Source organism: Monodelphis domestica, chromosome 1, assembly GCF_027887165.1.
Source record: "Monodelphis domestica isolate mMonDom1 chromosome 1, mMonDom1.pri, whole genome shotgun sequence".
In the NCBI taxonomy this organism is placed as follows: Eukaryota; Metazoa; Chordata; class Mammalia; order Didelphimorphia; family Didelphidae; genus Monodelphis; species Monodelphis domestica.
In genome coordinates this window covers 129,079,600-129,151,688 of record NC_077227.1, presented here as the reverse complement: position 1 = coordinate 129,151,688, position 72,089 = coordinate 129,079,600, and positions in this window count along the sequence as shown.

Below are 72,089 nucleotides of genomic sequence, written 5' to 3'. Positions count from 1 at the left end.
TCCAAGTAAATATACATCATTAAAAGGAGTTGGAATCAGAATTGGACAAAACCATAAACATTAGTTGGTCCAATGCCATTTTAAAGAATCAGAGAAGAGTTGCTGGGATTAGTTACCAACATACATGTTTATCATACTCCAAGTCCCTAACACTTTCTCAGTTCTGCCATTCTCTTCATGAATAGTCAGTCAATAAACATTTAATAAGTGATTAGAGTGTCAAGCCTGTAGTTAGGAAAAATTCATTTCAAATCTGGCCTCACACATTTAATAGCTTGTGTGACCTCAGGCAAGTCATTTAACCTCTTTTTGCTTCAGTTTCCTCATCTGTGAAATGGAGATAATAATAATAATAATAATATATATAACAAGAAAGATTAGTTCCTTATCTAATATCATTATGGTCATTAGATGGGGATGAGGATGTTAAAGCTAATCCTTCCAAATTTCCATTTGAATTCTATTCTCTCTACAATAGAGGTGTCAAATGCATGTCTCCAAAGGGACATGAAGCAAAACGTGTAAGCACATCTAATAACATTAAAAGTTAGTTGATAAAAGATCAACAAATAAAATTAAAATATAATAAATCACAGTTAATGTCAATATGTGATTTTCTAAGCCAACATATACCCACAGGAATATTAAGGTATGGTTTAGTGGGCCTCATTTCTATTTAACTTTGATACTACTGTTGTACAGAATACTTTTTAAGAGTAGCTCTAAAAGTTTATAGTAATAGCATTTAAAATAATATTATAACCTAGGAATTGATATTGGTAAATGTCCTTTAGAAGCAATACCCCTGACACTAATAGTATGTATAAGGTAATGTCTTAAAGAAAGGTTTTCTATTTGCTCATGGTTATAGTGAAGGTGAATGAGGATTATTGTAAATAAATGTCCTCTTTCTTTCATAGGCTCAATTTTATTAGCTTGTCAAGTGGGTAATTCTCAGCTACTGAAGTAAAGAAGGTAGATTAATCAAAGAATTTCTATTTTCTGAACCAAGAATCAACCTAGGCCACTCTAATGATTTAGACTTGAGATTAGAATCCATGATGTTAGAAGATATCAGAGTAGAGGCAGAGAATGCAAAGCACTCTAAAAATTTCCTTCAAATATTGTCAAAAGAATGCCTCAAAACAAATTCTGAAGTGGCAGAATTAACAAAGAGATGAGATGAGCCAATTTCCCTTCCTAAAACAACTTGGAAGTAGACATAAAAGGTCTACTTCAATGGGAAGAGAAACCAAGCCTAATGAATATTGGAGCATTTCCCAGCAAGTCCACAGCCCAAGCACAAGCTAAAAGCAAGCCCCTCCCATATTACATTACATAAACCAGTAGCAAGACACACCTAAATATTCCAGTTAATATCCCAAGTCTAGGCACAAACCAGCAGCGAGATCTGAGGTCCAATACAAGAAAGTTTTCTAGGGGGTCACACTTGGCCAGGGCAACTGAATCAGTGGCAGGACACAGCTTCTAGATCTCTTAACCAACAGACAATAAGACCTAGCCAGAAGGGGGTTATCAGCAACTCTTAACTAGTACTGGATGCAGGTTTCTATTACAGGGCCTATAAATGGTTCTGGATGAGATTTCTAGGAAAAGGAGGAAAATTAAGAAGAGTAAAGATGTAGGCCACAGGTCTAGGATAGAAAGGAGTGCATATGGCCAATTGAAGACAAAAGCATGAGCCAGGAGAACAAAGACCAAACCTCTCCTTAGATCCCACCACCTCAGAAGAATTAAAATTTGCTGACATTCAGAACTAATTCTGAGGGTAGGATCATAAAGAATCTAAAGTTTAAGATAGGGCCCCTTCAACCCCAAGAACAAAGACCAATTTTAACAAAAAAAAATAAAAGTAAAGAAAAACACTGGAAAAAATGAACAAACAAAAAATAAACAAACAACTAATTATAGAAAATTATTAACTTAATAGGGAAGACTAAGACAATGTAAAAACAAACAAACAAACAAACTACTGTGATCAAAGTAGCTACATGCAAAACATCAAAGAAAAATAGCAATTGGTTTCAGGTCCTTAAAGAGATCAAAAACTATTTTAAAATAAAATGGGAGACTTAGGAAAATGGGGAAAGGAAATGAAGCAATATAAGAAAGAGTCAACAACTTAGTGAAGGAGGAACAAAAAAATACTGAAGAAAATAACATTTTCAAACAATAGAATAATCCAAATGATAAAAAAGAGGCATAAAATCCATTGAAGAGAAAAATTCCTTAAATAATAGGCTGACTTGAGATTTTTAGGGAATTAAGGAAAAGTCAAGAAAAATGGAGGGAAATTGAGGGTATTCATCAAAATCTTCATGGATTGCCAGAATGTAAGGGTTAAAATTTAATGGATGGACTAAATGCATAAAAAATGTGGTCCCTGAAAATATATTACTCAAGCCAGGATGACTTTTTATGGTAGTTTATTTACAAAAGGAGAAAGTATGAAAGTAAGGAGATGAGAGAAAGTAGATAATTTGGCCTGGTATGAACCAGGCAGGGCTTTAGAGGCCTCAGTAAAGAGGGGCCCAGAGGTAAATTAAACAAGGGCTCTAGCCATGAGGCTTCTTCCAAGATGAGGGACTTCTCCAGATGATAATTCTTCCAGAAAAGCAAGGAAAAGGAGTCAGCCTTTTTCACTCTCCCAGATTCTAAGGGAAGATCCAAGAGCAACCCCAAGCCAGAGCTCCTCCAAAGCACAGTTCAAAGGAGAAAAAGCCCATAACAGGAAGTTACCACCATTTTTAAAGACAGTTCTTTGCATCACTTTCTGTGCCTTCCTTCCACTTTTATGTGGACAAATTGCTTTAGCTTTGCTTTGGACTTCCCATGGGGCAGTCAGTTGTTTCTGATTTGTCACCCACTTTTAGCATATATAGGGTATAGATCTCCTCCACTCAAATGTTAAATGGAGTACTTCTGGTGATTAAAACTAAAAAAGGGCAGGGGAAGAGTTAATCTCATCTTCACAATCTAATGAAATCCTTCAGTGGGTGATGAATAAAGACTCCACTTCACCTTTTTCCAAGGATTCAACATTATCACCAAATCTTCCTTTTTCCAAATGAATTCCTAGATAAATAATTATAAAGATAGTTTCTCTTCCTTTAGATCATTAAAATTATTAGTTTATTTAATAAGCAGTTAGAAAGCTAAATTGGGTATAGATGTGGATTCAACTTGTGAAACATGAAGCAATTTAAAACTATAGTCACGTAGCATCTGGAGGAAGTCTAGAGTGAGTTCATTCTCTCTTCTCAATAATTCCACTTAGTCCCCCAAAGTTTTCTAGGAAGGGATTATTTTAGGAGAAAGGAAATTTGCCAAGTGAGACATGTAACCAACTCATTTCTTGAGTTGAATAAAGCCTTTCAAGAGAACAGAAACCTCAAGGACCAATTGAGTTCACAAAAAGGTTGAAAAAAGGAAAGGCAGAAGATTTACATCAATGAATATTCTGGAATTTGGGATCCAAAAAATGCTAGACCAGAGAACTTGTTCCCCACTTCTTGTGTTGACATAGATGATCAAATATCCATTTTTGGGGAGGTGGGAAAACCAAACCAAATATTCAGGAGAATAAGGATAAATCTAATGTTTTAAAAGTCCATTCCAGTATTCAGTGATACTAGCTATCTGGGGATGATAGAGAAGATGGAAAACCCTCTGCCCTGAGGTAAGTGAAGAAGGCCAATAAAATAAATTTGTCAACCAAGGGCAGGTCCAGAATCATATGAGATTTTGCTGTGTTAAACATTGAAAGACAGAAGCTCTAATTGGTAAGAATAGCACCACTGGACAAGATTAACTATAAGTTAGTTGAGAGTATCATCTTATGCTTACCTATTACTTTCCCCGTATCCATATTGATGAAGGATTCAAAACCTAGTTTCCACTATTCTCATCTGATTTGAGTTGCATACCAATCCTATGATGTAGTTACTACAGATATAATCACACATACTTTACAGATGAGAAAACTGAAGAGCAGAGAGGATTGGGTCTTCTCCACATTTACACTGCCAGTGACTGTCACTGATGATGTTCAAAGATGAACATTTGAGCCCCTAGAATATGCCTACTATATTGGCTAAGTAGGTACTGGATACTACAATTCAATCTTATGGTGTCCAAAATAATTTATTTTTATTCATCTCCTTTCAACAGACTGAATATTATCAAAATATAGCCTTTCTTGTTTAATTTGAATGAATTCTGCTTATTTTCCTCATTAATTCTCCACCATGAACCTGTGGTCGTGAGAAGAATTGGTCATCATTTTAGTGAATGAAGCACAGGTATCAAGTAATGACCTCATCAACTAACAGCATGGAGACAGAATGGAGAAGGTGACAGATGACAAGCAATGAACTCTAATTAATGATATATGTCTGTAAATTGTTGGGTAATAATTATTGTACTTAAATCCAAAGGGAATGACCATGTGAATTACCATGTAAGGCCCAAATTATAATGTCGTTATGCCATAATTATATGGTAGCACCATATAATGACAGAATGACAGAAATTTGAGATGCAAAACAATAATGATGCTAATGAAACTTTGCTTTCATAGAGGGCCTTCTTTTTTAATGGGTCAAAACAATTTACATCAGTAATTATTTCATTTATTCTCACAATAAGCCTATGAAACAGAAAGAAGACTTTTATCTCCATTTTACAGATCAGAAAACTGAGCTATGAGAGCACCATTTAGACTTTAACATACCAGTTATTAAAGGGCACAAGAAAAATGACCTCTTTAGGCTATTCTTTCTTTCTGTTCTCTTATTGTGCTGACCTTCCTTCTGGGAAAAAAAAAAAAAAAACTACCCCATTCATCAAAGGCTTCTAAAAAAAATATCCAAGCTTTAAGAATCACTTTGTACCCTCCTCTCATTACTTCATTAATAAGTAATTCACACTGGAAGCTCTTTGGATACAAATGTGAGTTCAACTCATCAACTACAGGGCAAGTTAAAACTAGAGTATACCCCACCTTGAAGAATGCTGGAATAAAACTATTGTCTCTCTTGACAGCTAATTTGGTTACATGGCCCAGTGAGAAAATACTGAATTATACACAGGTGAACATGAAAGAGAAAATCCTGATCTAAATCCTCCATACTCCCATATAATAGTCTTCCTTATCCAAATATGGGAGCAATTACAATCAAGGCTCCAAAAGTAAGTAATTTCCACATCCATCATTGTATTTGGGTGAAAGATGGCCTCTGCTTCAAGAAAACTCAATGGTCATAAAATTAGAGAATGGTAAAAGTGGGATAAAAATTAGAAATCAACTAGTCTAGTTTCTTCAAATGAACATTTTATATCCCCTATCTGAAGTTCAGAGAGTTTGAAGTGACTTCCTCATAGGGTAGAGACAATGGCACTACTAATCCAGTTTTGGTTATCCAGGGTCTGTCACTTAATTATTTTTCTAATGGCTCACATGAATTTGTATTGTCATCTTTTCTTCTTTCTACTTCTCTCTCTCTGTTTGTCTCTCTTTCTTGGACTCTCTCTCTCTCTGTCTTTCTCTCTATTTTTCTCTACCAATGACATACATCTTCAAGATTGTTGACTGTCTTTAAAGGTATTATAGGTATCACAAAGATTGAAATTATGGGAAAGGTCCTAAGACTTAGAAGACTTCAACCCACCACAGTCCCATTCTCCACATTTAATCTCTGGTCCATCAAACAGCTCAGAATACTATAGCCCCGTTCTCTGTAATTCCTCTAATACTTCTTGACCATGCGGATAGTACAGGGAGGAATTAAGGGCTAAGGCACATATGACACACACATGGTTAGAGTTAATTCTGGAATAAAAGCAAGAAAATACTTTAAGGAAAACAAAGGCACGTAACCTATTTGAAATGTTGCCTACACACACTCCCATGCTACAAGATCCAGAAAAAGAGACTAAACTTTTTAGCCCTAAATATCTGTTCAGCTGTAGTTTTCAAAGTTGGGAAGGGGTAAAAGAAACATGGAAGTCCATCTGTAAAGTATATCCATGCTTCAACATTCAATTAATTCAACAAATACTTAGAAAGCTCATTTATGTGCAATGTACTATGTTCAGCATCAAGATAATAAAGAGAAAAATGATTTATTTTTTAAAAACCCTTACCTTCTGTCTTTGAACCAATACTGTGTATTGGCTCCAAGGCAGAAGAGCAGTAAGGGCTAGGCAATAGGGGTCAAGTAACTTGCCCAGGGTCACACAGCTAAAAAGTATCTGAGGTCAAATTTGAACCCAGGACCTCAAGGCCTGGCTCTCAATCCACTGAACTACCTAATTGCCCAAGAAAAGTAAAATGTAAAAAATAAGTCCCTGCCCTCAAGTAACTTACATTCTATTGGAAAATTATATTAGTTTTTAAGTATGCATACACATTTTATAAATTTTTTAATTTTTAAAATATTTTTCCATATTTCCATATTTCATTTTCTTTCCTTCCCCTGACCCCTCCTGGATCCAAAAAGGACTCTACTGGGTTATACAAATGTTCTCACTTTTACCTATTTCCATATTATTCACTTTTTGCAATAGAGCTATTTTTTAAAACCAAAACCCCCAATCATATATCCATATGAACAAATGATGTCATTTTTCTTCTGTGTTTCTACTCCCACAGTTCTTTAGTTCCACGTGGATAGCATTCTTTCTTATAAGTCCCTTGGGATTGTCTTATAGTAGCAAAGTCCATTACACTGGATTGTTCCACAATGTTTCACTTTTGGATGTATAACGTTCTTCTGGTTCTGCTCATTTCACTCTGCATTAGTTCCTGGAGGTCTTTCCAGTCCACATAGAAATTCCTCCAGTTCATTATTCCTTTGAGCAATAGTATTCCATCACCAACAGATACCACAATTTTTTCAGCCATTTCCCAATTGAAGAGCATCCCCTCATTTTCCATTTTTTTTGCCACCACAAAGAGCACAGTTATGAATATTTTTGTACAAACACTTTTCATTATTAACTCTTTAGGGTTCAAACCTAATAGTGGTATTGCTGATCAAAGGATATGCATTCTTTTAAAGCTCTTTGGGCATAGTTCCAAATTGCCTTCCAGAATGGTTGGATCAATTCACAGCTCCTCCAGCAGTGCATTAATGTCCCAATTTTGCCACCTTCCCTCCAACATTTAGTATTTTTTTCTTTACTGTCATATTGGCCAATCTGCTAGGTGTGAGGTGGTACCTCAGAGTTATTTTGCTTTTATGCATATGCATTTTAAAAATCAGTTCAATCATTTTTAAGATTAACATGTAAATAACTGGAGGCTTGTCTGAAATTATTTTCAGAATTATTTTTAGAAGCACAAAATAAAATATATAGGATTACAAAAATAAAAGAAACCAATTATATTGAAATACAAGTAAAACAACAGAATTTTTAAATGTAAGTTCACAGCCCTCAATTGAATTTAGGCACATGAGTATTATCATAAACATCCAAACTATGGCATTATCTTTTAGGATAAACTACTTTTATAACTGCTGAGAACTTCTCCAACTAAATTTCTATAGAAGAAATGTAAGGCACACTCATCTTTATTGAATTTCATTCTAAGACAAATAGGATGATAAGAATAGTCATTCATATTTAGTATTAATTTAATAAAGATATTGGCATAAAGACCAGTCTTATAAATCATCTTATTAAAATAAAATAATATATAATAAAGCAGATGAATAAAATGTTTAATTTATTAAAATAAAAATCATAATATTCTTTCTGCATTTTGTCCCTAAATGAGTCATTGTAATGTGGGGGTGGAAATTCACTGAACTTGCAGCCAGGGCTAGAACCTGGACTTTTGCATTCTATTACTTCCTAGCTGTGAGTTCATATTCAAACAACTTCTTTAAGCATTAATTTCCTCAAATAAAATGAGGATGATAATACATACACTACCCACTCTACAAGATTGCTGTGAATTTCAAATGAGGTTCTTCATATAAAACAATTTGTAACTGAATAGTGCTATGCAAGTATGAGCCACTGTTAAGCTTTCACTGCTATAGTCTGATCCAGCTCTTGTCTCCTTTTCCAGGCCATTGTGGGTTACTTTACAAAGAGCTGGAAGTCTATTTTAAACACTTCAGGCTGTCTCCTTTTTCAGTATTATGAAAATTGGCCAAATTTGTAATTTTGAAAATGAGTCTTTGGCCGTCCATCATCTTTCCCTGTCACGGCCAAGGGACACGCCACACATTTTCTGAAACTTAATCGACCAAGATGTAGAGGAATAGATATGTTTTCCATCTGGGCTCAGTGTTGGGTGTGAGCCATGGGAGGCATTGGGATAATCATCAGAAGGTGATGAATTCAGCAGGGAGTGGGGGCCATCACAAGGTCAGCCTGGCTACACAAAGCTTCTTGGGATGGCCCAAGGGACTCCCTGGCTGGGTTCCTCTCTTAATTTGGAAGGGTCCAGAAGGCTAGGGAAAGAGATGATGAAGTCTAGGCAATGGAGAGTTATTTCTTCCTCTGGGTGGCTTCATTTGTCCCTGTGGTCCTGTAAACTTAAAAGAAGCTTTTTTCTGTCTGGAAGATTCTTGTGTAGATTGCTGCTACTCTGGGTGAGCAAAGGACAAAGAGAGGCTGGCACAGCCTAACAGCATCTCTAGTCATAGTGCCATTACATCTCCTCAGAGGCCTATAGGAAATCAATCCAGAATTTGCAAATAACTTCTGGGACCCAGAAACACACAGCAAGGAAGTTGAAATGTGCTTGGGATTTTCCATGTGCTCCCCACCATACCCTCCCTAACCCTCTTCTCTCTCTCTCTCTCTCTCTCTCTCTCTCTCTCTCTTTATGTAGATAGATATAGATATATCCTACATAGATATATATATATACACACATATATTTATAAATATATTCCATGCCTACACAATTACATTGAAATATACAAAATAATATATAAAATCAAATTACATAATAGGAATGAATGTATAAAATGTTATGGACAAACACAATTTTATAATATAATTTATTTAATATATAATATTATAAATATCATTCTACAACTTTATTTCTTTATATAATGTGGTATATAATATTATATAGCACATGTTATATAATGTATAACATTTTATAAATTTTAAATTTTATTTCTATTTACATAATTTAATTTATGTTGCTATATACATTCAAAATAATGTGTATATTTTGTATACATGTATTTATGTATTTTATGTTATAGATATGCATATATATTTTTAAGACATTATAGTCTAATGTTCCTCTGCAAATATAAACAGGTATGCTGTCAAGATGCAAAAAGGTATGAGGTTCCCATCTCTTTCCTTTTATTATGTTCCTCAAATATATATGTCATGATTTTCCCTGTCATATTATTTTCACATGCTCTATATGTGTTTTATTTTTCCACCTCATCAGAAAGTGAATTCCTTGAATACTTTTTTCTAGTGTTTTTTTCCTTTTTTGTAGCTCCATTGTTTAGAACAGTGCCTGCTCCAAAGTATTTTAAAATATTTGTTGCCTGACTGACACATCAAAGACTTAGAGTGTTAATTTCCAGAAGTATTTATTTGAAAGTAACTTAAGAACTCATTTCTATACTTAAAATCATCCTTAGCAAGTGGTCATAGAGCCTCCACTTGAAGACTTCCTCATCTGTGGAAGCTCATTCCAGTTTTAAGTAGCTCTAATTTTTAGGTAGTTCTGTGTTTTTTTCCTTAATAGATCCAAAATCAGTCTTACAGTCTAATCCAGTGATGGTGAAACTTTTAGAGATGGAGTGTCAAAGGTCCTGCTCCCACCCCACCCCCCAGACCAAGTGTCTGCCTGCCTCCCCCTAAGAGACCAGAGCAGTGTTCCTCCCCTCACACTGATTGTCAGGTGCACCCTTCCCCCACCTTACCCTAAGGTGGGAAGGAGAAAGCTCTCCCATTGGGCTGCTGGGCAGAGGGGTGGGAGATATGAGGAATGTACTCAGCAAGTGCAGAGAAGGGGAGAGGAGTGGCCCTAAAGCTCTGCTCCCCTCCAGCTCAGTCGCCTATGAGCCACCCATCTTACCCATTGTGCACTCCCAATGGGCTGCTGGGCAGAAGGAAGGGGGATGTAAAAATATGTCATCAGACACGGTAGGGAGAAAGAGGGGGCAGCTCCACCTGAGTCCTTCTTCCTTTCTAGTAATGAATTCAGCAGAGGGTGGTTTGGAGAGGGCAGCCAAGTGCCCACAGAGAGTGTTCTGCGTGCCATTTTTGGCACCTGTGGCATAGGTTTGTCATCATTTGGTGTAATCCATTCAATTCTAAGTTCCTTGTTAGCAAGTCTGCTTTTTGTTTGTGTGTTTTATTTTTTGTTTTTTGCTTTTATTTTGTTGTTGTTGTTTGTTTGTTTTTGCCAGGGTTGAACTCAGTGCCTGGTACTTAGTAAGTATTTAATAAAGCTTTTTAACTTGACTGTGAAATTCCAACAAATTGCTCCAAGATCTGACCTCTGGCACCAAAAAAGAACAAATTGTTTTTTTTCCTCTCACACAACTGTTCTTCAGAAACTTAAAGGCAGACACTGATATCTTCATTAGGCTTCCTTTCTCCAAGCTAATCATCATCAATTCATTCAACCAGTCTTTTTCTGGCAAAGCCTTCAATCCCATCATCTTTCTTATCCTCTTCTATACCCATAACCATAACATAACAGGTATTGTCTTTCCTAAAATGTGACACATAGGACTGAAAATAATACTCTATATTGATCTGATGAGAGTAGGATATAGCAAAGTTCTCTCCACTAATGGCATTTAGTATTGTTTCTAAACATTTTGTTCACTCATTATTTGAAACTAAATGAATAGGCTCCGTTAATAGTGACATATACCTAACAATTCTTCCTAACAGGGAAACTGAAACTAGTAGAATGTTTGGGCTTAGAAGTTCTGAACTTTAATAGGTTATGACAGTTGTGTATCTGTACTAAATCTATCACCTAGTATTCAGAGACAGGTATTAGGCTTCCTAAGAGGAATGGAGCAGGTCAGAGTTCCCATTCCAATCAATATTTGTATCAGGCTAGTGCTTTAAGTTAAATTTAGGGAAGTGAAGAAAGTCTTAAGGGAGACACAAAGTCACTTTACAACGATACATTTGGCCAAATACTTTGTCCCTTGGACATGGCTAAATATCCAGAGCTAGTCTTCCTTTGTTCTAACTGATTCAGTCTTCCTGGTGACAATGTGGTAAAATAGAACATCAAGGTCCGAGCCTTTAGAAGCTTCATTTACTGGGCGGATTTTTTTTTCATACCCCTGGTCTGAGATTCCCTGAACATTGCTTAGTTTACTTGAGGCATACCTGTTGGCCTATGTGATATGAAGTGCATAGGTTTTGAAATGGGCAGAAAAAATGGATGAAATGAAGAGCTACAGGGAAGAAATATTGTAATCAAAAGATTGCTAAGAATCTCACAGGCAAATAGAGAAAAAGAGAGTCAGAAACAATGAAAGAAAGAAGAGAGGAAGAGATGGGAGAGAAACAAAGATTGTAAATAGGAATTATGAATATCATCTTGAGAAAGAAAAGAAATTGCCTTAAGGATCTAATGAAGGAATCTGAAGGTTTAGGAAACACCAAAATGTAAAACAAGGAGAAACCAGGCTGACTGAAGTACATGTCTTGTTCATGATAAAGTCAATTCTAATGTATCCTTATCACTAGGGCACAAGAGATTTAAAAATGAACAGAATAATATAGCCCATTAAATCTTGGTAAAATCCAAAATGGTGTTTTGAAAGTGAGCAGAATTATCATGGTCACTGACCTGTAGTGCTAAACCATCATTTTTCATTATCAATAACTTGCCTCCTGTGTATCTATCACCATTAATTAGACAGAGGGATTATCCAGTTTCTTCTTTTGAAATTACTAATTTTTTTCTCCAAATGAAAGTTTCTGGTTTAATTTAAGCATGCTGGTTTTACAAGTCTGCATTTGTCTATGAATGGAAACAATACTACAGTCTTTTAGTGAAAAGCAATTCCCTTCAGTCTGAATCTGCAAAGTTATTCAAATCTACTCTATGGACTTTTCCCCTTTCTACCCATAGAAGGAAAGAAAAGGCAAGATAGGCAAGATTCTGAGAGGTTTCCACTTTAGCAAGCAGTAAATGGCATTAAAGAGCAAGGTAAGCAATCAACTGTTCAAACACACATTTCCACTTTCTCCAATCAGCTCCCAACATTAGAGCTTTCTTCCAAACAGATAAGCTCTCTCCATCAAATGCCAAGATTTCCAGTCTCTAGTTAACTGCTCCCAGTTCAAAATTATCTTTTTCTCTCATCTATCTTCTTTCCTTCCCCCCTGACAATTCCCTATACACTTCTCTGCTTCTGTCAACTTCCCAATTCTATTTACTTCTGAATTTTGACTTTTGCATGTAGTGGATTCTAATATAAGCTTATACCTTCTATTCCTCAACTTCTCATCTCAATGTGCAGTAATTCACTTTTGGGTTAGGATGGGAAACTCAAAGTCCACAAGTCTGTCAGATATGACAAAAATAGTCTATCTGCAAATGTTCCATAGTCTCCCAAATTCTTTGATCCAGAGTTTCCCAGCTATGTTTCAAAATGCTAAAAACAGTTTTATGCAAATTAACACCTGTAAAACAAAGTACTACAGTCATCTTTAAAATCAGTAAGTACTTTTGCCTCTGAGAAGCTGTTTTCTTTTTCCTCTCAGATACTTCTCAGAACTGTTTATGTTTCTCTCCAAACTAATTTTTCTGTGTTTCTCAAACAAATGTCCTTTTTCATTCCCTTTCAGGAAATAAAATGTTTCCACTGGAAAGCAGCAGCATTTAGATCGTTTTTTTTAAGTCAGAGGATCTGAATTCACATCTCTATTCTACTGTTTACTTATATAAACTTAACCTTTGTGGGTCTCAGTTTCTTAATCTGAAAAATATGAGTGAATTAAACTAGATGTCTAATTTTTTTTTCTGACTTGAAAACTATGACCATAATCTCCATTGCTAATACCAATCTGCACTAAATTATTATAATTCATATTGCATGTCATCTTCAATATTATTGCCATCACTGATACAGGGTTTTTTCACTAAGGAGCTAAAACCATTCCCAGGATACTACAGCTTCAAATTAAGGTACTCATAGTCCTTCATTCTAAGAGACCCATACCCAGTTTCCCCAGGCAAAAAAAAAGAAAGAAAGAAAGCATATATCTCTTCAAGATCCAACTCAAAAGAGGCCAGGCAGCTGATAACTGAATGATACAACCCTTGCCTTTTATCCTGTGCTCTGAATATCTCCTTGTTGACCTGTTATTCTTCACTGGACCATGATTTAACCTAAGATCTGCTGAGACTTTGCATGATTTCTCAGAAGCTCTGCCAATCTTCCATCCAAAGGTTCCTTTCCCCACAATTCAGTGTACTAGATGATCTCTGTCTATTTTGCCTATGGTTGCATGTACCAGCAAGATATTTGCCACTATTCCATTAGTACCATTCCAATCCTCAAACACCTGGGCACTAGCTATGCCATGGAGGGCAATAGATTTCTTCCTTAGTAAGTGCTGTCTGAATGAGATAAAATGAAGATTGAGCCCCAGGAGGAAATGTCTGGGTTGTCAGGTCACTCATCTTCCCCCCCCCCCCCCAAGGAAAAAACAGGGGGAAAGATTTAGAAGTGAAAATAACCTTAATTGACAACTAGTCCAACTGTTTCATTTTACCAATGAAGCACCCGTGTAGAGTGGTAGTCCTGGAGTCAGGGAGTCTTAGTTCAAATCTAGCCTCAGACATTTACTAGTTTTTGACCCTAGCAAATCACTTAAGTCACTGAACTTCTATTAGTTTCCATGCCTGTAAAATGGGCATAATCATAACTCATAAATCTTCCCGGGTTTCAGAGAAGATCCAATAATTGTAAAACATGTAATATAGATCCTGACCCATGGGAAACCCCATATAAATGTGAGCTATTATTAAGAAATAAGCTGCTGTGGGGGGGAATGATTTACCCAAAGTCACACTGGTTTTCAATGGAAGAAGTAGAATTCAAATCTAGATGCCATCTCTTCTGATTTCAAATCCCAAGCCTTTTCCAGTATATTACAAAGTGAAATTATTTTCTGGAGATCATTAAGGGAATAAAGGACAGTGCTAGAACTTGAGCCCAAATCTTCCAAATTGTTTTTGCTACAGTACTGCTAAACACTGGTTTAAGCAGGTTAACTTAGTCCTATGCCTGGATCTTCTTTTATACTCAAATGACTAAACAGTGGTACCAAATAATGGGACAGTTACAGTGACCAGAGCTAGTTATTAAGGAATCAAGGTATACAGATAAGACAAGAATGTGATCAAGAAATTTGAATTATGATAAACCATGTAATAGAACAAAGTCAAAACTGGGGTGCCCTTTACCCAATAAAATGAAAAACATTCTCAGGGTCTATAGGTAGTATGAGAGGTTGAAGCTAGAGGATTAATGAAAGAGAGTTTTCTTCAATGAGAAGGGCAGTTAAGTACCACAGTGGATAGAGCATCAGGCCTGAAGTCAGGAGGTTCTGGGTTCAAATCTGCCTTCAGTCACTATTTAGTTGTATGGCCCTGGAAAAATCACAACTCTAATTGCTTAGCAATTACTGCTTTTCTGTCTTAGCTTCAATTCTGTTGTTTTTTTTTAAGTGCTTGGAAATATTTTCTCTGATAGCTGCTAAGGGTTTCCTGCTACCTTTTAAACTAAAATAGCCTCTGTTATGGGGCAACAAGTTGGCTCAGTGAATAGAACTCTGGGCTTGGAGTGAGGAAGACTTAATCCAGATCTTAATCCAGATATTAGCTCCAGTGCCTTGGGTAAATCACTAAAGCCTGTTTGCCTCAGTTTCCTCATTTATAAAATGAGCTGGAGAAGGAAATGGCAAAACACTCCAGTATCTTTATCAAAAAAAAATTCCAAATGGTGTCACAAAGAGACAGACACAACTGAAATGAGTGAATAACAATAAAAAAAGCTTCGGTAACTTACCTTCTCAATTCTACTAAGTTGGACTAGCCCCAGTGAATATAAAGGCCCTCAGTGATGTGTAACTAAGCTTTTTTTTTTTTTTAACATTATCACCAAAGTTCAATGTTGGAAAGGGCATCATCTCTAAATGAATAGAGTAGGCCAGGCCCAGCATCACTATTATTACTCCTGGTATTTCAAGGATTGAGGAAGGGACCTAGTAGACCTTTCACATCTTCTAAATAATAATGAAATCATTTTAACCAACCAAGGAAAAGTTGAATGATCAAAGCAGAAAGATTCTTTAATTTGAGAGTCAGAAGACTTACATTCTATTTTCATCTTAAGTGACAAATTTTCTGGGCCTCAGTTCCTTGTATATAAAATGAAGGATGTTTACTAGATGATTTCTAGTTTTAATATTCTGTTTTAGGGTAAAGAAACACACTGTCAGGTCAGAAACATTCTTTGTTTCAAAACCCTATATCTTTCATTCATATTCACCTTCTTTTGAACTGGAGAAATAAGATAATGAGTGGAAGTTATATTAGCTGGTATGTATATACACAATTCAGTTGGGAAGAGAAGTGATATGAGGCTCTTGTAGGTGGCTAAGTGTTAAAGAAAAAAATATCCTTCCCATCTTTGGGATATGCCGCATTAAGTTTAGAAAACATAAGCTTAGAAAAATGGGCCCAGAACTGGATGGCTACTCAACAGAATTTTCAATTGCTTATAATCTAAATCCCTGTGAGCCTTTTCAAATATTACTGAAAAGTTCATTATCCTAGGAGAAGGAGAATGAAGTGAATGATTAGGAATTCATACATTTTAAGAAAAATCTGAGTCCCCTTAAAGATACATATGACAAATGTATTCTCACAAATGATGAACAGCCGGCTTTCCTATACTGAAGATAGTTTTAAATCTAATTTGAATTAATAACATTTTCTCCATCATTTCCTAAGTCTAGGTAATCAACAAATTATAATAAATCAAACCCTGGTTTGTAGTGTTGGCTGATTTCTGATGCTCACAATGAAAAAATCAGTTCTCACTAGACCATAGGAACTTGGCTCCAGCACACTCCTATGTATAGTTCTTCTTCTTTAGATCTGAACACATGTGTGTGCATATATATATATATATATATATATGTATTAATTTAATTAAATATTTCCCAATTTCGCATAATTTTAAACTTTCTTTTTTTTTTAATTTTGGTTTCAAATTCTCCTCTCTTACCCCATCTCTTGAAAAGGTAAGCAATATGATACCCCTTTATGTATAGAGTCATGTAAAACATATTTCTATATTAGTCATGTTGCAAAAGAGAATTCAATTTTTTTTTTCAAAAAAGTAAAAAGAAAATTAAAAAAAAACGCTATGCTTTAATCTGCACTTAAAGTTCATCATTTTTGTCTCTGAGGATAGGCATCATTTTTTTTTATGAGATCTATGGAATTGTCTTGTACCATTGTGTTGATCATTGTACCCAAGTCTTTAACAGTTGATCATCCTTATAATATTGCTTTTTCTGTCTACAATTTTCTCCCAGTTCTTTTCACTTCACTTTGTATAAATTAATATATTCCTTTCCAAGGATTTTTCTGAAATCATTCCCTTCATTCTTTATAGCACAACAATATTCTACCATAATCATATACCACAACTTGTTCAACCATTCTTCAGTTGGTGGGCCTCTCCTCAAATTCCTGTTTAACACCCCCTGTGGAAAGGAAAACTGAAGCAAGTTTTGGACTTTCTGCCAATCAGGTGGAACAAATAGAAGTTGGAATGTTAGAGAGAAGATATTGACAAGAATAATAGTTGGTAGGGGGAAGGGCACCTGGGAGTGGCAGTTGGTCTCCTGACTAACTCTCTTCCTGTCCCTCAGACTGGAAGGAGCTTCTCTCCCTGTCTTGGGATAGAAGTGCCTCTATTCCTGATTTTCCCAACTGTGTGCTCTACCTGGATTCCTGTGATCATATCATGGAAAAAAAGGACTTAAGGGGAGTGGTTTGAACTATAGGGCGGGTCTTTAGGGGTGTCAGCCTGAAGAGACAGGCCCAACCAGCTCTGAAATTCAGAACCTTTTCTTCCTCTTGTTGTCTACTGCTAAAACTTAGAACTTTAGAAAACCAGCACAGATTAGCACAGACAGGAATAAAAGAAACCTTCTACCAGTCTGCAAGGCCTGGTCTCAGCTCAAAAGCTGAGAGAGACTCAAACCCAATATAGGGAAATCCCGATTACCTCTTCCCTGATACCTCCCCAATCCAAACTTGTTATTAAAATTCATCTTTATTTAAACAACCACAGTCAGATTAGAGGACTATCATTTCAGGGGGCATAGAGGGAGCTGAACCTGAGGACAGCCATTCAACCATAGACGGTCCTTATTGGGCCCCTGCTGGGAGACCTTGGTCCAAAGAGAGGCTTGTATCTCAGGAGGGTCTGTGCTTACCTGCTATTGGGTATCTTCCACATCAATCCTTAGAAAAGACATCCCCTCAGGCTATCATAAGTGGCCCATTTTTCAGGAATCCCATTTTTCAAAAATAGCCTCTCGGCAGGGGGCATCTTTCTCATTTTACCTCACCTGCAGCCATATTCCCTCTCTCTCTTCAACTCCTCCATTCCCTGTTACAAAGCCTTCTGTATCCCCTGTTCTTCAATCTTCTACATTTTGCCTATAAATATTACACCCCCAAAAAAGATTCCAAATGTACTTTTGAATGGGTAGGTCCTTTTCACTTTTCTTTAATCTCTTTGGAATATAAAATGAGCATTGATACTACTGGGTATCATCAATGGTTCCTGTCAAAAAACCCAATTTCTTCAAAAACATTCATTTCCATGAACTATTGAAATACTGGATTCTAATCAGTGAGCATTGTTTTCTTCTCTTTTTTCTACCTCTCCCCTGAGTACAAGAAAACCTTGTACTTCAGTAATTAGTTTTATTTAGAAAGAGATTAAGGGCAACCAAAACCCCTCTAACCTGGACCCTTTGTCCCAGTCAACAATTAAATCAAGCAAGCAGTCAGATAGTGAATTCAATCTCGTTTATTTATATCTAGAGAGTAAGCCCATTGACAGACTCCATCTTGTTGCCAGTTTTCAAGAAGACATGAGGGGGAGGCTTGTAAACAACCCAAAGCAGCACATATCCAGATTGAGGTTGCTCATACCTCTCCTTGTAGAAAAGACTTCCCTGCCACCCTTGAGGGCCAGCACCACCATCAAGGGGCATGTTTTCACTGAGGGGAAATCTCCATTTTGTCTCCTTCAAGTAATTCAGTGACTCAGGGAGGGAAGCCATTTTCATCAACCCTTTCCTCACTGCCTTCAACCCTCTTTTCTCCATCTAAGTAGTGGGAGTCCCCCCTCAATTTCACTATGATAATTTAATATTATATATTGTGTATATATAATATATTACATTGATCATTTCACTCTATTTGTTAGCCTATAATAGATTGTTTTATTTATTACTATTTTATAATTTAAAATCCCATACTGTTAATCCACCATCTTTCACTTTTTATTCTTCAATTTCTTGATATTCTTAACCTTTTATTATTCTAGATTAATTTCATTGTTATTTTTTCTAACTATAAAATAATTTTTGATGTTACTGAAAAAGTCAATTAATTCAGGCAGAATTTTCATTTTATTATATTCCTTTGGTTTACTCATGAGAGCATTTTTTTTCTTGTTTTGTATCTTTTTAAAAATTTGGCCAATTCTAGTGTTATTTTCTTCAGTATGTACCTTTTTTATCAAGGTTTTTTTTAATATTTTATAATTTCATATATAATATATAATTTAAAATTTTATAATTTATATATATTTATGTTATCTTCCCTTGCTCTAATTTCTCCACCTAATTTTTTCTCTCATTTGATTATGAAATTCATTTTTTAGTTCTTACAGGAATTCTTGTTGAGCTACTGTCCAACTCACATTTTGTTGTTGTTGTTATTGAGGCTTTGCTTGTAGTTGCTTTGATGCCATTGTCTTCTTCTTAGTTTGTGTCTTGATTTTCCCCTTAGTCACTTTAGTAGATTTTTTTATGGTTGGTTCTTTTTTACTTGTTTACTCATTTGTGACTTTGAATTTATGTTAAATTTGGTTTCTATTACAACTGTAAGAGTGGGTTAGGGAGAGATAGGTTGTTGTAAGTTTCAGACTTTTTTCTGCTAGTATTTTTAGTTGTAATTCTTGGGCTCTGGAAATTTTCAGGGCAGCCAAAGTGTTGTGATCTGGGGAGAGGTATGGTCACTGCTCTCCTGGTATGTGCTCTGGTCCTTACCTAGGAATGGCCCCTAACCTCTTGGGATTGCAACTGACACTGTTTCTTAAGGTACCTGATTCCTTGTAACTAATAATGATACTGCTCATTAAGGCCCCTTGTCCCTTCTTATCCAAAAGTATTCCTCTCTGCCCTTGAACTATGACACAAAAATAGACATAGGCAATGGACCTGCCAAAAAGCTTCCATTCTGGCATCCAGTGCTGCTACTACAAGGTCTCCTTTCATCACTTTTTGACAACTTGTCAGATTCCTATATGAGCTCTGATCTGAAAGCTCCTAAAGCTGCTACTACCTCTGTTGTGTAAGGGTAATTTTTAGGGTTGAGACTGAATATAAATGTATTTGGTCACCTGGGATTAATTCAAATCCCAAATAAAATACTCAATTTGGTTTGGAAATTTTATGGTGGTTTAATTAATATAGAGGGAAGGAATTAAGAAGAGAGAGGGAAAGGGGTATAGAATTTCTCTGACCTAGCCTGTGCCAGAGGGAATTCAAAGACCTCTTCCATGAGGCCTCCTCAGAAGATTAGGGGCTTCCTAAGAGTCTAGTGTTTTGGAAGGTAAAGGAAAAAGGAATCAGCCTAAACTCTGAGAGATCTCAGAGAAGATGCCTCACCTGATGTATGATATTAAGCTTCTCCCAGTTACTGTATCAAGGACACTCACTACCAAACCCAAACAATAGCTGAAGCCACGCCAAGATGCCAAGATGCTCAGCATGCTGCCACCAGCAACTTCTCTGCCTCAAGAGCCAGAGCTACCTCTCCACAAAATGAGGCCGGAGAGAGGAAGTGACATGAAATATATAGATCATTTTTATATCATTTCCTGCATCTCACATGTGCCAATGGTAGCTTAAACTTGACTTAGGACATCCCGGAGAAGGGGGGGTCTATCAGTTGTTTCTGATTTGTCATTTGCTAGCACATGTCTGTCATAGGCCATCCTTCTTAACAATTAATCCTTAAGTAGGGGTGTAGACATTCCTGTTTTGTTATACTAAGCAGGGTGGAGTAAATCTAAAATTCACAGTTGCTATCATCTAGTCACATTTCTAGTGTTTCTGTTTCATCTATATGGGCTCTGGGCCAGCCTCCAACCCCAGATCTCTCAAGTTGTCTTGGATTGAAAGAATACTTTACCTACCTTTTGGTCATCCTTCCACTCCAGAATTCATATCGAAATGTTACTATTTTTTGGAGGGAAATGTTGGAAGAGGTTGTCTGAGTACTTCTGCTTTTCCACCATCTTGGCTCCAATGAAACATCATTTCAGCAAGCCAGACACATAGTACTAGCTTTCTTTAAATTGCTTCTGGCAGAGGTTATTTAGATCAACTAATCATCCACAAATAAAAGCTTCCTCACCTAAATTTGAGGTGTTCTTCCTGCCTTCTTTGATGTAATCTAAGTATGACTTGGTGAGGTCAAATTGTGCAAACCATGCCTAGAATCTAACATGCTGAATTCCATTTGTACCAAATACTAGGATTTGACTTCATAGCAGAAGGAGCAAAACACTGAGAAAGGGGTAAATGAGCCTATAATGAAAAAATTTTCTCCCTACCTTTTAGCAGCTTAAAGAAAAGGGAAAAAACAGCACTCAAATCCTGGAAGAAGATGAGAAATTGCAGGTTTTATAAGCATTTTGATTTTGGGGGACCTATTCACTGAAGAGAATAAATGGCATATAAAATATGCTTTGTGCATGAAATTTTTTGAGCAAATAGAAAAGGGAGGAAAATGCCAGGAGAGTGAGTTAAGTGCTGTGTGAGTGGCAGTATTTTCAACCATAGTGAAAATATACAGCTGAAAGCACCACACAACACAAAAAGATGTAGAATGTTAGGAGGAGTCTAGTGTAAAGAGACTGTGGTAAGCAACATGGGAGATCAAGTTACAGATTTGGTTATACAACTTCCAGCTATGTAAACTTTGGCTGGCTACTTGACTTATCAAATCACTAGTGTCCTCATCTGTAGAATTATTTGGTCTATCTGGAGAGGGAAAGTGGTATAATGCACCAGCAGAATGTGGGTTTAAGTCCCACCTGTGTCATATTCTTGGTTATGTGATGTAGGACAGGCCATTTAACATTTCAACATACTATGTTTCTCTCTAAAACTCTAGATTAAAAAGAAGGTGACTACCTGGTGTGATAGAGGGAGCTTCCTCATTTGGGAGCTCCCCAAAGCGGTGAAACTAGAGGTCTGAACCCTTTCCTTTTCCCTACCTGTGTAACAGAGTAGATGTGAAAATGAAAGAGATGGATGCCAGGCTATTGTTCATGGCTGTTATCCCAGAATCATGAAACTGAGACAAATCCAAAAGTGCCCAGTATGCTCTCCCTTTCCACTTTCCATAGTGACAGGGGTTGATTGGCAGAAAAGAAATAGAAGGCACTACATATCATGCAGTTCTTAGATTATCTACAAATGTTAATTTAATGGTCTCTACTTGGAATGTATAAGGTTTATACAGTGACGGATAAGTAGATCTCTGCTGAAAGAATTAGACCACATCAATATTGACATTTATACTGTAAAAGAAACCAAAAGTTCATGAAAAGTGGTGGACAAGAGATAAAAAAAAAATGTATGAATGAAAAGGGATAAAGGTGAGTCAAGTAATAAGAGCCAGGGATAAGAGCTAACTATTGCCTCAGGATTCTTATATCTTCAATACTCCCTCCCCTGCTATCCAGGAGTCCAAGGAAAGGGTAAGTTTCAGTTAGGTGTAAGATGAAACAAATGAGAGTTGTGGGAAGGTAGAAAGGAGCTGGAGTTAAAAAACTAAACAGGTCATATGAAATGAATTATAAGGTAATAAATGTTTATTGCCTGACTAATATGATGAGCATTAAATTTTTTCACTTCCCTCTGATAGATGCAATTGCATTATTTCAATTGGTTTATCTTGATTCTTATTCCATTGCTGTTACTCTCATTATTACTTGATTCCTAAGTCAGACTTGTATTTAAGGTCTTCTAAACTCTGACTCCAACCCATCCTGGCAGGATTATTATCATTTCCTCTGTGTTTATTTTATATTCTAGCCAAGCTAAACTACTGTTTACTAAATGTTATGTCTTATCTGTTGCCTCAGTCCATTTACACAAATTTCCCCCATGACTGGAAATGATGCTATCCTCATCCTCAGAATCTTCATCTTTCTTCAAGCTTTAGCCCAACTTCTACCTCCCATCCTTTATCTCTGAATTGTGATTTCTCCATCCTCAGATTACTCTTGTCTTGATTTTGCCTAACCCAATGTCCAATAGAATATAAGTTCCTTGAGCACAGAGATAACTTTAATCTTGCTTTTGTATCTTCAATACCTTGTGCACAAAACATTGTACATAGAAATTTCTTAATAAATTTCTGTTCAATGTTTACTTGCCCCCAACTCTTCACATTGCCTTCTTGATCCATAATCAACCTCATCCCTGGTATGATAATGAAAATATTCTGAAAAACTAACTGTTCTATTGAAAATCATAATATTATTCACATAAATTGCAATCATAGAATTATAGATACTGAAAAACTCTATAGATTGAACTAAAAATCAATCCAGACTGATATTTCTATCTAGCCTCTTAAAATATCTAGTGAAGGAAACTTCATGTCCTCCCTACAGAAAAGCATTCTAGGACCATTAACAGTGGCCTTTCCAGAAGTTTAAAATGTTTAGTTTTATGATCTTAACATTTCTTTTTAGAAACCACATAACACATACTATTTGGTGCAGTCACCTCCTTGGAAACAAGGACTCACTTCATAATACAATCTGGGGTCTGTCCAGTGCCTTTCCTCTGAGACTCACGAAGTACTTTCCAGTACTGACTATGGTAACACGTCTGTCCTATGAGGTTCAATTTACAAGTCAAACCACCAAGACTGTGTCTTCACTACCGCCAAACATCTGCATGAAATACAAAAAAAAAAATGCAGTAAAAAATCCAGGAGTTGTGTTCACAAGACACCAAACTTCCAGATGTTCAGAAACCTCCCATCAAGTTGCCTACATCTTTCTTTCTGTCCTCCAAATTCATATAGATTCTGGTTGTTGTGCAGACATGGCCTGAATGACCAAATAGTTTGAGTGACCGAAGCATGACTTCATCAAGATGCTATAACCCAAATTCCAAAATTTTCATAACATCCTAAGATTCGTCCCAACCTATTGCAGGCCAGGTTTGTCCATGTCATTGTTTTTGACATGTCACATGGTGGGGGTACTGTGATTTCAAGTCTTGTTTATGCCATTTCTCAGTTTTGTGAACCTGACCCCTTTATTTCTTCATCCATAAAGAGACAGGTCTGTATTAGATCAGCTTTAAGGCCATTTCTTGTACAAGTCTTTAAAAATTTTTCAGTATTACAAGTGCTCAAAACAGCAAAAAAGTGTAGAAAGCATATAATCTGATCCAAACATGGTAAAAGGGAGTTGATTTTCCTGGAGCTTTCCAAAAGATTTCATGTTTTGCCTTGCACACTCAACTACAGTGCCAAAGTAAAGCACAAACTTGGGAGTGAAATAGAAGGCTGTGTTGGAGGTCAGAGACTCAAGTATAATAGAATATCTGTGGTACATTTGGACTGAAGCCCTCTGGCTAGATATGCCCACCGAATAACAAGCTGATTCAGTGACAAGAGGAAAGGGTTCAAGGACAGCTTACAAGGAAAGATATGGTTGGCAAGAAGAGGAGTATGGGGGTGGGGACTCTCCCATGACTGATTCAAGGTAAATGGCTTAAGGAGAATGAAAAGATCATTCTCCCATTTCATGGGGAAATGAATGAATGAGTAACTTAAAGAAACCAAGTTTCCCCTCATCCACCACCCCCTGCTAATAAAGGAAAAGGGGGAAGAAAATGAATGAAGGATGGAAAATAGCTGAGATAGGGATCTCATTTTCTAAATCTGTCTTTAATGAGAACAAATAAAGAAAAGAAATTGGAGCAATTAGAAAGTAATGAAAACCCTACTAAAATAGCTATTGACAAAAGGCAGATAAGGGAGAGTTTGGAAAATATGAATATATACAAATCAGAAGGGTTTGATGACATGGCTCCCAGAGTATTAAGGAAATTGGCTAACATACTGAACCACTTACAGTGATCAGAGTTACAAATTGTTTTTTTTTTTTTTAATGGAGAATTGGGAGATTAGCCAGAGGGGGTGGGGGATTAAAGAGGTACCAGTCTCTTGAAAAGTTAAAGTGAATGATCCTGAAAATAGCTCCCCAGAAGTTCTTGTTTCCACATTTCTGCTTTATTTCCTCATTTTACTAAGAGAGAAACTCAGGCTAAAGTATATAGGAAAATGAATCCTAGTAAGGAGTATCAGGGGGCTTATGGAGGATTAATCATAAGAGACTATCCTAACTTTGTAGTTTTTTTATGTATGTTTTTGTGAATAGGACAGTGAAACCTTGATGGTAGCATACAGCCAGTCAAATATAAGGTTCTGTTGTAGATATAGCATCAGGAAATAATGTAAGATCTCTTAAGAGGGAAACATTCTCAAGAGAGAATAGAAAACATGGCTTCTTGGGAGTCTAATATTGTTAAGCAACTCTGTGGAGAATGATGGGCTCAAATTCAAGGATCCTCCTGTCTGGGGTCAATAGCAAAAAGCAGGCACAACACATATAAGGGATGCCTAATGCTTGATACATGATGTGGTAACTATGCGCATGCATGTGGGTATGTGAAAGAGAGAAACAGACAGTTAGACAGAGAGAGAGACAGAGACAGAGGCAGAGACAGAGAGGCAGACTGACAAAGAGAGGCAGAGACAGACAAAGGATCTGTAATACTCATTTGCAAAGGAGGGTTAATTCTAGCTAATCTCTGAGGCAAGAAAATAACTAATTTATGGTAATCATGTGATGATATGGTGACTAAGTCTTGCCACATGATCATATTTTGAGGAAACCATGGACCTTATAAACATGACTATTCCCTCCATCTATTTAGATAACAAACCCTATACACCTTTTTCCTTATGTTGATTGTCAATGTCTTATTGTAAATTTCTCATAAGCAATCCATCTAATTTACAGAACTTCCTCTAGCTCTTTCAATAGCTTGGGCCTGCAGTGTAGCATTTGGATTTGGAAAGGAAATTTCTCTTCCTTGCTATATGTGTGATCATTTCACTACCTTCTTCAATGATATATTTTTATGCCATTTCTTATTCATAAATCATCATTGGGAATATGCTATTGCATACTTAAAATCAACATATGTCTTTCTATTGCTCTTTTGGTTTCTTGTAATTTCTATTCTTCTGACATCATGGTGTTCCATGATTCACAGCCAAATAACCTCATTGGGAAAATAGTGTTACGAAAGAGATTGAGTATTATAACAGCAAGCGGTTTGGGATTATTGAAATCACCATGCAATTTCTCAAATATGAACTAATCCAATCTCCTCTTCCTAACCAATTCTGGGCTCAAGTCACAGTCCATCAATAAATATAGTTTGGACAGGAGCTCAAATGGACAAATTCAATGGATGTCTTCCAGCTGCTTGTCACAATCCTGACTAGATGTGTTTTTCATCTACTTTGTTTTTCCAATGTGGATGGTTAGACTGACCTCTTCCATTTTGCTATGGATTTCCTTAAGGAGGAATTCTAATATTTCAGAACTCATTGTAATTGGCACAATGACATCTGTGAAAAGAAGTATATGGAGAATCTTGCTATCAATAAAGAAATACTTTTTTATAGGACATGTTCTTTTATGCGGCAAAATCCTTAGACAAGCCTATTTCTTTATTTTATATCTCTCTCTTTCAATAATCAGTCATTGAATGAGGTTTACAATAGTCATCTCCTTTTTAGAACTTCATAATCATGTATAATCCTGACATATACATTAGAAACATCTTGTCTTAGAAGAGTCTTCAGTAATGCATTTTGTTCTACCAAGTCAAATTTTTGTTTTCTAAAATAAAAAATAGGTACAAAGCAGGAACTTATCTTCACTACACTGTTCTACCAATTGTGTAATAAAAATGTTATAATCTGCAAAATTCCTCCAATCCTTTCTCATTTTCTTTCATCAAAGATTTTTTTCCATACATAAATAGACTTGTTTCATAAAAGATTTCGTAGAGAAGAGGAAACAAATATGTATGTTATTGTTGTTTAAATATTCCCAGTCATCTTTTTTGGCATAAGCTTCACATATTTATAGACAGCATAAAAAATGAAATAGGAAAATTAAATATTGTATTTATATAATTTAGGAAACAAACAATCTGTTTCCAATTGAAAATGGAAACAAATATATTAGGGACAAAATAGATATGTTTCATCATATTAATATAATAAAATATGCTAAAATAGAATTAAAAGAATAAATTAGAAAATATAACTAATGGCAGAGTTTAAAAAAGAACCTCATTGTTCAAATGATTTAAAAAAATGCAAAGATCCCAAGCCAAAAGAGACAAAATTTCAAAAGCTATGGACAAATAATTTTCAAAAATAGCAAAAACAAATTATTAATAAACAATTGGAAAGATGGCCAATCTCACAAATAATCAAAGATATTCAAGTTAAACCACTGAGGTACCACTTTTGATTCATAAATGAACAAAAATATTTTTTAAAAAACTCAACACTGATAGTACCATAAGGAAATAGGTACAATCTATTCATTACCCCCCAAAAAAGCAAACATAACCTAGCAGTACACACAGTATATTATTTTTTAAATTATTAAAATGAGTCAACAATTCCAGTGTTGAGAATATACCCTGAAATTATCAAAAGCAAAAACATACCAAAGAGATATCTACTCAAAGATTTTCCTAACATTATTTACAATTGCAAAATACTGACTAGAAGCAGCTTAAATATAGGTAAATGATTGAATAATTTGTGATACATTCATGTGATATAATATCTAATTCAGTTAAGACTAGCAAGTAGAAGAAATATAAATAAATCTGGAAAGATCTTGATGAAATAATGCAAAGCAGAATAAAAAAAACAGGACTTGAAAAGAGGATATGCAATAAATATAATCAAATAATATTTTATTTAGGACAGCAAATGGACAAAAAATCCAGAAGAATATATAGAGAACTGACTATAAAGATTTTCTTTTTTTAATGACATTTTATGGTTTAGGGTTTATTTAAATGTAGATTGTTGCACTACATGTTTAATTAGTTGTGTTCATGTTTAATGTAGCAGTGTGGAATAGGGGATAAAGTGTTGATTTTTAAAGTCAAGATGACCTGGTTTCAAATCTAGCCTCTGGCATTTATTTACTAGCTGTGTGAAGAGAGTTATTTAATTCTTCTGAATCTATGACAAAGTCTAAGGTGCAAAGCAGCTGAAATATTCATTTTACTGAAGAAATTCCATATTTCAGAAAAATTAATTTTGGAACTAAGATTTTACAAAGAAAAATTTAATGAATCAAGACATAGGTTAATGGAATGTTTATAAATAAGATAAAGATTGTTCTCCTTTAGTTGCTTACTATCTAGGAGTCAAGATTAATCCACAGGCTATAATCAAGGGAAAAACATAAGAGGGAAGAAGCCTGGAATAACTAAAGAACATTGGGCTTGTCATCACAATCTTTTTTTCTGCTTGCCAGCTCTGTGTTTGTGAGCAAGTCAATCAACCTCTGTGATCCTCAGAGTCAGCTCCCAAGTGGAAATGGAAATACTTGCCCATGTACCTCACCAGGTTTTTGTGAAACTCAAAAGAACCAATGCATGCAAAGTCCTTCCTAAGTGCTATATAAATGTGAGTTATGATGATGAATAAGGGCAAAAGCATGTGAGACAGATTCTTCATTCATACAGCTGTCTGTATGTGTTGACCCAAAATAATACACTGATGATCTTTTATGCATTTCTTAATGAAAAGCTCATTTTTGTTACAAAGGCTATGGGGCCCCCCATGCAATTGGAGGGGTCTGAGGGAATTGAAAGGGATAAGTTTCTGCAAAGGACTCATGACTAAGCAAAGAAGAGCTATGAATGATGTATTCATAGCAATTGTTTTCTAACCAAAGCAACAATGGAGTAAAAGTCAACTTATACCTATATCCAACTCCTCCTCACTTCCCAATTCAATGTTCTCTGAATTTCAATTCAGTTAGTCATGAAATAGTTTGGGATTTATAATATATCAACAGAGCTGTAAATTCTTAAGGGAGAAGGTGATAGGGCATGGGAGAGCAGCAGTTTACAGGGTGAGGAGGTACAGATCTGGTATGTCGAATACCTTTGAGACAAAGAAGGATTGAAGAAGGAAAAGCTCAAAGGGAAATGTTCTGCCTGAAGTGTCCTGTCTATAATATTTTTGAACCAATCATACTTTCATAACTAAGATTTCTTTTCAAGGGGAAAACTTCACTTGCAGCAAAATTGCATCATAGTCTATAGTCACATCAAGTGGAATACATTTGGAAAAATGCTAGCCTGAGGGAGAGTGGGTCATCATAAATTCATAAAGGCAAGTACGCTGAAGTTTTATGAGGAGTAAAATAAATGAAAAAGCATTAATTAAAAGTCTATTATAGGCTAGATACTGTGTTAGGATACAAATGCAAACAAGCAAAGTAGTTCTTGACCTCAAATTGATTGCCTTCTAATAAGAGAAGACCACAAAATCAACAAGCATAAATAGAGCTTGAAAGGCTGTTTGAGGTGAGTGGGTAGATGATTTGTGAGTGATAATTTGGGAATGGGGGACATAGAGAAATGTGTGATATATTGGTTTTATCTAAGATGCTGCAAAGGTTTATTTATTGTGTGAATGTAAAGGGTTGTCCTCTACTCCAAGATATGAAGGATTATGTATGAGCTTAGTCAACTGAGGTTCAAAAGTCCTAATAGGGGAGAGATTAGTTAAAACAGGCATGTAGTATGTATAGAGTTTGATAGAGCCAGTGATAGCATCTCCTGCAGTTAAAGCCTAGAATATGCAAGTGGGTATTTTCCTTTTAGCTTTTGGGGCAGCCTAAATTGTAAGGTAGAAGTATGAGTTACTGAACAAATAATCTTATAAGAATTGACCAGTTAGTTCAGTCAAAATATTGCTTGGCTATATTTTCCACTAAATTTATTGCCTTTTTGACAGTATTGATCAGGTGGACCAATTGTATTGTCAGGTAGAGCCTGAGCTAGCCCAGGGTTAAATTGTGAAAGTGGCAGATTGTCTTTGACATAGGATCATAGAATCAAACATTTGGCCTTTGAAAAGACTACAGAAGCCAACTAATCAACTCCCTTACTTTACAGATGAGGAAATGGAGGCTTGGCAATATAAGGTGACTTGTCTAAGGACATACAAGAAATATATACCAAAGCCAAGATCTGAATATATGTTCTCTGACTGAAATCTAGCATTCCTTTCCTTTCACCAAATCCCTTTCACATCCTTTACAATCCTCTTTCTCAGGTTTTTTATTCCATAAATATCATTAATCACATTTTCCCCAAAGGCACTTAAATCTGAAATCCAATTGTGGGTCATAAGAAGTGTGCACAAATAAGTATGATGCAAATTTAAAGAGGAATAAAAAGTTCTGTGATAAATAAAATGAGGGAACAGATTTCAGCTGAAATCATTAAGGAACTTTCACTGCGTATTAAAGGATATCAATAAGAACCAATTGTGATCAGTAGTAAGGAAAATACATTCTTGGTCTAAAGAAGATTGTAGCAAAAATTTAGAGGTAGTAGTGATAATCTAAAAATCCTTTGGTTTTGTTTGTATGTTTGTTTTGATTTCTCTGAGATCTTAAATACTTATTGACAGCATTAAAACATGCTGCCTCTCCACTGGGAGTACTCTTCTCTTCCTGTCTTTTCTGGACATTTTCATGCCTTGTGGTTTTACTTTACTTTTATTTCTGGGTCTCTTAGATCTCTCCTCTGTCAAAAAATTCCTATTTCTCCTCTCTCAAACAATTCATATTCTTCACCAGACTTGGGGAACCAAACAAATATCTAAAGGAGAACTCATCCTCTCTATAAAGAACCATTAATTTCTTCTTGGAGCACTCAGAAAATGGACAGCTACAGCCTCCACAATGTTACTATCAACAGACATATTTTCAAAAGTTCAAAATTGCTAATAATTTGAAAAATGCTAAATAAAATTTCACTGAGAATCTATTTCACAATCCTAAATTGAACAAAGATGCTAAATAATTTTGCAATAGAATGGAAATTGATTATTGAAGGGACCATGTGATTCAGGAGGGAAGACATAGTAATGCCCTATTAATGAAGCTATGAACTGGTCAAGTCAATCTGGAAAGCAATTTGAAATTATGCCCTTAATATGACTAAATTATGCATACCTTTAACCTAGTAATAACACTACTAGGCCTATATTCTTCTGACCCACTTCCACATCAAAATAAATAAAATAAGAGATAGGTAAAAAGGACTCATAATGCAGCCTGGGTCTCTACTGGTCTCTTCTGTTTTGTGTTAAATTGTCTGATGACTACACATCAATCTTGAGATGGATATGTTTAGTCTTGGAAATAGTCTTGTGAATTTAAGGGGTCCAGCAATCTTGGTGGTCTCTTATTCAGAACAGACTGGAGGAAAAAAGAAAATTTTACTTTCAAGAGGATAATGAACTTTAAGGTAGTCAAATGGCCTAGCTAGTCAAGAGATATGACATATAGAGATGAGGTTAAATGAAAAATACTTTAGATTTTGTATGTTTAAGGGGAATTACTCTCTTTAAGGGCAATTTCACTATCTTTGGTATTTATGTTCCCTTGCTAGGGGTTGTCAACTTTGAGTGTAGAAGTAAAAACTGAAGCCAGGAATATTTGAGAGGAATATAAATAAATCCTATTTCCAGAACAGACAAAGATATAGTTTGAGTTCAGTTAATATTTTGGCAACAATTCAATCCAATAAACATGTTTTAAGCTCCTTCTACATGGCAGGCACAGTACCAAGACTAGGAGTAAAATTAATAAAATGAAAGATAACTCCTGCCCACAAGAAACTTACAATCTAATGGGGGGGGGAGACAATATACAGAAAGAGGTGGGAGAACAAAGAGAGCAAGAATGAGAGACCAGGGTAGGAACATCTTATTCCAGAGCTGAAACCATGCAGAGGAGCAGATACCACATGGAGTGAGCAGAAAGAACATAAAGGAAAATATTGACAGGATTTTGGAACTCCATCCTCAAACCTTTTAATCAGAGGGAAGATGAGATTGAAGGACAGAATGTAGATCAAGTCTTGAGTTAGCAGTATGCTAATGAGATTAGAGATGATAATATCATGGAAGGAGCATCTTGTTCTGTGGGGTTGAAACTAGAGCAGCAGATGCAAAGTGGAGTGACAATAGATAATGAGCATTTACAAAGATAATTTTTTGGAAGTCTTTTAGAAGATTCCTGGCCTGCCATGGGTCTTCCAACACTAAATTTTTTTATCTCATTCCCAGATTCTTAATGTGACCTTGATCTCTCACTTCATGTCACCCTTATACCATCACCACCCCTTTCTCTACAACATGGTATCATGGCTCCTTTGATAACTATTCCCTATTGCCACATCTCACCTAGAGCTGATATTTAGAATTATTATTTATACATAAATAATATTTTTGTTTCTGCTACTTGTAGTTTCCTCTTGTTGTGTAACTCTTACATGAGGCTCAGGTTGTGGTTCAATGAATCAGTATTTATAGTATTCATTAAAGTTTAAGAATTAAGCCAGAAGAAGTCAAGATATTCCAGGATATATGAAGTCAGATGACAATGCTAGAATCCATGTTGACAGGTCAAGAAAATAGAAAGTCAGAAGTGAGGAGACATATCAGGGTACTAAAGTTAAACTGACAAGAGATGAATTCTGAATTTTGTGCTGAAAGAATCCTGGGAAGGGTGACATATAAGAGACTGAATTAGACAAAAAGCCTAAGTTCAATTCATCTTAGCTAAGAACTATGTAGGCACAGGCTAATTGTAAGTGCAATTGTATACCAGCTAGCTTTTCTTTCCTGTGTCATCAGCTAGAGAGCTCGCCAGGTTTTGGTTGCCTTTGGTAATTTCTATGGAACTCATAGAGCAGTAGGCTTGCTAATATTAACTGCTACTTGCTAGAACAACTGTATCGCTAAACCCTTTAATTTCATGGAATTTCAAAGGTAATGGTCATCATTTGTGAACCACTAACCATTCCAGTTGATGTGAAGAGAAGTATAAACTGAAAAAAGGTTGATTAAAACTAAACCAATATTCAGGTTACATATCTATCTCTTTGAGTGCCTATCATTTGAGAAATGACTGAAAAATCATAGTATATAAATGGATCATAATATTATTACCGTATAATAAATTATGGGAGGATTTTAGAGAATCTGGTGGGGTAATATATAGAATGAAGAAAGTAGAATCAGGAGAACGTTTTATATAAGGACTACAATCGTATGAAACAACAATGATATAAAAGTTCTTAGATTAAGAACTCTGATCAATACAATGGCCAAACAATTATGTCTCCAAAGGATCTATAACGAAGCTCATTATGTACTTTTTGACAAGGGTGATAGATTCAATGTATAGAAAGAGACTCATTTTTGGATATCACAAATTTGTGGATTCATTTTGCTTTACTATGCTTAAGTGTTAGAAGGAATTTTATATTTCTCTATTTCAAATGGGTGGAGAGGAGAGGGAGGAGGATTTGTTATATTGATGTAAAAAAAGGTCATTGAAATATTTTTCTTAAATACAAAGAAGAGAATAGACATTCAGATGGAAGCATAGATAAGGACAGTTTTGAAAACAACAAGAGGACTTTTTAATTTTTAAAGTTACATATATATTCATGCTTTCAGATACATATCATTCTTTATGTTTTACCAGGTATATAGAAAAGCTCTTTTTTGATATTTCAGTTTAGAATAAAACAAGCATTTTTTAAAAAACACTAAAGAATTATATTGAGAAAAAAAATTTTATAATTCCAGTCCTTTGCCCCAAGCAGACAAAATCTGTGTCTGAGGCTCAGGCTATATCTAAAAATTTCAAAGTAAAGCAACTAAGAAATAGTAAATGTAGCCTGCAAACTACCATGCAGTGAGGATGATTGTCTAGTGGATGAGGAGACGGATGTCATTGTGAGCCACAAGGAAGTCTTAGTATAAAAAGAAATCTGTTTAAAACCTCACTCATGACATTTACTAACCATATGAACATGGATATTACTTCATCTCTCTGAGACACAGTTTCTTCATCTTTAAAATGAAGAAAATAAGTGTAGTGTACCTCCAAGGCAACTGTGAAGATTAAATGAAATAATGTATAGAAAGCACTTGACAAATATTTAGTGTAAATAGTTGTATATTATTTTTTAGAAACTCTAGTGATTGGAACTCAAGACACTAGAAAGGACATTGTAAACATTACTCATCTATCCATATCTACTTTAAGTTAAGGGAAAGAAAAGGGGTACAGGGACATTAAAGAAGAATCAACTTTGATTTGTCAAAATGCTTATCCAACTTTTGAATTATCTCATAAACAAGTCATATTAAACCTACCTGTCACTATGTCATTTGGGGGTGTGGAGTGGTAGAGTAGAAAGAGAAACAGACAAACACAAAGAGACATGAATATAGACAGAGGCCAAGAGACAGAAAGAAATAAGAGACAGAGATGCAGAAAGACAAAGATGAAAAAGAAAAGAAAAGAAAAAAATGCTCTTAAGAATAGAAGGATCTATAATTACAGTGAAGAGGTTAAATGCTAAATTAACCCTTTTCACCATTTGCTGAAGTCCAGAAATTAAAACATTGAGGGATTAGCATATATCCTCTACAGGAAAAAAAAGAAGAATGATGAGGAGACAGCTCCCCTTATTAGATCATCTAGTCTACTCTTGAGACTTGACCAGGATGCTTCCTTATGAGTAAAACTTAGCAGAGAGAGTTTTTGAACCAGGATAGGATCCACATTGCCCCCTGTCCAGACTCTCCCTCTCTACTTCCTAAATACTTTCCCCCTTGAAGAGGGTATGAACTTAATGGAAAAGCACTCAAGCCTGCAGGGAACATAGAAAGGAGAGGGGACACCTTGGTGGAATGCCATTTGAGTGAATATTAATTAGCACAGCATCTAGTTCTGGACAATTGATTCCAAACTCCAGATGTTCCTATTCCAACTAAATGCCTTAGGAAAAAAAAAACCTAATTGGTTAGTAGCTTTGGTGTCATGTAGTGATATAATCCAGGACTGCTGAGCTGATGGGATTTTATTTTATTTTTTTTCTTGACTCTCAATAATATCGTAAAGTAATTGTTCATTGCTTCCTTCCTCTGTTTGTGAGGTTGGGAATATTCTATTTTCCCCACATGTCCTTCAGATGCAAATATATATTCTTTTAACACATTGTCTTTCTTTTAAATAGGAAGGGCAGATAAAATGGTGGCGAGGATGCCATGACTGAAAGTGAGGCATAAATTGCTACTATATTTTATACTTTGACCTTGTTAGGAGTCAGAAGACATGAGTTTTAAGCCCTATCTCTGCTAGTGAATGATGATTGTTAGGCAAGTCATTTTGTCCCGATGTAAAAATAGTGAGACTGGATGACTTCTAAGGCTCCTTCCAGTTTTGATAATCTATGATTTTATTTTTATCTGAGTATATGATTATATATAATCATATACATATATATATGTATATATACCCCTACAAGAACATAAGCTCCATGCTGGTGTGAACTTTATATTAGGATCATAAGACCACAGGCTTACAATTGGAAGAAATCCTTGGTCATCTAGTCCAGCCCCTTCATTTTATAAATTAAGACTGAGGCACAGAAAAGTTAACTGGCTTGCCCTAAGGGGTCACAAACTACTTACTACTACTATCTCATTTTCGTTCTGTGTCTCTTCAAGCTCAGGTATGACTCAAAGTTCAGTGCTCTTTCTACTATATGTTTTGTATGTTTATTTTTTTATATCCTATGTGCCTAATACACTGAAGGTAATCAATAAATGCTTAATGGATGAATAAACAAATGGAATGATTGAATAATAGAATGAATGTGTATATATATATATATATATATAAAGGTATATATAAGTAAATAAATGGATAAATTAATGAAATAAATTAATGAATGTTGAACTCCAAAAGATGAAAAATTACTGGTTTATGCCTTTTTTTGAAACCTATTTGATTTTATTCAAATTACTAGAGAGATTTCTGAAGAAAACAAAGATCAGATAAACTCTTTCCCTTACAGAATAACCAACAATGGTTTGGTCAAGACAGCCATAAATGCTGCAATAATATTCAACTCAAAGAGAAGGAGATGCATAGAAAAGTGTTATATTTCATCAAGAAATCTAAGCAAATTATTTCATCTTTCTGCAGTTTTGTTTCCTTATCTATAAAACAAATATTTTGGAATAGTCTCTCAAGTACCTTTAACTCTTAAAGTTCTGTTTTCAAGTTTTGTAAAGTTTAATTCAATTCAATAAATATTTGGTAAGCACTTAATATATACATGTCATTGCACTGGGTACTTGGGACACAAAAATGAAATAATATCCAATATTTTACACAAGGAAGCTTATAATATAGTAGGGACTTTAACCCCTGAGAATTCTGATGTGAGATAAGCAAAAGTCTTTGGATAAAGTATTTACCTCAATCATTATATTCATAGGGTTTCTCAGCACTGTGAAGTCTCTGATTATCAATAAAGATGGATGACTGAAGGCTTTCTCACATTCATTAAACTCAGAATTTTTCTCCTGTTTGAATTTCTTGATGTTAAATAAACAAAGATCTTTTAAATAACATACTTTTTAAAAGTCCCTAAGCTTGTAAGGTTTTCCTCTAATGAGAATACTTTGCTCATAAACAATGATAATCAGATTGAAGGCTCTCCAACATTCCAAATAGAGAGGAAGAACAAGAATAAGAAAGAATATAAAGAAGTGAAAAGTATAGGTGATCCCATATTTTCCCTTTGCCAAATTTGCTATCTTATTTGATAAGAAACTGTGGAGGAAGATCATAATGAGAAAACTCTCCAAATAATCTAGGTAATAACATTTTCTGCAATTTAGAGCATAAAAGGATTGCTCAGAAAACTGAGAAGTTGAATAACTTGCCCAGGGTCATAGAGCCAACATATGTTAAAGGCAGAAATTGAACTTAGATATTCTTAGCTAGGACGTCAGTTTTCTATCTATTATACCATACCACTTTTCAAAACTTTATTATATGGCAATAGTAATTAAGCCATTAGAATTTCACAAAAACAACAAAATTAAGAGGTTTAAATACCTAGACAAGAGGGGATAAGAACCAGAATCAGCATGGTAGTTATGTTAATAGAAGGTAGGTACAAGACAAATGTGGCAGAGGAAGAATAAACATGATAGGAACTAATTGGATATAGTCTTTGAACATATATTTCAAAATAACTGAGATTAGGGGCTTGGATAATTTCTTGATTTTTCTTGAAAGGATTATCTGTGCCAAATAGGTATTTTCTCTACTATACTTGCAATTCAACTTTCCAAATAATTCAACAATAACCTGACACTTAGCTCACATGAAATGAACAGAAAGATGAACATATGAAACAGAATTTCAGAGGCAGAGGGACTTCAGAAGTTATGTAATACAACCATGACCTGAACCAAAATCCTCCCTACAAGATTTCTAATAAATGATCTAGTTTTTATGTGAAGACCTCCAATGAGAAAGAACCCCATATCCCTAGAAGTCCATTCCACATGTGAAAAATTCTAATTGTTTATATATATACATACATACATACATATATATATATATATATATATATATATATATAATTTCCTCAAGTCTAAATTTGTCTTTGCAATTTTCACTCATTTATCCTGGTTCTATCTTCTGGATCTAAGCTAAACAAGTCTATTCCTTCTAAAAGTTCTTCAAATAATTGAAGATAACTATTATGTGACTCCCCAGTCTTCTCTTTTCCAGGCAAAAAATTCCCATTTCATGCAACCTATGTTCACATTACATGATTCCCAAGTCTTTTTACCATTCTGGATGCTCATTTAGATACACTCCATTGTATGTGTTATTCCTCAAGTATGGTACCTAGAACTGAAGCTGTAATAATGAAAGTAAATTTACTAAATGTAATTTTAATTATAAAAAAAAGGAATTGTGGTCACTCTTTATAAAATTAACTCTCAAGTCACGAGTCTGTTAGTAGCTCTTAACAATTAAGTTTTAATCAAAATGGACATAAAGTAAAAGAAGGAAATATAGGAAGGAGACTAGAAATATCACCTAAGTAAAATACCCTAAACTGAATCAGGAAGCCTGTCAAGCTGACAAAGTCTGCAAAAAACCCTGGAACCCACAGCAAGGCACCAGAGCTCCCCCTCAAGACCATATTCCAAGGCAGCGCTAACCCAGAGAGAGAGCACTCCACTCCTGTACCACATCTTTTTACTTCTGTCTCCCTCAGTCATGCAAAGTACACATGCAAAATGGAATGCTGGGTAGGACAAACTTGGGGAGTGGTTTCTATATACAGAAAGTGAATAGCCCAGTTGTAGTAATGGTACTTTCACCTCCATAGATCAGAGTATGACTGTCTTAATTGAGCCTAAAACTGAATTAGTTCTCTTTACTATTAACTTCCCTTCTCTAGCAGATCAGCTTCCATGAATACCATAACTTTCTGTCTGATCCTCACTATTACCTTATTACTTCCTTCTCTGCAGCTCATAAACACATTCACATCTTCCCTATCCATTAAAAACTTGTCATTAGAATCTACCATATTCTCTAGCGGTTGTCATATATCTCTCCTCTCCTCAAATACTAAAAAGCTATCTAAATTTCATATTTCTTTTTCCTCACCTCTCATCTTTTAAACCCTCTGTAATCTGGTTTCTTTTCTTATCATTCAACTGAAACTGCTCTCCAAAATTAGTAATGATCTCCAAAATGCCAATCTAATGGTATTTTTCTCAATCAGCAGCTTTCTGTCTTCTTTGCAGCATTTGATACTTTTGGCCACCCTCCCCTCTTGAATATTCCTTCCATTCCAGGTTTTTATGATATTCTTTTCTGTTTGTATTCTCTCTACTTTTTGGCAAGTCCTTTCCAGGTTTTTTCCTCCTGGATCACCTTTTGTGTTATGCCTACTTATTCTGGGTAATATAATCAAGATCTTCTTCTTCTTCTTCTTCTTCTTCTTCTTCTTCTTCTTCTTCTTCTTCTTCTTCTTCTTCTTCTTCTTCTTCTTCTTCTTCTTCTTCTTCTTCTTCTTCTTCTTCTTCTTCTTCTTCTTCTTCTTCTTCTTCTTCTTCTTCTTCTTCTTCTTCTTCTTCTTCTTCTTCTTCTTCTTCTTCTTCTTCTTCTTCTTCTTCTTCTTCTTCTTCTTCTTCTTCTTCTTCTTCTTCTTCTTCTTCTCTCTCTCTCTCTCTCTCTCTCTCTCTCTATATATATATATATATATATATATATATATATATGTTCTTTCTTGGTGATCTCATATGTTCCCATTGATTTGATTTTAATTTCAATGATGTTAATTCCAAGATCATTATAATGTTAAATAACAACAAAGTATAGATCCCTGTGGGGTACTACAATGCAGATATCATCCCAAGTTTATATGAAACCATTACTGATTACTTTTTGGATATATCCATTTAGCCAATATCAGATCCACTTGATTTTATCATAATTTCTACTTTATCTGTCCATTTTCCCAAAAGAACAGCAAGAGTGACTTTATTAAATGGTTTGCTAAAATTGAGGTAAACTATGTACATAATATAGCATCCTCCTAGTTTACTGTTACAGCAAATATATCAAAAATGCAATTAAATAAATATGACATCACCTGTTCTTGATCAAGCCTCCCTGAACCTTTGTGATCCCTACCTCCTTTTCTAGGTTCTCATTGTTCACTACTTAACAATTTAGTCTAAAATTTTTCAAGAAATTCAAGTCAAGTTCACTAGTCTATAAACTGTAAAACACATTTCCCCCCACCCATCCTCTTTAAAAAAAAGAGAAAAAAAGAAATATATGCCCTTCTTCAATAAAGTGTTGCTTCTCCCACTGTCTATGACTGAGGAACAATAGATTTCATTCTGTAACCCTAGAAGTCAGATACTCTAATCTCTTTTACTTTTCACAAGAGAAAACGGGCCCAGATAGATTAAGGTACTTATTTAGACCAAAGTCACATAGTAGATAAGTTACATTTTGAGGATTTAGACTTAGATGGATCCAAAGCTAGCACTCTTTCAAAAAACACTCACGATAGCTTAGTTCTTGATAATTATGAGTTTGTGTGATCCTCTGAAATTCATTTAACATAATGCCTCCTCAACACATAATTATTGAGTCCCTAATATATGTAGGGCAATATGCTAGGGAGAGCATTTGTGTAATGCAAGCTCATCAAAGGTTATTTTGTATAAATAGACAATGGATTCATAACAACATATTTTCATACCAAAAATAAATAATTATGTAATACTTATTTTAGTAATCCACAGATTCTCTCCCCTCATTTTTTCCAAAATTTGAGGATGAAAAAGTAATTACTAAGTCCCTACTATGTGCCAAGCAATGTACTAAGTATTTTATAAATATTATACAATCTTCACAACATATCTGAGAGGTAAATGCTTTTATTATCACTGTGTTATTTTGAGGCAGATAGAAGTTAAATGCCTTGCCCTATGTCACAGAATGAATATTTCTGAGACAGGATACAAATCTAGGTCTAAGCCCATTATATGAACTAGCTACCTAAATTTAATGACATTCTGGGTATAATAGAAATAGAAGTGGACATAGTATGAGAAAACTAGGGCTCAGAAAAAATCCATGACTTTGGAAAAGATACTTAATGGGCCTAAGCCTCAGTTTACTCAAATAAAAAACTGAAATAAAATACTTTACTATCCTATTTTACATGGTTATTTAATCAATATTATATATATATATATTTATAATTAATACTCAGTAAAGACCCTTATCTCTTTCAACTTGGGATACTATATCATAATTGTGCCTTGAACTTCTATATATTCTGAATGTTAATATTTCCACCCAAATCTTACTTTGGGCCAAGCAGTTTATTTAAGGACATTACTCATGAGCCATACAAGCCCTTCCTAATCCATGGAAAATTACTGAGTCTCTTGACTCCCCAATTTAGATAATGTTGTATCCTCTATATTGTCTCAGGGCTTCTCTTGGTTGTTTCCTGCTTCTGTCTTCCAATTCTTTAATTTCTTTAATTTGAGTGAGTTTCTACTGCATTACCTGTAGAGTAGAAAAGTCATCCCCTAGGCTTCCAGACACCCACTGACCTCTGATAGAATTCACCAGTTCACCAGTCCCTGTGTGTGTTTCCCCTTGGAGAAATCCTTTATTCTTTGATCCTATATTGGAAAAAAAGGTATGGGGTCCTAAGAAACTACTTTATTTAAGTTCTTTCACTTCTTTGTGCTTAGTTAGATAATTTGATAATTTCTAAGGTCCCTTACAATACCATCATTTGCAGATTTCACTCAGAAATCTGAGAGAATCCTGAAGAAAGGAGAGGAGTGTGTGTGTATGTGTGTGTGTGTGTGTGTGTGTGTGTGTGTGTAAGCATATTTAGGAGATTCTGGAAGAGGAAGAGAGAGTCGAAAAGATCTCTTAAAAAGCCAGAGGTAGAGAGAAACAGTATCAGAAACAAAATCACTGAATATCAGAGCTGAAAAGAACAATTCAATCCAAACCATCATTTTCTGGATTTGTACTGTATGTTATTGAATGAGTGTTTGTTGAATTGAATTGGATTGCATTTTATAGATAGAAATAGAAGGACCAATGAGGTTATATAATATATAAGACTTGACAAAAATCACACAGCAAATCAGTTTCAGAGCATAGAGTAGAATTCAAGCCCCCTAACTCCCAAACCAATTGGGTTTTTCTCAATGTTCATCTTTTTTTTCCACCATAAGAGGAGGGGGGAAAAAGACTGGTTATTGAAGAGGAGGACAGGGATGGGGAGGAGATTGCTTCTAATATGTACATAAAAATGACTCTTTCCCTTGCCCTTGGCAGGTCTCTGGGCAGACCCCATATAATAAGATTACCATGTAATCCTTGTTGCTTGTCCTAGGAACAGACTTATCTGAGGGACAAGAAGGCATTTTACATTTGGATCTACCGTATGTATTATCTCTGTCAGCTGTTCTTTCTAATTTCATTTTGAAAAAGGAGATTTGCAGCTGCCTGGAAGCTTGGCAACAAGGGACCTTCATAGTGGCTGTTAGCCTCTGATACCCCAAGGGTCACAGTGCAAGCATGTTCATGGGGAAGAGTCCCCGGTAGTAAGAATTTGTAGCACTGTTCACGATGGATAGGAACTATGGGCTCTATTTCTTCTGTACCAGCTTAGATAGCAAGAGGCCAATAAAGCCATCATGGCTATTTGTTCCTCTTTGCCTGGACTAAGGTCATATTTAATTCAGGGCCTTGCCTGATGTGGCTCAGTTCCCAAACAGTGAAAAGGAAATGCTGGAGATAGATTATTTATTCCTCTGGCCATTCCTGCTTTTATTCATTTGCTTCTCAAATATTTATTAAGCACACATGTGCAGGGCACAGTGCTTGGCACCATGAGAGTTACACAAATACCCCAAATGAAATCCCCTCCCCTTAAGGAATTTATTGTATAGTTGAAGAGGTCAAATCCGCACAAAGAGGCAGAATTACCAAATCTCAATTACAAGAGATGTCAGAGGTCATCTAGACTAACCTATACATGAACAAGAATCCTTTTTAAACCCAGTAAAGTGGCAACCCAGGCTCAGATTGAAAATTTTTAGTTAAGAGACACCTACGTTCATCTGATGCCACTTTTAAACAGATATAATTTTTGAGAAATAAACTTTCCCCTTAAATCCAGGTCAGATTTACCTCATTTTAACTTTCATCCATTGTGCCTAGTTTTGTCCTAAGAGGTAATGTTGAATAATTCCAATCCCTTTTCCACATTATAAATACTTCAGATATTTGATAATGATGACATCCCCCAAGTATTCCTTCTCATTTCCAAACTGAACCCCTTTAGGCCCCTCAACTGACTTTCAAAAAATAAACTCTAATTTTGTTATTAACTGAGACTCCCATCTCTCAAAACACTATAATTTCTGGGGGCAGCTGGGTAGCTCAGTGTAGTAAGAGCCAGGCCTAGAGATGGGAGGTCCTAGGTTCAAATCTGGCCTCAGACACTTCCCAGCTGTGTGACCCTGGGCAAGTCACTTGACCCCCATTGCCTAGCCCTTACCACTCTTCTGCCTTGGAGCCAATACCCAGTATTGACTCCAAGACGGAAGGTAAGGGTTTAAAAAACAAAACAAAAAAAAAACAACACTATACTTTCTCAATGTCCAAACTAAAATGTGGTACCCAGAATTGAACACAGCATTTCTATGGAAGGTTTTGGTGCATTTATTTGAATTTCCTCCTGTATTTCCTCTGTAGCCTGGGTTTTTCCTCCATAAAAATTTTCCAGGGTCAACCGCCTCTTTTTGTTTTTCTTGGTGGAGGGAGGTTGTTGTTCCTGGGCACAATTTGCCATCACTATGGAGGTTTTTCCTTCCTTTTTTACTCAGAAATCTGAGTGAGATGGGCAGGCTCTCTGAGAATGGAGTTAAGGAGCAAGGATTTTGCCTGAGGCAAGCTCTCAAATCTCCCCAGCTTCTGCTGTTTGCTGCCCTTCTCTGTGCTGTCTTCCTGCGAGCACCCACAGTCTGCGCTCTTCAGCCCGCTGGAGTTTCAGGTGTAGCTGCTCTCAGTAATAGGTCTTTTGTGGTCTTAGTCAACTCCCAAGGACCTAAAGGTGCCCCTTACTCACTCTAGAGGTGCCCCTTACTCACTGATTCTGGTGTGTGCTGGCTCTGACTCTGGCTCGGTAGGTGGGGTGGGGGAGGATAGATCAGCTTGTGGTTTTCGTGGTAGCTTTTTCACCCCCTTATAGTGTGGAAATGCTCAAATCCCATGTACCTTCAATGTTGCGCCCTACTGTAGAGTCCCTTCATTCTTACGAATTTTTTTTTTTGGTCTTTTGAGGTAGTCTATATCAGTGGGTGCTGAGGAGAGGAAGAGTCTTGCATCTAGACTGCTGCCATGTTTACCTGGAAGTCTCCACAGCATTTCTAAAGTGGCTAACCGAGGCAGAATATAGTTTGATTGGCACTTAGCATAGAACCTGGAACATAATAGGTATTTAATAAATATTTCTTGGCTTGACATGATTAGAACTTTCTTCCTTAACAGTACACAAAGATGTGCTAGAAAGAATGCTAGACTTAGCAGTAGAATGACCTACATTTGAAAGCCGTCTTTGATACTAACTGTAGAAGCACAGGTAAGTCACAAATTCTTTATATGTCCTTTCTCTCATCTCTCAAATGGGGATAAAAGGCCAATTTCTTCAGGAAAATTGTGAGAAAAAAATATTTTGTAAATAACTAAGCTCTGAAATACATAATAATGAGACAAAGGGCTATGGGAATTCAAATAAATATGATCAAACAAATGCAATCAAAGAAGACTTATTTATTCTTTATTTAGGCAGTCAGGTGGCTTACTGGCTAGAAAACTGAACTTGAATTTAAAAAGGATTGAGTTCAAATCTTATCTTAGACATTTACTAAAGGTGTTAGCTTGGCCAAATCATTTAGTCTTTCTTGCTTTACATATATATATATATATATACATATATATATATATATATATAACCTATAAAATATTGTAAATAAAGCATCTATTCCTAGGGTCATTGTAAGGATCAAATGAGATAATATCAGCAAAATATTTTGCAAATCCCAAAGCACTACATAAAATTAGCTAGTCTTCTTTTTGAGACTAGAGAATTCCAGGAAATAAAAAGCTCAAGGCCTAAATTTCACAAGATTTAGAACCAGAAAGTTCATGTAAGTAAAACTAGCTAATCTTTTTATTTTGCAAATTAGATTTAGAACCAGAGAAATTAAGAAAATTTCCCAAGGCAAGATAATTTATAGGTTCATAGGTCTAGAATTGTAAAGGACCTTTTAGATCATCTATAGAAAAAAAAGAAAACACCTTATTTTATAGATCCAAGGAGACTAAAGGCTAAAAAGTTGAAGTGATTTGCCCAAGGTCACAAAGATAGCATGCCTCCAAGTGGAATTTGAATACATAGCCTCTGACTCAAGTCAGTGCTTTTTCCCTAGCAAGAAACAGAAAAAATGGAATGTGAATCCCAGCTCCCCTAATTTCCAAACCCAAGACTCTTTTCAAAGTACCATGCTGTCTTTCCTCAGGTAACAAAAGGGATGAGTCCAGGGACCAAGATTGTTGGGGCTTGTTAAATCTTCACAAGGAAAAAAAAAAAGGGACTGCGCAGGAAGCAATAAACAAGATAATAAAACTATTCTTTTCACAAATAGAAAAATCATTTCCATTGGCTTTACACCTCTGCTCTAAATTTTTTAAAATAAGGTATCACGACATGTTAGTCCACATGGGGAGAAACTCAGCAAGCAGAAACATTTTCCAGGGCAGAGAGGAGGAGGGAGAGTTCACACTTCTTGCCTGAGTAAGCACAAGTGGGAAAGTCAACCCATTAGCATTCTGCCCTCACAGGCAATGCAGAGAAAGACCAGAGCCAAATCCTGAAGGATCACAATTTTCCAAGGAGCCCCTGTGCTCATGGTGCTCGGCTCCGGAGAGAGGCTATTAGGATGCCTGGTACTCTCAGTGCTGTCTCCTCCTAGCTTCATCCCGTTGCTTCTCTCACTTTTACTCTTTCCCACTAGCTGGAATCAGCTTTATTTACCAGGTTGATCCCACAGGTATGGATTTCAAAGGACAAAAAATGATTATGTCTCTTGATCTTGAGGTGAAGAAGCTCCCCTGAGGATTTACTTATTCACTACCTCAGGTGGGGGGCTTCTGCTGTCCTTCCCTACTCCCTTCCTGACTTCTCAGTGAGATTTGCAAGTGATAAAATAATAGAATCAGTGTTAGCAAATGGAAAGAATTCCAGGTTTATAAGTTGAGGCCCAGCTCCCAGTTCTGGCTTCCTAATAAACTTACTGCATGATTCCAAGAAAATCCCTTCATTTCTCAAAACATTTCCTCATTTATAAAATGTTAAAACCAATTTAGATGACCTTTAAGATCCCTTCCATTTTCTTACCATATCTGTGATTCCATTGGTTTGGTTAGTTACAGGTATACAGAGATAACTGATGCTTAACACATTTATTTTAATGCCCACTATGTGCCAGGCACTGTGCTAAGTGCTAAGTATTACAAAAAACTTCAGGGCAACTCCAGTTCAGAGCCATACTTATTCTACAATTTATAGCCTTAGAGACTGAACCTGAGTCACTGAGAAATTCAATGTTTTCCTAAAGGATGCACAGCCAGTATGTGTCAGAAGCAGGATTTGAAACCAGATCTTCCTGATTCTAAAAGCAGCCCTTAAATATTATGGAACATCACTTTTCACCCAACCCTCCTTTCCATGACCCCTGACTACAATACACCATCTCATATTTGAAACATATCACATTAATGCATCTGTAGAAGACTGAAGCTAAAAGATGTAGTTGAAATTTTATTTCCTGCCTTTTTCAGATTCTAACCATTTCCCCCCTTCTTATCCCAAAATTTTAACTTCTTTCCTTTCCCCAACATGACAGTATAATCCTTCATAGTAATCAGATTATGGGATAGCATCAGGAAGGACTCTGCCAGATATAAAAATGTAGGATTATAGATGCTAAAGTAAAAACCAAAGTCCTACTGCATCACTGTTTAATTATTGAGTGATAATACTCTCCAAACCAACTCTGAGAGAATGCAGAGTCACTAACAGATACTGAATATGATACCCAAGTCTTGAATTTGTAGCCCAGAAATAGTTCAATATGATACAGCACTTTGTCCTGTTAAATAAGGTCTACTTAGGTAAGAAGAAAGAATTAGAATGTTTTTCCTTCCCAATCAATTACCAGAACAATACTTCTCCACAGTTTGGTACCATCCTACTTTTTAGCCTTATAGAATATGATTTTCCACCACTTTGAATACTGTGCTCCAAAAAGATACACCATTTCTTATTTCTCAGATCTAGCCTATATTTCCCCACATCCATGGTTTTGCTTACAAAGCACCCAAGGTCTGAAATATCTTTTCCCATTTCCCTCTCCCAATCTTAGTCCCAACTCTACTTGCCTATCAAGATCCTACTTGAGTACATCTTCCATGAATCCTTTAAGTTGGAAAAGATATTTCTTTCATCAGAACTCAAATAATATTCTGTACCTCTTTTGAATGTATATGATATATAATATGTAATATTGTAAACACCTATTATGTATCAAGTGCTAGGAGAGGGCTTTGGGGAAGTATTTAGAAAAATAAGATAAGCAGCTCTTCTCATGAAATTTACAATCTATAGGGGCATACAAGTATCTTTATATATGTATGTATGCAGACATGTGTGTATATATGTATATGTGTATATTTATCCCCTAACTACCTTCTTTTAGATTCTGACCATTTCCCCTCTTCTTATCCTGAATTATTAACTTCTTCAATTCCTCCCACATGCCAGTATGAACCTTCGTAGAAATGGAATGAAGGGATGGAATCAGCAAGGATATATATAAATATGTATACTCCATGAGAAGAGTTGCTAGATCTTATTTTTCCATATGCCACCCCAAAGCCATATCACAGTTTTTGGTACCTAAGATGCTTAAAGATTGTTTGTTAAATAAATTAAAAAAATTCTTATGGACCTCATCTACCCTTCAATGATAGGTCACTGAAAGTTACACCCAGATTCAAATCACACTTTGTATTAACATCTATTCAAATCCACAGCTAATGAGCAGCCACTAATATTTTGATTTCACCAGACCAAGTAGGGTTTACATTAATTCAAAGCAAAAGATTTTTAATTAAAACAGATTAGCAAGGAAAATAACTAGGAAAATCCATTCCCTGGACACAGGAATTCACTCTCATACAAATTCCCTTATCCCTAGCAAGAGAAATAACTTAAATAAACTGGACAAATCATGTTCATAGGGCTTTATCCTAGAAAAATCCTTTACCTCTATGGCTGCCGTGTGTTTCTTCCAATAAAAAAAAAAAAGCATTAATGCTCTCAGCTAGTTTGGCAATATTATTTCCTGGAGTTCTTTCACTGATGAGCTGCGAATTCTTGTAGGTAGTACCTGCTGGGCTATCTATTCCACTATCCTGCTTAGTTCCTTGCTGAATCAGAGGTGTTAAGCAGTTTCTTCTCTGCATGGAAATGGTCAAAGATTTTTTGCAAGATAGCCCAAAGGTCCAGGCTATTTTCAGCTCTTCGGTGAGTCAAACCCATGTGGTATCACAACTGGACCCAATAAGCCAATAAAATTCTTTAGGTCAAATCTGTCTTTTAAACATCTCTGTTTTCTGCCTCATTGACCATTCCAGCAACCTAGTCTCAGGTTTGGGTTGGTTTAGAATTATTTTTAATCTTCTATCATGACTTTAGCAGCTACATTGATCATCAAGATTGAACAAAACCTTTACTTTAGCAAGATAGGAAGGGCAAGATGAACTCAAATTCCCAAGTACCCTGTATTTTGAATGACTACTCCCACTCGAAATGTCATATGCATTTTGAGTGGGAACTGAAGAAGAAAACTGAAAAGAAAGAGAAGGAGGAAAAAGCTCCCCACCAACTAGATAATACCTGGTGGGAGATGTTTGGGCATGCTTTGGAGAGGAGGGGAGATGGGAAAGAAAGCATCTAAGGAAAATAAGAGAAGAAAAGGGTTAAACATTTCAACTGTTCATATGACATATGAACAAAGTGTCATGAGGGTGCCAAAAGGCTAAATTCTTCACTAGTCTAGGCTAAAATCCATTCACCTCATGTTTAGGAAGGTCTCCAATCCACAAAGTAAGGAGAAATTTCCTGAAGATTCTTTCAGTGAATAGTGACTATGGCATATGTGTGTGCACCTCGGCCTGAGTCCCTTTTTGCATTTTTCAAAGATTCAAAACCATAAATTATGTAAAGCCAGGAAGCTAAGAGGCAAGACCTTTGCTGGGGTTCATTTCAAGTCTGAAGTTCAAACTGCCTTTAATGACATAATTGCAAAAGGCAAAAATCTATTTGAATGAAAAACTCCCTTTGAACAAGGAATGAATTCTCAGACAGCAGCTCAGTGTTCCTTCTTGTTGTGGGGAATAGAAGGGAGTGGAAGGAAGGTGGGCTAGGACACTTTGGCTGAAAAAAAATCTTTAATAAGTAATATTCATTATAAAGTCTATTTTAGAGCTCACTGAAAGAAGCTACTTAAATTTGACTTTAATACAGTGTCGAAATTGTGCTCAAGATTTTCCACAAGCAAGACAATGATATTCATGTACAGATTTATAAGAAGTGTGGTTTCACCCCTTTTGTGATTTCCAGAGCACGGAGAGTGAATGGCTAGAGCTGCCCTCAGTGGATTGAAGTCTTCACACCCAGATTAACTCCCTGAGGGTGGTAGGGGAGAGGATTTAAAAATGTGAAAACTGGGTCACTGTTAGTGATCTTTGAAATATTATGGAGAATAGGAAAGGTGCTAGAGAATTGGAGATAAATAGACTGCCTCAATTTTTAAGAAAAGACAGAGAATGGACTCTGTAAACTATATAGCAACGAAGTTAAGTTCAATGTTGTAGAAAAATTTAGATGATATCATTAAAGGCATGATTAATGAATGTGTAAAAATGAAAATGGTGATCATGAAGCAAATGGCTTAATCACAGACATTGAAACGGTGCAATGAGTAGAGTGCTGGGTGTGGAGTCAGAAAGACCTGCATTCAGATCTGCTCTCAGATATGTAACTCAGTCACCATGGGACCCTAAGCAAGTCACAACCTTCATTTATCTTTGTTTTCTTAACTATAAAATGGGTATAAAAATAATAATTATAGCATAGGACTATCATGAAGATCAAATGAGATAATATTTATAAAGTGCAAAATATAATGGCTGGTTCATGGTAAGATTTATTAAATGGATAAGATTAATGAATAGATTTCCTTCCTTCATCAAAAGAAGGATATGACATGCTTATTTCATTCCTTTTCTGATCAGTTTACCAGACTAGCTGAACTGGGAATTACAGTACACATGATTTTCTTATAGTTCAACAAGAGCATTTGACACTGCCTCATATAATATTCTTGAGGGAAAGAGAGAGAAAAATGCCCTAGTTAAGGACAGGATACTTATGATTTCATCAATGTAGAGAATTCCAAAATGGACTCCCTCTATGAAAATGCAAATGACACCTTTTTTGTAACTTATAATATTTTTAAAAATTGTCTAGGGAAATAAGTGATTAAGTGACTTCCAGGGATCCACTTACTCAGAATGGCAGAGGAGGACTAGTGGCTCAATTCTTCATAGGTGTTAGGTCAGCTTTCTATCCACTAAATTTTGTTGTCTTTCTGGAAACATATTGATGGTAAATTCCTAACTTAGTTGAATGGAGAGATTCAAGTAGGAAACATTGATGGTTTGATATTAATGGTAAAGATTTCAAGTAGAATGCATCCAACATATGTGCCAAATTCCCTAATTTTTTTTCAGTGATTTGGGTAAATACATAAATAACACATTTTTCAAATTTATACATGATATAAAACTAAAAGAATTAAATAACAATGTAGATGAAAGTTTGTTTCTAAAATACATATTAGACCATCTAGAACCTTTGGTCAGGTCAAAAAGATGAAATTGAAAAGGGATAAATATAAAGATTTACAAAGACACATGTAAAACCCAGTAGAATTGTGCATTGAATATGGGAGGAGGTTGGTGGGAGGGGAGGGAAAGAACATTATTTTTGTGATCCTGTTAAAATATTCTAAATTAATCAATTAAAGAAAATATAAATAAAGAAAAAATAAATGAAGTATTTAATACAAAAATAAATAAGTATAATGGCTTATATTTTGAATTAAAAAAATCAAGTTCATAATTGCAAAAGGGGAAGGTTGATCTGAATAGCCATTCATCTAAAAAAAGAGCTAGAGGTAAAGGAGGATTAATAAATTGTTGATTTGATGTGACTAAATAGTATGCTATGACAGTCAAAAAACTTATTTAGCCTTAGAATACATCATCATGAGAGGCATGGTATCTAATAATAGAGAAATGATAACCCCACTGAACTCTGTTAGCCATCCTCTGGAGTTTTTTGTTTGGGTCTGGGGCATTGAATTCTAGGGAGGAGACACTGATAACCTGGGAAGGACCAAGAAAACAACCAGTGAATTGGAGGGCTTGGAGATCACATGTGCTTTAATTGAAGGAAATAGAGGCGCTAGAGAAGACATAGTGGAAGAGGGAGGATAATAGTTGTATCCACACAGTTGAAGCTTCATCAAATGGAAGAGAATTGGGTTTGTTCTTCTTGTCTTCAGAAGATGTAACTAAGAGCAAAGTGTAAAAATTGCAGAGGAAAATCAACCTCTCATTTAATGGAATAAAAATCTGAACAATTAAAATTATCAAGAAGTGAGAATGGGATACTTCACCTGAGTGATGTGGGATAAGGAACAGTAGATAAAAGAAAGTTTTCTGTGAATGACCTAATTTTTTTCACCTAAATATGATTAAAGGAACACTTGTGGTAGATGGCAATATCAAGAATATGGCCGTTCCTGTGTGCACCTATGATGGGGTGAAGTAAAATTAGAAGATATCACTAAAGAAACAGATTGGTTGAAAAGATAAAAACACTTCTGGTCATTTCCAAATCAGAATTACAATAACTAGGACACTCCTGTCCTAGCCAATCTCATGATTGTCTAGAGCAATGATGCCAAGCTCAAATAGAAACAGGACCTTTAGTCCATACATAAGAATCCCTGTGGGCTACATATTGACTTAGTTTTAAAATATAATGCTATCTATGTTTTATCCCAGTTGTTTATTCAATATTTACCAATTACATTTTAATTTGATTTGGATTGAGCCCTTTGTTGTGAGTTGCATATGACCTGGGCTGTGTGTTTAAAACATCTGGTTCAGAACATTGCCTTAGGGAAATGGAAGCACATTGAATCTCTCTCCTCTTCTCTCCAATGACCAGAAGGAAAACCTTATTAACCTCTAAAGGGTATGAGATTTGAACTTTGAAGACGTAGTGACTAATGACAGCATTGAATGGCAAACCTGACAGACAACTGAGGAAAGGCAACTTCATGACTCTTTAAGAGCACCAACTCAAAGAACCCAGAAGAAATCTGGACTTCCAGTTACTAACTTTTATGTTATGCTTTTGTCACTTATGCTCTCTAGCTTGAGTACATTTTCTTCATGGATCCTGTGTTAGATTCTAAGAGTGTGAAACCTAGAGTTTAGAGAGTTGTTCTTTATGCCAACTTTTCTTTCCTTACTCCCTTAGTAAAAAATATTCCTTTTTAAAAGCTGATTAATTATGGCTATTTAATTTATAATCAATCATGGGCATACTGTTAGAAATAGCAACTGCTAGAAATCTCATCTACTTAGAATTTTCTCTAGAATTCAAGGGAAGAAGTGGTCAGTCATTCTCTGGTAACTCAACATTTCAGTGAAAGGGAGTTGGGGAAGTAGAAGTGTCACACTCAAATAGAAATGCTGCTGCATATTGATTTAGAAAACTACAAATTAAAAGTTATCTCTATCTTATTATATTTTATATATTTTGTTAAATATTTCCCTGTTATATTTTAATCTGATATTGTCCCTCTTGGGAGCTCAAGGGCCAAAGTAGCCTTGGTTTATGAATTTGATATCTCTGCTCTACAGTTTTAGAAGGAGAAAAAATACCCAGTAATTAATATAATCAAAAAGGACTATAAAGATAAAGTAGCACCTCATGTGATACTTAACAGAAAGTAAGGATTCTGAGATTATGAAGGACTTTATTCTCAGCAAGAGTGACAAATTATACAAATTTATAGCCCCAAGACGGCTTGTCAATTTGGGGTAACACGTAGTAGTCATTTCACTGATGTTTAGTGTTCATAAAGCAGACAAATAAGTCAATTGCAAAGGTCAATTGGAATTAGATTAAGCAGGATCATGAAATCCAGGTTGTAGACTTTTTCCCCCCTACAGGCAATAGGGAACCAGAGAACATCCTTTACTAACAGAATAATTTAGCTCAATTTGTGTGCCTCAAGAAGTTTCTTTTGGCCACTGTGTAAAACAGAAGTGTTGAATTCACAGTCAGCAAAAAGCCCTGAAAATGTTCAGAATAAGACCTGAAACAAATTAATGTAATTGGAAAATGTTTCAAAAAATAAAAACATACGATAGAGATAATTTTAATTCATGATTTTCCAAGTCAATAAGGGTCCAACAATAATTTGTTTCTAATTGAGGTGGTCATAACTGTTGTAAAGCAGGAATTAAAGATGATAGAGGGGATATAGATATGTGACTCAGTGGACTGAGAGCCAGGCCTAAAGATGGGAGGTCCTGGGTTCAAATATGGCCTCAGACACTTTCTAGCTATATGAACTATGTCATGTCATTTAATATTCATTGCCTAGCCCTTACTGCTCTTCTGTCTTGGAACCAATTCACAGTATTGAATCTAAAACAGAAGATAAGAGTTTGAAAAAAAATGAAAGAGAACGGTGAAAGAAAGATCAACCATTAGAGTAGCCATTTTGAGTCAAGGTTTCCAAATCTATGAAATGGGCTAATAATTGCTTTATCTACCTCACAACATTATATAAGGATTAAAGGAGATGAAATACAAAGTATATTCTAATTCTCATTATATCTTGACAGGATTTCTAGAGATTAGGAGATACAGAGTTAATTAAGTTACATAATGAATCATTGTTGGAGCCAGGAGTAGAGTTCAGTTCTCTTGACTCTTAGACTGAGGCTCATTTTTTATTTTTTCAACACTATCCCATTCTGCTGCCTTGATGAAACTTGATTTTCAAGGATTTCTGAATCATTTACCTGTTTTCCAAGAATTCTACAATCACTGTTTCAGAGCTAGAGAATATCTAGCTCTGAAAGCAAGGAATTTCTTTGGGCACTAAATTCCTTTGTCTCTCTTTTTTTGGGGGGGAGGTGGCAGAATTTTAATATAGACAAAAGAGCATCCTCAGCTATAGAAGAATAAAAGTTTCCTGCCCCACTTCCTGCCCCACAATTATTTATTTTCCCTCTGTATAATTCCATTCTAGCAATTCTCCACTAAGAACATTAAAGATAGGAAAAATCAAGCCATTGAGTGTTTTAAATGTTTTATCAGAAACCTGTTGGTAGAAAAGTCTAGAAGAGAAAACGTATAATCTACTTCAATGCTAGCTAACTCACTCAGGCCCTCTGAGTCAAAGGCTCAATCCTAATGAGCTCTTTTTTTAAACCTGAGTCAAGAAAGAGCCATAATTAGGGCAGGGAGACTGGGGCTGAGCCCCAGGGTGCCGAACTTTAGAGGGCACTGACAGGACATGTAGTCCTGGAGGAGCTATAGAAATAGCTGATATTAACACCTAGTTAGCAAGAGTAATTAGTTAAAATAGGAATCTCAAGGAGCTATTTAGTCTTCCTCTTCCTCTTCTCCTCCCACTCCAGTCCACAGAGGTATTTTTTCTCACTCTGTTGATGTACCCTATGGACTACCCATGCACTTGTGCTGCTGGCCCTAGGTACAAATACTAGTTATGGTTCTTTTTCAAGGAGTAAACACCTTTTCAACTCTGTGACCAGGTCAATCAACCAATAAGCATCTATTAAGTACCCATAGTGTACAGGTCACCCAAAACATTCTTTTCCTGAAGAGCAAAGTGATGGTCCCATTTTGAATTTGAAATTTGAAATGAATTTGAAAACTCTAAAGTGAAGATGCTTCAGATGAATATCTCATCTCTCAACTCTTAAAGACTTTATAAGAGATTAGTAGAGTCAAATATTCCAGGGAAGAAAGGGATAATATGAAAAACTTTTTTTTTAATATATTTTATTTGATCATTTCCAAGCATTATTCGTTTAAGATCAATTTCTTTTCCTCCCCCCCACCCCCCATAGCCGACGCGTAAGTCCACTGGGCATTAGATGTTTTCTTGATTTGAACCCATTGCTTTGTTGATAGTATTTGCACTAGAGTGTTCATTTAGAGTCTGTCCTCTGTCATGTCCCCTCAACCTCTGTATTCAGGCAGTTGCTTTTCCTCGGTGTTTCCACTCCCATAGTTTATCCTTTGCTTATGAATGGTGTTTTTTTCTCCTGGATCCCTGCAAGTTGTTCAGGGACATTACACCGCCACTAATGGAGAAGTCCATTACGTTCGATTATACCACAGTGTATTAGTCTCTGTGTACAATGTTCTCCTGGTTCTGCTCCTCTCGCTCTGCATCACCTCCTGGAGGTTGTTCCAGTCTCCATGGAACTTCTCCACTTTATTATTCCTTTTAGCACAATAGTACTCCATCACCAACATATACCACAGTTTGTTCAGCCATTCCCCAATTGATGGGCATCCCCTCGTTTTCCAGTTTTGGGCCACCACAAAGAGCGCAGCTATGAATATTTTTGTACAAGTCTTTTTGTCCATTATCTCTTTGGGGTACAGACCCAGCAGTGCTATGGCTGGGTCAAAGGGTAGATATTCTTTTGTCGCCCTTTGGGCATAGTTCCAAATTGCCCTCCAGAATGGTTGGATCAATTCACAACTCCACCAGCAATGAATTAATGTCCCTACTTTGCCACATCCCCTCCAGCATTCATTACTTTCCTTTGCTGTAATGTTAGCCAATCTGCTAGGTGTGAGGTGATACCTCAGAGTTGTTTTGATTTGCATCTCTCTGATTATAAGAGATGTAGAGCACTTCTTCATGTGCTTGTTAATAGTTTTGATTTCTTTATCTGAGAACTGCCTATCCATGTCCCTTGCCCATTTATCAATTGGAGAATGGCTTGATTTTTTGTACAATTGATTTAGCTCATTATAAATATGAGTAATTAAACCTTTGTCAGAGGTTTCTATGAAGATTTTTTCCCAATTTGTTGTTTCCCTTCTGATTTTAGTTATATTGGTTTTGTTTGTACAAAAGCTTTTTAGTTTGATGTAGTCAAAATTATTTATTTTACATTTTGTGATTCTTTCTATATCTTGCTTGGTTTTAAAGCCTTTCCCCTCCCAAAGGTCTGACATGTATACTATTCTGTGTTTACCCAATTTACTTATGGTTTCCTTCTTTATGTTTAAGTCACTCACCCATTTTGAATTTATCTTGGTGTAGGGTGTGAGGTGTTGATCTATTTCTAGTCTCTCCCACACTGTCTTCCAATTTTCCCAGCAGTTTTTATCGAATAGTGGATTTTTGTCCCAAAAGCTGGGATCTTTGGGTTTATCGTATACTGTCTTGCTGAGGTCGCTTTCCCCCAGTCTATTCCACTGATCTTCCTTTCTGTTTCTTAGCCAGTACCAAATTGTTTTGATGACTGCTGCTTTGTAATATAGTTTAAGGTCAGGGACTGCAAGGCCCCCATCGTATGTGTTTTTTTTCATTATTTCCCTGGATATCCTTGATCTTTTGTTCTTCCAAATGAACTTTGTTATGGTTTTTTCTAAATCAGTGAAGAAGTATTTTGGTAGTTCAATGGGTATGGCACTAAATAGATAAATAAGTTTGGGTAGGATGGTCATTTTTATTATATTGGCTCGTCCTATCCATGAGCAGTTAATGTTTTTCCATTTGTTCAGGTCTAGTTTTAGTTGTGTGGCGAGTGTTTTGTAGTTGTGTTCATATAGTTCCTGTGTTTGTCTTGGGAGATAGATTCCTAGGTATTTTATTTTGTCTAAGGTGATTTTGAATGGGATTTCTCTTTCTAGTTCTTGCTGCTGAGCTGTGTTGGAGATATATAGAAAAGCTGATGATTTATGTGGGTTTATTTTGTATCCTGCAACTTTGCTAAAGTTGTTGATTATTTCAATTAGCTTTTTGGTTGAATCTCTAGGATTCTTTAAGTAGACCATCATGTCATCCGCAAAGAGTGATAACTTGGTCTCCTCCTTGCCTATTTTGATGCCTTCAATTTCTTTTTCTTCTCTAATTGCTACTGCTAGTGTTTCTAGTACAATGTCAAATAGTTGAAAAACTTTTAAAGCCATGATTTTTCTCATCACCACCTAAAATCCGAAGATCATTCCAGAGCAAGTCATTTTCTGTGTTCATTCCATATTTAGATATCAAACTACAAAAAGTAAACTCTGCGTGAGACTGATGATATGTCATTATGCCTTTTCCAGGAGGGGCAAACATGATTGAGAAAATTCAGAGGGATACATGAGACAGATACCAAGCCATATTAAGTATGCTTTCAAAGTAATCTTGGCATGAGAACCCTCAAGCACTCTCTCTACCCTTGTATGTGAGACTGGAGAAGGTCTGAAGTACAGGTGGTAGAATTTCCAGAAAGCTGCTCAGCTCTTCTGGATGGGGAGCAAAATATCCAGCTGTTATAACTTGATTTAGGTCACAGAACAAATTAAGTTGCAGAGATATGGATAAAAAACCCAGGTATCCCAAAGCCGCCTATCTATTCTTGCAGTCAAATAACTACTTTGGCCAGGTAGAAGTAAGAGGACATGTCTTCCCTGAGAAATGAAATGAAGATGTGATTGGAAATGCCATGCCTTCAGGGTATGAGCATTATTCCAATAATCAATCATTCCAATTGAATTGTTTATTTGTACATCTGATCGTCTTTGCACTATTTAGGAGCTATTTAATGGCACACAGTCTGACAGTGTGTGCCTTACACATGCCAAATAGACTTAGAATTACTCTGAAACATCTTTTGTAATTGTTCAGACATGCACACTGATTGCTATTTCCTATTTGGAGGTTCTTTAAAGCACATGAAGTCCTTAATACAATTCCCTATTCCCCATGTTCTCTCCTCTCCACCCCCCACCCCTGACACAAACCCACAGAGCAAACACTCCAGTACAAAGGAATAATTCAGAGATCTGCAAAAGACATCTCTCCTGAGCCAGACCTGGCAGTGCCAAGAGAAACTGCTCCCAGAATGTCCAGTCCTAATACCCAAGAAAGTAAAGGGATGTAGTCTGCTCAGGGGTAGACTGGAAGAAGCTACCCGCTCCCCTCTGGGTGAGCAAAATACCTGACTTTTCAGACAGCAAGTCTCTGAGCCTTCCTGTTTTAGAAAACTAGGCAGTTTCTGCAGGGAGAACGTGCTTTGAGTGCCTGACACACATCCCTGGTGATTGAACGAACTTGGCTCTTAGTTGACTGGAGGGGGTGGGGAAGACTGGGTTTTCAGCTCTTTTCTTTTTCACTGATGCTCCTATTGAATAGATTATATCTTGCCAAGGCATCACCTCTGAGCGGAGTGGTTTATGTCTGAGGCAGGGAGGCAGAGCATAGCGGATTGTGCCGACTCAGAGTTCCCATTCCTTGTTTTTGCATTGCTCTGGTGTCTTGAGAGTCTGTCTTTATTACACTGCTGGGTTTCGTTGGATATTAAGTATAAGAAATTAAAAAGTAACAGTATTAATATCCTGCTAGCTGATGGCATTTTGAGCTGATGGCTCAAGGAAGAAAGAAAAAAAAAGAAAACTAACAGTAACAAACCTTGACATTCTATAGTTCCTCCTCTCTTTACTTCCCCATTCCCCCACCTCTACCACCACCACCACCACCACCTTTCTCTCTGAAGTTTATTTTTTCTGGCTTCTTTTCTCTCCCTAACATTTTGGGTTTTTTCCCCTCCTTCCTAGGGGCTATTTGTGTTACAAATAGGATCTCTGGGTCTAAGGGAGAGCAGATATGAAGTGCACCTCAGTGGTGACAGAACCCTAGCCTGGTCTTGGCCACACTTATCTTCCTTTCACCCAGAAGGTTCCGTCCAGCCAGCCAACAAGACCTATATTCTCAGGTTCCCCATGTTATTTATGCTTGGCAAAGGGAGACATCCTGTTTCAAAGCAAAGGAAGCTTAGAGAGGCTCTAGGGTATCAAATAGCTTTTGCAGAATGACATTTCAATGAGAAAATTAATCTAAAATTTCTCAATTCTGTTTTCTATGGTCTTCCAAGGAAAGGAAAAGGGTAAGAGAGTGATGATCATTTTGGAGAGCAGTAAAGCTTTACACCTTTGTCAACATTAATATTTGGTTGAACTGGTTATATCCCCTTGATTGCAAATGTGCCCCATTAAAGATAATGAAATAAATGAAATTTAGTTTTTCTGTTCTTTCCTTCAGCACCCTTTTTTTTCCCATCACCTGCCAATTTATCTTTTTCTTTCTTGGTCCGACTTCCTAATCTTAGTTTCCTAACTCTGAATACTTCCCAATCTACCCGATAAAATCTCCCCAACAAAATTTCCCAGGCTTGTAGTCTATTGAAGTATAGGCTACTGTAATGGAAAAGATATTAGACATGAATTCCAAGATTTTCCCATTCTCTTACTCAGTAACTGTATGGCCATGGGAAAGTGGTACAGTATCTCACCATAATGGGAAAATGTGTATTATGGGAGAATATGATATGTATATGACCTTTCTCATAGGAATGATTTTATTTGTTTCTTTATTGAGTTTGGGAGTAGGTTGGACAAGTTTTTTTGCTATAGGGAATGCTTGATAAGGAAACCACCATTGCCTATTCAGGTTGACACCTTATAGTCTTGGAGGATTTCCAAAGGGCACAGCAACAATAAACAACCTCACTAGGTCAAAAAATCAGTTGTGTCAGTGAAAGGACTTGAACTCACATCTTCCTAACACTAAGCATGGCTTTTTATCTGCTACATCATAATGTCTCTCTCACAAAATAATAAAGCTAAAATGTAAGAACATACAAAATGGTTTTCTAATCTTAAATCACCATCTAAATATCAACTATTATTATTGGCTCTCCCCTTAAGATTGAAGTCATCGACTAATTGATATAGACTGACATGTATAAAAATCTCTGCTTTTGCTGTTGAACCCATTGGTTAGCAACAAAACCATGTGGCATAGGGATTAACTTGTTTTGCTTGGCCTTGGAAGATAAAACTAAGAGAAACAGATGGGAGTTTCAGGGAAATAGATTTTAGTTCAGTATGAGGGGAAATTAACTAGCAATCAGAGTTCCTCAGGGTAGAAGGACTAGGTCAGGAAGATGTGGGTCCTTTAACACTGAAGGTTTTTAGAAAGTGACTGGGTACCCCCTGGTTGAGGATACCACAGAGGGGAGTTCTGTACTGGAGCAAGTTGGACTGAACGGCATCAGGGTTCCCTTCTAAATCTGAGATTTTGTGATTCTAGGAATGATCTTTTTAGAAGACTGATGTGAGACAGTTTCTCCTCCTGATTGGGTAAAAGGAGACAGGGGAACTCATGTTCTTAGCAGCAAAATTCCAAGTTTCACAAATTGGCAGTGATGTATACACTTGGTTTTGAAAATTAGATCAATATACTGTGAATAGCTGGTGGAAGAAAGAATTAGTTCCATCATAGTGCCTTAGCACAATGTTTGTTACTGCTTACTAAATGGTTGCTGAATCAAATAACGGACTCTACATATTCGTATTGTACAACAGACATCTTAGTGCTGGCACTGGCAAGAGCAACACAGCTGGATTCTGGAGACTGGGGTTCAAATTTTGAATCTGAAATTTATCTGTGATTATGTAATCGTGGGAAAGCTACTTTTACCATTTTCTCTGAGAAATGTAGGAAAGGTTAATCATATTTAGAATACCTAATATCCAAAAAAGCATACAAAACAGAAAAAGACTTTGTGAATTTTAAACCACTTTGACAATGTTAGTTATTAGTAATTTGGGTGATTCTAAGTCATGGAACTTTCAAGTCAGAAAGAAAGGAGGGAATATAGTGGTCATCTGTGGTGGGGCATATTTGGAGGTAAGCAAACATACCTTGAAGAACCTCTCAAATCACAGACTAATCCCTTAAATTTTATTCTCAGGAAGAGGAAGGACTTTTGGGAGGGATTCGGGGGGCAAGATAAAGAGGGACTTTTAGGGAGCCAACCAATTCATCAAGGACAAAGAGCCTATTTTATTTTGTCTCAATCACAGAGAGAGGGAAACACAGCCAAGAGACTTCTTTAACCCTAGAAGTAGAACTTTTTGTTATTATAATAATTTCTGCAGTTCCCCAGGAGGTGTCAGCTTCTCTTTAAGATGTTTCAACATGTAAAAGTCTAAATCTCAGACCCAAATCCCCCACCCCATCCAAAGATCTAATCCTTTTTACCCTGACCCCCCTTCCTTCTCTCTTTCTATTCTGTCCTCCTCCTGTCCTGTTTATTTTTAGTGGCAATAAATCCATCTCCTAATCTTGATGGTTGATCTTTTTTAGTAAATTTAATTAACTACATTTTTAACTCCACTCTCCTCGGCCTTGGCAGGAGTTAGCCATTTGTCTCACAGATGACAGGCTTGATGGGAAGGGGAAGAGAAGAAGAGAAAAATAAACACAAGGGCCCTTGGCTTCTCCCATTTGAATGAGGCAGTCTAATGGTATTAGTTGTGCTGGAAGCTGTGGCTAAGAAGGACTATCTCTAGGGACTGAGAGGTCCCATACCTGAAATCTGGCCAAGAGATAAATGGAACACTGTTCCAGAGAGATAAGAATGTTTGTGTATCTTTGTGTGTGTGTGTGTGTCCATGGGTATGTGTGTGTACGTGCAAATGTGTGTCCTTGGCTTTGGGATTCCCACTCAGCTTGTAGTCATCAGCGATCTTTGTGGCCTCCCACTGGGGTGATAAATGGCATAGGGGCAACCTGGTCTGTTTTCTGGCATGTCTCTCCCCCCTTCTTTGTTTTTATTAAACAGTGATTATTAATATTAGAAATGGAACACTGCCACGAGAAGCCATTCACAGTTAATAAGGCTGTCGCTGCTGCCTGGGGAGATAATAGAAGACTGGGGAAGCCATGCGAGAACCACTTAATAGCAATGTTAACGAAGTGGGTCAGGAGTTAAAGATGAAGTCTGATGCTGTGGCAAAACTGGTTGGTTGGACTCCATGGATGTGGAGGAGCACTTCCTCCTTCTCTTCCGGCCTAGCACCTCTCAGTGGAGAATGGGCCATTCCTGAGTGTGCACAGCTGCCCCGGTCATTGGCCAACTGTACGCAAATAGCATGGGGAATAGCCCTCCCATTCTGCAGCTGCAAAAACACTGACTGGGACGCCAGGCAGTCTGACCCATTCTGGCCAGGAAAGGGAGGGTGCATCAGGGGCCCCTAGGCCAGTTCATTCCCCACAAATTCAAAAATCAATGTTGTATATCCACCCAGGATTGTGTCTAGCCTTTGGGACAAAACCAGGAAGAAAATGAAATCATACAGGAGGAACCAGGTTAGGACATTACTGGTGATCTGGTGTGAATGATAGAAAAGAATCGATTGATTAAATTCTTCATGTAAAGTTGTTTCAGGTAGAAATGCAGAATAGTAGAAAGCCAAAATAAAGAATTGAATGCATTAGGGAAGAATTTTCAGTTTTGGTATGTGTCCAAAACAGCAGGTTCTAAACCAAAGAGAAAATGGACAATATAAGTTATGGTATGGAGAGGTACAGGAGAAAGTAAAATCTTCTTTGGTATTCTAGACCCTAAGTTCAAATCCTTTCTCTGTCACGCAGTAACAGAGTGGCATCAGGCCAGCAGTCTAGATCTTAATTCCCTAATCAGTAAAATGAAGGAATAGATAAGGCCATTTCCAAATCTATGATTTGATAAGGATAGGAGATTGATGTTCACGATCCAGCTGCCTATGAGTCCTTGCCATTTTAGATTCATTTGACTGACTGATAGAGCATAGATTTAGAACTGAAAGTCTAGGTCATCTAGTCCAATACATACATTGTTCATGATCTAGAAGAAGAGAGGTTAAGAGAGTTGTCCAGGATAATATGTATAGCATTTAGCTGAGCCAGAATTAAAATTCAATTCCTCTGGCTCATAACTGTGTCCCCACAATGCTCTGATTCTCCCGTTTCTCAGATTTTTCTGCTAGAAGAGTATCACAAAGGGACTGTTTAATTAGGGTATAGCAGAAATGCACTGAAACAACCATCACTGAAAAAGAGTTAAAACCCCCAGTGAGAAAGGAAGGAACAGGGAAGATGTTTCTAAGCCTTGTTGATATCTTAGGAGAAATGTTGAATAAGAGGGATTAGAGAACATGTTTACTTTTTCAAAAATGGCATGAGACAACTCAGAAAGACTCATTTGGAAAAAGCAAGCATGTATGCAGTGCTTATGTGTCTGGGGAGGGTGGGGGGAGGAAGAAAGGAGATGATAAACCACTCCCCCACATCCCTAAGCATTATCCCCACCAAACCAAACTCACAGCCCATAACCTTTTCACTGTATCTATTGGGAGTTCTACTTAGCTGCAGAGATATGAAGGGCGTGAAGGAAAAATGGAAATCAGATCTGAGGTATGTGAATGAAATAATAATCATTATTGCAACAATAGTTTTAGCTAAGCTCTAGGGGAGCTGATAGTGTTGGATTCATTCTGTAGTTAAGTCTGATACTTTTAAGCGAAAGATGGGAGAAATCACCAATTCCTTGCTTTTCTTGCTTTCCCATACAATAGGTTTGGATTCGGGTAAGACATTTTCATGTTAGCCTACCCTGAATTTCATTCATCATTTAATTTATTCATTTAACATTTACTAAGTATCTGCTCCGTTAAAGTTGCTAAAGAAGAATAAAGGTCTCTGTGGCAAAGCCCTTAAATGTTAACCAAGGCATCTACTTAGAGCATCCCTGTGAAGTAACACAAGTATTGTTATACCCATTTTTACAAAAGATAAAACTTTGGGGGCCATCTATGTGTTTCAGTGGATTAAGAGGCGGACTAGAGATAGGAAGTTCTGAGTTCAAATATGCCTTCAGACACTTAGTTCTGTGATCCAGGACAAGTCACTTAACCTCCATTGCCTAGTTCTTACTGCTTTTCTGCCATGGAATCAATATACAGTATTAATTATAAGAGATAAGGTAAGGATTTCTTAAACAGAGAGAGAGAGAGAGAGAGAGAGAGAGAGAGAGAGAGAGAGAGAGAGAGAGAGAGAGAGAGAGAAGAGAGAGAGAGAGAGAGAGAGAGAGAGAGAGAGAGAGAGAGAGAGAGAGAGAGAGAGAGAGAGAGAGAGAGAGAACTGAGGGTCAGAGAAATCAAAAGATGTGCTTCTCAGAGCAAGAATTTCAACTTTCAACTCCAAAATAAGCATTCTTTCAATTTCACCATATTGTCTACTTAAAACTAGGAGTTTGTGGATTCCGTGTTTATAGATCCAATTTGGTGTCTCCCATCCTTATGTAGGTCTTTCAAGGGTAATTTTATCAGTAGCAATAATCTTTCCACCAAGGCATATAACAATTTAGAATAGTTTCTATGACCAAACAAAACCAATGTAACTAAAATCAGAAGGAAAGCGACAAATTGGGAAACAATCTTCATAAAAACCTCTGACAAAGGTTTAATTACTCAAATTTACAGAGAGCTAAAGCAATTGTACAAAAAATCAAGCCATTCTCCAATTGATAAATGGGCAAGGGACATGAGCAGGCAGTTCTCAGCCAAAGAAATCAAAACTATTAATAAGCACATGAAAAAGTGCTCTACATCCCTTATAATCAGAGAGATGCAAATCAAAACAACTCTGAGGTATCCCCTCACACCTAGCAGATTGGTTAACATGACAGCTATGGAAAGTAATGAATGCTGGAGGGGATGTGGCAAAGTAGGGACATTAATTCATTGCTGGTAGAGTTGTGAATTGATCCAACCATCCTGGAGGGCAATTTGGAACTATGCCCAAAGGGCGATAAAAGACTGTCTGCACTTTGATCCAGCCATAGCACTGCTGGGTTTGTACCCCAAAGAGATAATAAGGAAAAAAAAAAAACTTGTACAAGAATATTCATAGCTGTGCTCTTTGTGGTGGCCAAAAATTGGAAAATGAGGGGATGCCCTTCAATTGGGGAATGGCTGAACAAATTGTGGTATATGTTGGTGATGGAATACTATTGTGCTAAAAGGAATAATAAAGTGGAGGAATTCCATGGAGTCTGGAACAACCTCCAGGAAAGTGATGCAGAGCGAAAGGAGCAGAACCAGGAAATCATTATATACAGAGACTGATACACTGTGGTACAATCAAACATAATGGACTTCTCCATTAGTGGCAGTGCAATGTCCCTGAACAATCTGCAGAGATCTAAAAAACACTATCCACAAGCAGAGGGTAAACTGTGAGAGTAAAAACATCGAAGAAAAGCAACTGCTTGACTACAGGGATTGAGGGAATATGACTGAGGAGAGACTCTAAATGAACACTCTAGAGCAAATACCAAGAACACGGAAATGGGTTCGAGTCAAGAACACATGTGATACCCAGTGGAATCATGCACCGGCTATGGGAGAGGTGGTGGGAGGGGGGCGGGGGGGAGGAAAAGAAAATGATTTTTGTTTCCAATGAATAATGTTTGGAAATGACCAAATAAAATAATTTAAAAAAATTAACTGAAGCCTCCTATCAATAGGAACATAGAATAAAAGTTCTTAGAAATAAAAAAAAAAAGTTTCTATGACCAAAAAATTAATGATCGTTTAACCAATTTATCCAGGTTCCTCTAAAAACTTAGCAGAGTTTTTTTTTTTTTTTTAAGACATTGGGGCCAATAGCCAGTCTTCCTAGGGTATTAGGACCTAACAAGATAATCTCTTTGCTGTCATCAAATTTGAGAACTCAGGGCTATGCCATATTACAATGAAGCATTCTAAGAGAACTTTGGCATATGTCCATTTCTCATATTTTTTTAGACAAGAAGAGACATTATAAAAGATATAGTCCAACTACAATATTAACAGATAAGAAAAGTAAAAGTTATCAGAGAGACGAAGCAATTTTCCAAGGTCCTATAGCTAGCCAGTAGCAGAGCTAGGATGAGAACCTAGGACACTTAACTTACAACTACTTTCAAGAGCCACTATAACTTGATGCCTTCTACTCCTGCTCATATCCATATAGATATTCTGATGAGACAGGTACTTATTCTTTGCACTCAAACCAAAAATCATATCTAAAAGGAAGGACAGCTGCAGGTAAGGTCTTCCTGGAACTTTCAAAGATCAGAGAATAATGAAGAGGGAAAAGCCTAATGGAGCAGCTCTACTGATGATTTGTTATGCATAAAGAGATAAAACTGAGTACTAGGGCTGTGAAGAAGGAAGCTACTATCAAAATCCCCTCACTTCATTTTCAAGGAGGGTGAGTATCACTCCTCTTTGGAGGCTGGATTTCTGTAAGCTTGTGCAATGAAATCTCTGCCTGGCAAACCTTGCCTGTGCCTACTACATATTATGCAGGAGGCTCTTGGGCAGAAATCTGATAAGAGATACTTGAGATGATGAACCTCCTAACAGGATCTTCAGAATGGGGGAGAATTGGAGGCATCTGGTTTTCAAAATTCAATGAATTTGTTTGGAAGTTACTTCTAGGGGTACTCAGAAGTTTCTTAGTGTTTGGGGACCTAGAGAGCCCTTGACAAATGCCACTCAAAGGGATAGACAAGGAACTTAAAGATCTCAGATTCAATAAACAAGAAATTCATGGAAGCAGTAGTCAACTGAAGAATCAACATATATTCAAAGAATCCAGAAACTTGCTATACTACCCTTCCACCCATCACATCCCCCACCAAAACAGATTTGCTCCAAGTAATCTATGTTCTTATATTTTGCTTTTTTTGTTGTTGTTTTTTGGTTTTGTTTTTGTCTTGCTTTCCCATCAGGCACTCAAGGTTAAAAAATAACAAAAAAATAAACAAAACTAAAGTTCTTCATTAAATAATTGGGCCCTGACCCATAGCCTACAGAACTCTGTCTAAACAAAAAAATATATATAGTGGTTTAATGGAGCTAAGCTGTTTTTACTTCTGAGGAGCAAGGAACAGTTGGGTTTAGGCTCTGCTGGATAAATTAGATTTGAAATTACTTGACCCTCTCCCTAGAAAAATCATTGCTGTCTCAATTCAGAAAGTTTGAACATGCATTGAGCATGCATAATTTGCAAAACTTTCATAGGACATATATACCTTCATCTCTACCCTCTATAATTTAACAGCCTAATTATTCATGGTGCATAATTAATCTTCATTATTCATCACTAATACATACTTGAAGACTGGGACATATCTGGATAGTTCAATGGAGCTATAATTTCATTAAGGTTTATAATCCGTTCAAAAATACTGATCACAATCTATCTATGTCCTCTTCTCTTGCCCAACTCTCATCCTTCTAGTTATTTAGTACTTTCATTTGGGTCCAACTCTTCATGACATTTGAGGTTTTCTTCACAAAGGTTCTGGAGTGTTTTGCCATTTCCTTTTCCATCTCATTTTGCAGGTGAAGAAACTGAAGCAAAGAAAGTTAAATGACATGCCCAGGGACATATAGCTAGTAAGTGACTGAGGCCACATTTGAACTCACAAAGATGAGTTTTCCAGATTCCAGGTCCATCACTCTTATCAATTGCACCACCTACCTGCTCCTCTCCCCAAATCGTATCATTTTCCCCCATAGATCCTTCACAGGAGTCCCACCCAATGTGCTGGTGGAGTGTACCACCTCTCCTGCAGTTAGACCTTACTTTCACCACCTGACTATCCTACTTTCTTTTCCAGTAAGGCAATTATCTTAGGATAAGAGGTGTAATTATTACATCTCTTATCACTGTTCTTCCACAATGATTCACTAAGAATGGGTTGCAATTTATTTACATCCACATATGCTTTTGCTTGTCCTTCATGACCATCAATTTTATTTCTTTGGAGATTGAAGTATACTATAACTCACAAACAAACAGCATGTTGGGATAACATTCATATTTTAGGCAAGGGAAATCTAGTTCTAGAGAATGAGTCTTCAGTCAAGACCAGTAAAAGAGGCATCTTCCCACCTGACTTAGAAAAGAAATTGGGATACTATGAACAATAAGGACTAACTATACATACTATACTTTAGTGAATATAAAATATATAACAATAGCATATAAATCTTTTGCAGAAGATTCCTGTTTACTAGATTGAATTATTTTTGTTTCCAATTCTTTTTATCTTTTCACTTTATCAAATTTCAGAGCTGCAAAGGAGGTATAAAATGAAATTCCTTGTAAGTGAATTTTAATACCTTAGATAGCATACGCAGTCTATACATCAATTTTTCAAGAGCATAATTTACTTTACCTTTTCCCCTTTATAGTAACAATTGCCTCTCACATGGATTCTAGAGATGCCATACTAGATCCAAGGTAGACTGTGAGTCAGTAACTTAAATAACTCTAGCTTACAAGCTCACATCAATTTGTTTTCTTTGTTCATCCTACCAGAGGACATATTAGTTGAAAATATATTTAGTCAAGGGGGCAGCTGGGTAGCTCAGTGGATTGGGAGTCAGGCTTTGAGATGGGAGGTCCTAAGTTCAAATCTGGCCTCAGACACTTCCCAGCTGTGTTGCCTAGCCCTTACCACTCTTCTGCCTTGGAGCCAATACACAGTATTGACTCCAAGATGGAAGGTAAGGGTTTAATATATTTAGTCAAAAAGAATGGAAAATAAAGCAATGCTAATGATGATGAGTCTCAAGTATGATGGAACATGAATTGAAAACACTCATATGGGGAACATCTGTGGGCAGGTAACAAGTTTGAGGGAGGAGTTCAGGGACCTATTTGACTAGATAGTATTCATGAACAGAGACAAATCACACCCGCAGTGCTCTAGAGCTAATAATGTAGCACATGTGTACTCTCTGGTGGGCATCATATTTCTTCTGGGTATAGAATATTGATCTCTACTCTCTGTTGTGCTGTCTCTGCTGGGTATCTCTCCTAACCTTTTAGTCATTTTTCTGTTGCCATCTGCTGGGTTAGCTCTCTATCCTCTTCAAAGCCAATTTCTGCATTCTCTACTACCATTTGTAGGGGCTTGGTGGTTCATCAGAAACCCTCTCTGAAAGAGAACCATTTCTCTTTTATTGCAGAGCTAATGATGAGAGACCACACCCAGCTAGTTGGCCAGCCAAAATTAGCAGAATGTCCCAAGGTAACAGTTAATTTTAATCTTTTTTTCTGATTGTGTTTTCTTCTAATTTGAAGTCCATAGTTCTAGATAACTTTCTGATTTAGTGTTGGGAATTTTTTTCACATCTAGTTATATCTCTGAGTTCCTCAAACATTTTTTGGAGTCTACTCTTTTTCCTCCACCCAAAATAAATTAGGAATTATATAAATCTGGAGCAAATGAAGACTTCTAATATCCTCTATAATTTACCTTCAAATGAAGTTAAATAAAAATAAAAGACTAAAGAAAGAAATCAAGGCAAAGTCTAAACCTTCCACCCTTCTAGTCCACATTCCTTTTCTTTTTTATGAATATCAGCCAGCAGTAAAACTCTCGGATTTTTGTACTTCATTCTGGCCAAACCAAAACATCACTAACTCCTTACACTAATTTTGGCTGTTATCCTCCACTATTTATTCCAGGTGTACTTTACTTCATGCAACAGATGTGTTCTAGAATAATAACATGAGAATCAAAATTTAAATCATATTTTCAATGATCTAAGGAAGCTTGTTTTTATGAGAATCTTAAACTTGAACATTTTGAAAAGTAGGGATCTTCATCCAATACATTGACTTATAGTGGAGATATCTGTTTTATGATCTTTATGGGTTCTCATAAGAAAGAACATCAGTATAACCTAACAAGAGTGGGTGGAAGACTTGGGGGTCAGGTGGTGAGGAAGACATGCTGTTTCTGGTCACTTCCTAGTCTATAATGGTTGCTCAGAAAGCTGTCAATTCAAATCGTACATAAAACTCAAAATATTTTAAATGGAAGACAGAAATGCTTGATAATTTTTAAAAATTCACATGGGTTATGTAGAGATTAGAGTCAAATACGCATGCCATGGGAATCAAACAATGGGCTTTCATCACAGGCCTAGATCTGTAAAGAATCTCCAAGTTCCTTTAATCTGAGTTTACAAATTATGAAATTGAATCTCTTGGGAAGACTCAATGCCTTGTGTGAAGGTCACACTGACAGGACTTGAACATTAGTGGCAGGACTTGAACCTAGGGTCTCTGAATCTAGATGTCATGTTATTTCCACACTACCATATTGCCTTCTGGTTAAAAAATAGCTAATAAGAAAACCAAATTTCTCTGTGAGGCAATTTTTGCTTACAAAGGAAACTCAACTTGAAGCCCATTATATGGTTCTCAAAAGCCCAACTATCTCTCTGAGACCAGATCAGTTGCACTTTTAAAAAAATGTAATAGCTTTGCAAAGAGCACAAGGAACAAATATTTGCAAATTTGGTTTAGGAGATTTTCCCAGAAGAAAATTTCTAATATACCAACCAAATGACAAATAGAGGAAAAAGATGACACCTAACTAGATTGACAGGCTTCCCAAAAGTGCTCATAAAAATGGCATCATAAAATCCTAAGGTTAAAAGAAACCATATGAGATCATCTGACACAATCCCTAGTCTTAGGCAGATACATGTCTGATAGGCAGTCTAATTTTAAGACTTCTAGAAGCGACAGCTAGATGGGTCAGTGGATAGAATGCTATGCCTAGAGATTGATTCAAATCTGGCCTTAGAGATATCCTAGCTGTGTGATCCTCAGCAAGTCACTTACACCCCATTACCTAGCTCTTACCATCTTTTGGTTTGGAACTAATAGACAGTATTGATTCCAAGATAAGGGAGAAAGGCAGGGGGAGGAAATAAGGAAGGAAGGAAGCAAGAAAGAGACTTACAGTAAAGGAGAAAGCCTTAGATTCTGATCTACTGTAAGGACATCCTTCTTATAGCTATTGGAACTCTTTTTTGATTCAATGATCATGTCTTCCCATTCTTTGCTTTTCAGTGAAATAGAGATTTATTCTAAATTTTGTTACATTGTTTTGATATCAGATCTTTATCAACTAAACAAACCTCTTATGAATATCCTCTCATCCAAAAAAGAAGAAAAAATTAAAAGTTTAGATATTGTTACTAAAAGTAAGTCATTTATTCTTTAACATTGATGACTTTATTTGTTTAGAGCATTTTTTTCTTCCCCCTCCATGCTGACTTTATTTATGTTGGAGTAGTTATTGCTATCATGTTCCTTTGACTTTATTTTCTTCAATGTGCATCATTTCAAAATGTTCTTCCCATCTTTCTCTGATTTTTTTTATTTTTATTTGGTCATTTCTAAACATTATTCATTGGAAACAAAAATCATTTTCTTTTCTTCCCTCCCCACCCTCCCACCATGTCTCCCATAGCCCATGCGCAATTCCACTGGGTATCACATGTGTTCTTGATTCAAACCCATTTCCATGTTGTTGGTATTTGCTCTAGAGTGTTCATTTAGAGTCTCTCCTCAGTCATATCTCCTCCATCCCTGTAGTCAAGCAGTTGCTTTTCATCGGTGTTTTTACTCCCACAGAGTTTCTTCTGCTTGTGGATAGTGTTTTTTAGATCCCTGCAGATTGTTCAGGGACAATGCATTGCCACTAATGGAGAAGTCCATTACCTTCGATTGTACCACAATGTATCAAGTCTCTGTGTACAATGTTTTCCTGGTTCTGCTCCTTTCACTCTGCATCACTTCCTGGAGGTTGTTCCAGATTCCATGGAATTCCTCCACTTTATTATTCCTTTTAGCAAATAGTATTTCATCACCAACATATACCACAATTTGTTCAGCCATTCCCCAATTAAAGGGCATCCCCTCATTTTCCAATTTTTGGCCATCACAAAGAGTGTAGCTATGAATATTCTTGTACAAGTCTTTTTCCTTATTATCTCTTTGGGGTACAAGCCCAGTAGTGCTATGGCTGTATCAAAGGGCAGACAGTCTTTTATCACTCTTTGGGCATAGTTCCAAATTGCCCTCCAGAATGGTTGGATTAATTCACAACTCCACAAGCAATGAATGAGTGTCCCTACTTTGCCACATCCACTCCAGCATTCATTACTTTCCATAGCTGTTATGTTAGCCAATCTGCTAGGTGTGAGGGGATACCTCAGAGTTGTTTTGATTTGCATCTCTCTGATTATAAGAGATGTAGAGCACTTTTTCATGTGCTTATTAATAGTTTTGATTTCTTTGGCTGAGAACTGCCTGTTCATGTCCCTTGCCCATTTATCAATTGGAGAATGGCTTGATTTTTTGTATAATTGCTTTAGCTCTTTGTAAATTTGAGTAATTAAACCTTTGTCAGAGGTTTTTATGAAGATTGTTTTCCAATTTGTTGCTACCCTTCTGATTTTAGTTACATTGGTTTGTTTGTACAAAACCTTTTTTAATTTGATGTAGTCAAAATACTTTATTTTACATTGTGTGACTCTTTCTAAGTCTTCCTTGGTTTTAAAATCTTTCCCTTCCTAAAGGTCTGACATGTATACTATTCTGTGTTCACCTAATTTACTTATAGTTTCCTTCTTTATGTTCAAGTCATTCACCCATTCTGAATTTATCTTGGTGTAGGGTGTGAGGTGTT